This window comes from Manis pentadactyla, chromosome 1 (genome assembly GCF_030020395.1).
Source record: "Manis pentadactyla isolate mManPen7 chromosome 1, mManPen7.hap1, whole genome shotgun sequence".
Classification (NCBI taxonomy): Eukaryota; Metazoa; Chordata; class Mammalia; order Pholidota; family Manidae; genus Manis; species Manis pentadactyla.
Genome location: NC_080019.1, coordinates 152318496 through 152390584, shown reverse-complemented (window position 1 = coordinate 152390584; position 72089 = coordinate 152318496).

The following is a 72089-nucleotide window of genomic DNA, read 5'->3' as shown; positions in this document are numbered from 1 at the left end:
TGTACCTTTTACCCCAATTACCTCACTTTTGGTGGGAAAACAGATAAAGGAAATAAGGAAATAACAGGACAAAAATGCAGAAAAGTTATTATTGCATGAAAATAATCATTATTATAAATAAAAAGCCATTATAATTTCTAGTATTCTATAACATGGAAAAATACTTATTTAAAACACTAAATGAGGAAGAAAAAATTGTACCTATCTACTAAATATAAAACTATAAAGTCCTACCTAGATAATGGAGAGAAAATAACATTTAAAGGAGTTGATTTGTTCAATCTTTGTGGGTAATTTTAATGCATTGCATTTTTTTTTTTAGATAATTATTTTTTATTGAAGGGTAGTTGACGCACAGTATTACATTACATTAGTTTCAAGTGTACAACACAGTGATAAAACATTTATATACATAATTCTAGGTTCCAGCTATCACCCTACCAAGCTGTTACAATATCTTGACTATATTCCTTATGCTATACATTACATCCCGGTTACTTATTTATTTTACCATTGGAAGTCTGTCCTTTTTTTTTGTGAGGGCATCTCTCATATTTATTGATCAAATTGTTGTTAACGACAATAAAATTCTGTATAGGGCAGTCAATGTTCAATGCACGATCATTAATCCACCACAAGACTAATTTTCGACAGTCTCCAATCTTCTGAGGCATAACGAACAAGTTCTCACATGGAGAACAAATTCTTACATAATGAATAAGTTACATGGTGAACAGTACAAGGGCAGTCATCACAGAAACTTTCGGGTTTGCTCATGCATTATGAACTATAAACAGTCAGTTCAAATATGAATACTCATTTGGTTTTTATACTTGATTTATATGTGGATACCACATTTCTCTCTTTATTATTATTATTTTTAATAAAATGCTGAAGTGGTAGGTAGATACAACATAAAGGTAGAAAACATAGTTTAGTGTTGTAAGAGAGCAAATGTAGATGATCAGGTGTGTGCCTGTAGACTATGTGTTAATCCAAGCTAGACCAGGGCAATAAAACATCCACGGATGCAGAAGATTTCTCTCAGAACGGGGGGGTGAGGTTCTAAGCCTCACCTCTGTTGATCCCCAATTTCTCACCTGATGACCACCCTGCGACTGTGCCTGTCTTAGGTTGTTCCTCCCTTGAGGAATCTTACCCGTCTCTGGCTAACCAGTCATCTTCCGGGGCCATACAGGGAAATGTAAAGTTGGTAAGTGAGAGAGAAGCCTTATTGTTTGAAAAGGTTAGCTTTTTATTTCTTTGCATATTTATGCCCTGTAGCTTCTATGCCCAGCATTTGTCTTGAGGTGTCTTTACCACTTGGAAGAATTATGATACTCGGTAAATTTGATATGAGGCACGAATTCTATTTAAGGGTTGTAATTAGGAAGGAAGAAGAAAAGCTTTAGAAGTAGCAGGCGGAAGAAAACATGGGAAGATTGAGTATTTCTTTGACATATCTTCTTGTAGAGTAACTTCAGCATGTATAGGTTTTAAGCTACTACTTAAATTGCGCACACACATTAACATAATAGGAGTATAGTTACATAACCAAAGCATATCTGTAATTACCAGCCATCTCCAGTGAAACCAAGAAAACCAGTCAGGCACCTTAGGCATTTGTGAAAACTTATCTATGATATGGTGGATATTGTCCAACTGAACTTGAACAGTCTGAGAGAAATCAGACAAATTAAAACAACCCATTCCTGGGGAATGTTCACATCCCTTATGTTCTTTTAACAGTAAATAGTCTGTAGTTGTAAGATTTTGGAGTGCTACAATTTGCACTTCTCCTAATTCTTGGTTGAGTTCCAACAGTATAGATCCAGTCAAATTTGTTGTTTTACTGTATGCACAGGCCAGCTTAGATATCTCCTTCATTCCCATGGCAAGTCCAGGAGCTGGTGGGATGAGTGCATCTACAGCTGTAGCAGTGCGTGGATCTTTGTTGGGGTTTTTTGATGACCAATTTCTGGCATGAGTCTTCCAGAGAGTGCTGATGTTGGAAGTTCTTTTTCATATCGTATCTTAGTTCATTTTCGGGGTAGCCCAATTAGGCTTTGATCCTCTGTATAAACACAAACAGACCCTTTGCCCACACTTTTATATGCCCTTTATACCCTTGCGTAGACCTCATTGGAGGTTACCACACAGGAACTGCCCTTTTTTTTGTTTTCTTTTGTTTCGTTTTTGGTATCACTAATCTACACTTACATGACGAATATTATGTTTACTAGGCTCTCCCCTATACCAGGTCTCCCCTATAAACCCCTTTACAGTCACTGTTCATCAGCATAGCAAAATGTTGTAGAATCACTACTTGTCTTCTCTGTATTGTACAGCCCTCCCTTTTCTCCTACCCCCCATGCATGTTAATCTTAATACCCCCCTACTTCTCCCCCCACTTATCCCTCCCTACCCACCCATCCTCCCCAGTCCCTTTCCCTTTGGTACCTGTTAGTCCATTCTTGAGTTCTGTGATTCTGGTGCTGTTTTGTTCCTTCAGTTTTTCCTTTGTTCTTATATTCCACAGATAAGTGAAATCATTTGGTATTTCTCTTTCTCCACTTGGCTTGTTTCACTGAGCATAATACCCTCCAGCTCCATAATGCATTGCATTTAATCTAATCAATACTACAGTTTTATTTATCTAGGAAAAATAATTTCTTCAAAGCAAAAATTCCTGGTAAGGAGTTAAAAAAAAATACCCTATTGAGCCTTTTACTATCCATTCTCTCATTTTCCATAAAAATTTTAGTTGGGCAAAAGGCCAACACCGTAAAAGCATGTCCCAGTCTCTGTTGGAGCCAAGCATGGGCATGTGAATAAGTCCTGGCCAGAGTGCTATGTGGTAGCTTCCTGAATCCTACCTTAGCAGGGAGAATGTCACATGGCTTTCCACTTTTGCTTCTATGTTCCTTCCTCCTGCTACTTTGGTTCCAGAAGCCAACTTGGACAAGGACCAGTCTAGAGTTGACACAGTAGTACAGACTGGAAGAAGCCTGGGTCCTTCAAGACACCCAGAGCAGTGTCAAACTCCTAGCCCTAGTTTGTCTATCTCTGGCCTTTCTCTACATGAAAAAGTGAACAATAAACTATCTTGCATAAACCACTGTTAGTTTTCACTTTTCTGTTACAGCAGATCTCAACCTACTAAAGGCAGAGAGGTCACCCCCAAAAGCCAGCTAGTTGTAATATATAAGCCACAATAAGTTGAAAATAGCTGACAGCCAGGCAGGGACAACAATGTGAGGGCAGGAGGACACTAAAGATTGCCAAAATTGTACCAGTGTGCTCAAATTAGTTGATGAGACCTAAGCATGTTAATCTGCCTATGCTGCACACTCTCAGTGGGGGTGATATCATCCCCAAAAGGTGAAAATTGGTTCTTGGGGGGCAAAAAATATTACAACGGACATGGCTCTGCAACGTGCTACAGGACATAAAGGGACACACAATAGGTCTGTGGTATTAACATTTCATGAGCGTGGGAGTTAGCATTTAGGAAAAAATGGTTTAAAAGGCTTTTACAGGGGTGATAATAGGAAAAGAAAAAGATTGAGGGCTACTTCTCAATGTGAAATCTCCTCCTCCGCCGTTCTATCAAACAAACCCTACTTACTTAGACCCCATAGCTTCACCACCTGCCACCTTGTTTATTAGTGATTGTTCATTCTTCCCTCTCTTACACTAGATTTTCAGCTAATCAGAAGAATTAGATAATTATAAGGAGATTATGACTTTCAACTTTGTGCCTGTAACACACTGCTTGATAAAAGAATCCAGTTTAGCCACAGGAACACCCCATTCCTACTCATTTGTATCAATTTAGATTTTCCTGAAAAAAAAAAAAAGTTTAACCTTCATATTCATTACAACTAAGCATTTTCCTTTTCAATCACAGACATCAAGTTGACTTGAAATCTACATAGTTTTAAGAATAGGGCAGAATTTGGTATCTGGACTTTATATAAACCTTTCTGAAAAGGGCACAGCTAAAATGAATCTAAGCTTTTCCAGTTTACAGGAAATACCACAAACATTAATTATGAGCTCATATGTTTATTAGTGGTTTATTCTACCAGGGTGGCTCAGCCATGAAGAATAATTCCATTTAAACAAGAGTTACTGAGCATATTTTACATGTGAGTGCTATACAAGATCTACAGGGGATATAGAGTGAAATAGAGCATAGCTTTCCTTAAAAATCCCTACACTCTATTTGAGAAATTATAACATGAGGTGATGCAGTTTATTATAAACAATATATATACTTATAGATATTTGAGAATTTGAAAGAAGGAAATATGAAATTCATTCAAATGAGATATCAGGGATAGGCTGACTTTTGAGATGTGCTTTGAAGGAGGAATAGGATTATAGGAGAGGGAGATAGGGGACAAAGTACTGCAGACAGTGAACAGCACAGAACCAAGAAAAGGTATAATATTTTCCAAAACAACATGATCTACATTTGATTTGTATATATATTAAATTTGAGAAGCACTTGGATAGGGCACCTGAAGCAAAGTGAAAGAAGGCAATAGTAGCCATTTCCGAGAGAAATTATTATACTTTGACAAAAAGCCACTTTCAGCCAGTGGGGATCACTGGCAGTCTTTGAACAAATGAGCCAAGGCTATACTTTTGGCAGATTAGTATAGCATGTGTTTTCAGTATAATTTGCCAAGCCTTTCAGAAGTAGGCAGAGCAACAGTTCACTCTTTCAGTGGCCTAGAAAGAGTTAATAAAGAAATGAAGTAGGATTGTAGGAAAGAAATGCAAAATTGAGGATGGAGGAGAGAACATTTCAAAGTAAAATCTGTAAGTCTTGGCAACTCTTTGAATGTCAAGGATATGGGAATGATAGATGATAAGGAAAAGTTATTCCTAGACTTTGAGCCTAAGTAACTGGGAGGAAGATGTGACATTAAACAGAAAATGAGAATAAAGAGGCTAAGCTGGTTTAGGATGCTGAGGGCATAATGAGTTTAGATTTGGTATATTAAACTTGATATAGCAGCAAACATTAAAATGAACCTCTTTAACAGGCAGTTACAAATGCAGTATCAGTAGTTGAAAAAAAGGCTGAAGGTAGAGTATTAGAAATCATATATACAGAGATGATTGTTGAAAAAATATTTGAAAAAAACAAAGACTTGGTAATAGAAATAAAAGAATCAAAGAAAGAAACTTGGAGATCGCTAATTTTAAGAGACAGGAGTGAAAGAGCAAAAGATTTACATCACGTTTGGGGGAAACCAAAGTTGCATAAGCCACTGACACACGAGAAGTCCACCTTTCCAAGAATCAGTCAGCATAGCAAGGCTGCCAAGAGGTCAAGAACGATGATACCCTATTACAACTGAACTCAATTTTGGTAATCAAATGCTCATTATTATTTTAATTAAAGCTCTCTTATAAACTGGTAGCATTTGTTTTTACCAGTATTTCTCAAGTACCATAGTATCACTAATGCAGAGAAAGCATGAATGTATTATGGAACATGTATTCACCCAACAATATTAACATGTATGTATTATATCCATGACTCTAAAATATCAGTTATACAACAGTAATATTTATTTTCTGCATAGAACTTTAAAGGATCCATACTGGTAACTCAGTCTTTTTGAAGCCATGAATAAGCCAGGGAATTTTATTTCATTGTTACATGAATTACAATGTTAATTAGCCCCCATCCTGAATAGAGTTAACAAAAAATATCAGCTGTGAACTTGCTTTGTGTACATTGGAAAGTCTTAACTTCTTCGGTCTCAGTTCATCTGTTATATATTGCAGGCGCTGAAGAAATCTCCAAGGCACTTTCCTGATGCCAAATATATTCTAATACATTCCTGAAATATCTTTTAACTAATTTAGTCAACATTCAAAGATGAATACAGTGTGTGTGTGTGTATTTATAAACACACTACAATTATATATGTGTACATATATATACACTATATATATATGTTTATATGTGTAAATATATTCGCAACTACAGTTGACCCTTGAACAACTGTCCCTCACTGCATGCATCTGAAAACTAATGTCAGTTTTAACTCCCCAAAAACTTAACAATAGCCTACTGTTGACCAGAAGCATTACTGATAACATAAACAACTAACACATATTTTGTGTTGCATTTATTATATATACAGTATTCTTACATATAGTTAAGCTAGAAAAAAAAAATTGTCACAAATCTCCTAAAAGCTTTTCCAATATATTTATTGAAAAAATTCCACATATAAGTGGACCTGGGCAGTTTAAACCCAAGTTATTCAAGGGTCAACTGACCTTACCTTATCTTAAACTCCTCTATACTACATTTGTATCTTTTTTCTCCCACCCTAAGAATCTTAGTTCTCAAGTACAAAGATACCTCATTTCATCCCACATATACACAAAATAATCCAAAATAATAACAGAAATAAAATCACCACAGTAATAATTATAATAACCAATATGTATAGGCTATTCCCTTCTCCCCTCCCCATTCTTAATTTTGTATTACAGATATGTACTCAGAGCATACAGATATTACATGCCTTCCTCTCTCCTTTTTAACCCTCCTTTATTCCTAGCTATATAAATATATATTCTTGTCACTATCACCTATGTCAGCGTCACTCTAGTCATTTAGGTCTAATCTGAAGTTTGCTCCCCAGCATATTCCTCCAAGAAGTGCTCATAAGAGCAATATTCTCTGAGTTCCCATGTACTGATAAAAGTTTGTTAACTGTTTTACTTATAATTTTGTTGGATATAAGCTTCTTATGCTTGCATTTTCTCTTTGATATATTTAATATATATCTTCATTATTTTCTGGTATGAAGCATTGCTGAAAATACATTGAGAAGTATACTGATGATAGAATTTTCCCTTATAAGTTACACACTCTTTGCCTGGAGGTTCAAAGGATTTTTATCCTTTTAAGACCAGGAGTTTCCCTTGGTCTTGATGGTAGTCTTTCTGGGTTGATATTCCTAAGTACACAATGTGCTTTTTCAAAAAGATTGTCAAATCTTCTTTTATTAACCCCCAGATAAGCTTTCTTGAATCATGGTTTTGAGTATTCTCTTTCCCTATTTTGGTTTTCTTCCACAGAGTCTCCTCTCGTCTGGCACACAGATTCTACTTATGTTCTTTTTCTTTGATGTGCCTTTTTCCCATTGGATTTTAATTTTTTTAAACCTTTAACCTTTCAATTTCCTTACGATGCTACTTGCTGTGTTTGTTCCTTCTAGTGTGATTATTCTTTTATATCTACTTCTTTCTTGATTTTTGTCACCTTATTTTTGACTTTTTCTTATTTGATGTATGTCACATTTGTATCTTGTGTTACATTTTAATATCTTTAAACTTATATTGAAATAGCAAGTTATAATGTTGATCTTTTTTATAGGCACATCATCCCAATAGGCTTTCATCTCCTTAGTCTCTTTATGTCTTGATAGTTTCTCATGGGATTGAGCCTCAACACTTTTCAGTTTTTCATTTTCATGTGAAATTTATTTTCCTAAACTTTTAGAAGGGATCTTGGTTCAAATGACATTTCTACCTTCACAGAGTTCCTTCTCCTAGTATTTGTGTGTAGTATTTAAAAATATGGTGGCTTGCTTTCTGAGGTTTTCTAGTTTGGTTTCTCTTTTCCACTTTCATGTGGACATCTTCTTTCCCTTCTTGTTATTGTCCCTATCTTGACCAATTCTGATTCTACTTCTGGTGCTTCCTCCCCAGTAAGGGACCCTATCCTGGAAGGAAATCCTGGTTAATCAGCACCTAGGGGCTAGCTGGCTCCAGGTACTTTTAATGTAGGCCTTTGTGCTCACCCACTGTAGGAATGGGGGAATTCTTCCATTTTTAGCTGCTCTTCTCTATTTGACCTACCACACTTTCCACTGAGTATTTGTTGCTTATTTTGTTATTTCTTATGCTCAGGTCCTTCATTCACCCTGTTGCTTTCTCATGGCTTTTTCCAATGGAGATGTTGCCATGTGGGTGTATGGCTGCTAGTAATTTGTTTCCAGCTGCTTATAGTTTGAGGTTCAAAGGAATGACCTAATTTTATTACAGATATTGATTAGGTTCTTTTTTTTTCTTTCCAGTTGCCACCATATTTCCAGAATGTTCTAGGACATACTACTTTTAGACACAGATAGAGCTTCAGTTATAGCTACAGATGTAGACAACAGATACAAATACAGCTGCAGGTAACTTACAAGTACAGGTGCAGATACAGACATAAATAAACACAATGTGAAAATTAATTAAGGGGAACCTCACTGACATGATGTAGGAGGGCCTGAGGGGAAGCTCACACCCACCATGCCACATAAACCTCAGACCCCTTTGGAAGAGACAGATGCCATACTGTTTTAGTTACTTTAGTCCCCAGCAAGAGGAAGAAAGGTTTCCGCCTCCTTGCCAGCCAATGAGAGACTGTCACAACTCAGCCAAAGAGAAACCACAGCATATGGGACTCCCATTGCCCTCCAATGGACATGTTCCTTAGAACAGTCTACCCAACTCAGCACTCTCTTCTATAAGAGGGTTCCTGTCTTTTATTCTCCGGACATAACCTATGATGTTGCTGTACGTTGCATGTCCCAGGTTGCAAAATTAATTTTTGTTCGTAAAATAATTTTTATTTTTAAGGTTGACAATAAATATGCACAGATAAAAGTAATTATCAGAATAAGCATGGAAATACATATAATCAGGTTGTTAGGATTATGGGTGACTTTTTTGTTTGTTTTGATACAGCTTTTTGCTTTGTATTGTTTCTTTAGTCACATAATAAAAACAAAAACCAAAGCTAGTACTTGTAAGTCTATGAGAATTACTATCCTCTGTTCAGGGGTGTTTAGCAGTGGCCCCTTTTCAGGGGCCACTAAACCCCAGACACATCAAATTCAATTATCTCCCTCAGTTCAACCAGTTGTACTTTTGGCTCCTTTAGGATACAGAAAATGCTTCACTGCTCAGTCTTCCTAGCCCTGTGGTTTTTGGCATGAGTTCCATGCTTTGAGTGCTCCAGTCTCCTTCATATATGTTCAAACCCAACTTCTGCTGTTTCATTACAAGCCTCTTTTGTCTAAATAGTGCCTAGCTTTTGCTTTTCAAATATCTTTCAGACTAGTATCTCCAATATAAAAATTATAAAAACCTACTTAGCCATAAAGCCAAGAATTTGACTCTCAGAGTTCCTTTTTGTTATTTTTATCCCTAGGGCAACAGCCCTCACACTTATATCTCAATCATGAAGGCTGCAGAGTTAGAAGACAAAGACCAAGAAGGAAAACTATGTAGGTCATATTTCAAAATGTTGTCCATTTTCATTTCTATATATAAGTCATTATCTCTGGATGGTGACATCACCCTTATTTACAGTTATTGCAGTGTTGACTCTCTTTTGTGGGCATTAGCTCACCATTTGGTTAATATCAGATCCCCTCATAGTAATTTAGAGTCCTTATTACAGCATATTTATACCTATCATCACTTAAATTTGGTTGTTGCTGCTCTGAAAGAGGAGATGAGAGAAGAAATAGTAATCACCAAAATAACATTTTTATTTAGGGTTGTTAAAAGATAAACTGAAGTGTATTAAAATTTAAGAGTTTATTTGAACAAAAATTGATTTGAATCAAGCAGCTCCGAACTGGAAGTGTTTTGGAGTGATCCCCAATAGGACCTAAGCAGACTTCTATAGAGAAGCAGCAGAAGCAAAGCAAAGAAACTATTTGATTGACTATAGTTTAAGCAGTTGTCTCACTTGGGAAGTCCTAGCTGGCTGGCTGTGCTTTGTTATCCTTAGGTCCGATTTCTAAACCTTGAGGCATTAAGGTTTTGGTTTTCCTTTGCAAGCTACTAAGGCATTAAAGCCACCTCAACCTAATGGCCAACTCATTTAATTAATTTAGCAAGGTTTTCTCCCTTCTCCTGATTTTTAAAAGGGATTTCTGAAGTAGAAAGTCCCCTGAAAATTGTTCCCATTTCCTCTTTAATTCCCTGCCCCTTCTGCTTTTCCTGCAGGTTTCACCATGTAAGATAACTGGTGCACGCGCATTAGACAGGTAGTAGTAGGTGGGCGTGCTGGAGTTCTCAACCAGAGACAGCAACTCTAACAGTGCTTTCCTCTCAGCAATGCTCACCACTAAGTCTCAAGGGCTATATTGCCTCAAGTCTTCCAGGAATTCAAATAGTCAAGGGAAACCCCATATGATCTTGTCCTGAAATTATTTTCCAATAACTGTGTTCTCTTCTTCAGGGCCACCCTTCAGCAAGTTTGGCTTTTGATTAATTGAATTGTTAATAACTGATAATAACAGCCATGATACATTAAAAGACTCCATTTGTTCCTTTACCTAGTGGAGTGGTCCTTGAAAAAAAAATTATAAAGTTACTTTTTAAATGATACCAATGGTTTATAAATAAAATGTACTAGTATAAATAATTCTAAAGTTTTATAGATGAAGTCAATCTCCACAGACAGATAGAATCCTAAAAATATTACAAATTAAATGTTTCTATAATGTAGTTTTGTTACTGGAAATTTGTTTTGTTTTGTTACTTGGTCTTGTTGGGAGAAAAAATTCAAGAATCTATGCAAAAAGCCACTGAGTATTAAGAGTTTCTTTTCAGAATACAATTCAGAGAAAGACAGGAGTATACACCCAGAGTTGGTTGTGGAAGGAACCAGAGGGGGTCAGGATGAGGAAATAATGGGAAGCTTTTTTTATTTGAAGGGAGATGAATATGCACTGAGATTAGGTTTCAGAGGGAACAAGTGGAGTCTTCCTGGAGTATAGGCTTGTGCCACCCTAATGTCAGGTGGGCTGTTTTTTTTTTTGTTGTTTTTTTTTTTTACTGTATTTGGTTCTCCTGGGAACTGCCATAGCACTGGGAGGTGTGAGTTTTACAATGTTAATGAGTGTATAATATATTTGGAGGTGGCATCAGGATCAATTTATCCTACGTGTTGAAACCAGAAGTTTTGTGCAGTCTACTATCTATGCCCTCCCTCCCCATCATGTGGGGACAGCTTGTACAGAATGTGGAGAATGTGAGCAAGCATTTAGCCAAATGTTACCACCAGCTGAAGTCCCCAGATCCCTTCCCTGCTCAGGTCTGGATATCTACTTACTGTAACAGTTTTTAATGTATCCATTAATTTCTGACACTAGGATCTGAAACAAGATTTACTCATATCATAGAAGAAAATAAATATAACAATAGTTATATTTGTATAGTTATTCACAATATTTTCATAAACATCTCATTTGATTTTTAATTCTTCATTCAGTATTTACTGAGTATCTCTCATGTGTCAGGAACTAAGATAGGAGTAAGGGCGTGCAATGAGGTATAATAGCCCTCAGCAACCTGATGGTGATGGAGGTATCATCACAACTCTTTAGAATATAAAGAAACTGTCTCAAAGATTAAACAATTTGTCAAGGTCACTTATAGGTAAATTGATAATAGAGCTGGAACTAGTATTTGTTCTGTGAAACTGATTTCATATAAACTATTAGTACTCCTATTAGATCATTTACTCTAATAACATGACTATGTATTTATATTTTTATCATCCATAAAAAAATCAGAAGTAATACTTCTGGCTGCAAAAAAAATCTGCTTTTACTTAAAACCAAATTTTCATGCAGAAATGTATCTCTGGCATAAATACATTTTTACTCACAAACAAAAATTCCCAATTCTAAATTGGCAAGCTTTATGTTTGGGTTCGATGCCATGTTTGGATACTCTGGGGTAAAAGTAGTGGAGGGAAGAGAGACTTTTATCCCTGAATTGGATTTGTTAATCCAAAACTATTCTGGTACTTATTACTTATTCAGTGACTCACTAGCCTATCAGTCTACTGTAAAAATAAAAGCTGCATTTACTTTTCTTTCTTTAATCTCCTCATTCTTAATTGCCATATTGACAAAAAAGAAACAGTTGTTTACCTTCCAAATTCTCTGGAGCACCAGCCAAATTAATCCTTTTAAGCAGTGTTTTTTCAGCTCTGGAAACAAGTAGCATGCAAAGTAGCAAGAGGCTCCCTTTAGAGGCAGCAAACACAAGATGCCCAGGCATTAACCTTGACTGGGAGATCCCCTGCAGGCATTTTCTTCTTACTGTGGAAACAGTCCTGAAGTTCTGGGGAGAGTTAGGAGATAACTAAGGCTGGATTAAGGAGTAGGCCTGCTAGGGTAGGGAAAAGCCTAGTAAACACAGCTGATTGCCTCCCCTTTGATCATTTCCCCTTCTTTCTTGAAAACAGAAACCCAATTTTCTTTCCAACAGCTATTTGTCTAGTCTGAGTGATGAACCATGATCTGTCAGAACTAATCTTGATATCTTATTCCCTTTGAAAGATACATTCATTCCTAGACTCTCTTGCAGCTACAGGTAACTATCTAAACCAATTCCACAAAATACTATGAGAGAAATAAAATGTTAGAGGAGTGCTGGCTGCCACCACCCTTTCCTCTTCCTTCTTGTTTGGGACACTGTTGTGATGCTGTGACACAACCATGAGGTGAGCAAAAAGGCATCCCAGAGGAAGCGAGACCTAAATGTTAAGTAGGAACTATCAGAGTAAAGGGGGTGGGAACAGGTCTCTAGAAAGAAAGAGTACTCTGTATAAATGTCCAGAGACAAGAAACAACATGGACACTTAAAGAAACTATAAGAAATTTAATATGATCAAATTATAAAGCATGAGGCTGGGAGTGGTAAGAAATACATTGGAGAGAGACCATGATCAGAACATAAAAGGCATTGTAAGCCACACTATGGAGGTTATATTTTACACTAAGAGCAAATGGGAGCTATTGAAAGCTTTTAATCAGAGAAGTAATTGATATAGATTAAGAATTTAGAAAGGGAATGCATGGGACTGGGAAAGCAAAAAAAATTCCTGTTGTAATAACATCAATGAGAAATAACAGGCACCAGAGTAAGCATAGTGCAAGTGGTACTGGACGGGATGTACAAGTATTTAGAGGGCAAAGTAAATAAGAGCCTATGACTGAACGAATCTAGGGGGAAAGGACAAAAATTAGGGTTACCTCTCAGTTTCTGATTCTGGCAAATGTATAAAAGTGATATCAGGTGGAGCCAAGATGGTGGCGTGAGTAGGACAGTGGGACTCTCCTCCCAAAAGTATATATATATTTTTGAAAATAAAACAAATACAACTAATCCTAAAAGAGAGACCAGAAGACACAGGACAACAGCCAGACTACATTCACACGTGTGAGAGCCCAGCTCCTGGTGAAAGGGGTAAGATACAAGCCACGGCATGGCCGGACCCAAGTGCCTCTCACCCCAGCTCCCGGCGGGAGGAGAGGAGTCGGAGCAGGGAGGGAGAGGGAGCCCAGGACTGCTAAACACCCAGCCCTAGCCATCCACAACAGAGTGCAGACACAGTGCATGCATGGAGGGCTGGAAACTAGGGAAACAGGGCAGCAAGACCTCTGAGTGGGTCCCAAAGCTGATGCCACTGTGACAAAGAAAAGCGAGTGCTTTTTGAAAGTCTTAAAGGGACAGGGATGCGACAGCTGGACAGAAACAACCCAGGTCACAGTCCAGAAGCTGGAAATTCCAGGGAAACTCAGGCACACTAACTCCCTGGGCAACAGCTCTGAGACCCCTCATGGAGGTAAACAGCCAAACAGCCCCTCGTCCATTACCCCTCCAGGGTGAGGCCATAGGAAAGAAACAGCTTGTGGCACGCCACGCCCTTAGCAAGGGAGCTTCTGCAATACCGGCCAGGCAAGACACAAAGACCCAGTCTACACGCAATTGAACAACACAAGCCACTAGGGGTCGCAGTTGTCCCAGTAAAGAAAGGCCAGTAGCAAGTGAAAATTTTGGCCCTCCCAGCTGACAGTCAATAGCACCAATCAACATGAAAAGGCAAAAAAATTTGATCCAGAAAAGACTAACCCAGACAGCCTCAGAATCTGCTAAATCTTCCCCTGAGAAGGAACCTGGGAAGAGAGATTTAACCAGTCTTCCTGAAAAAGAATTCAAAACAAAAGTCATAACCATGCTGATGGACTTGCAGAGAAATATGCAAGAACTAAGGAAGGAGAATACAGAAATAAAACAAGCTCTGGAAGGACTTCAAAACAGAATGGATGAGATGCAAGAGACGATTAGTGGAATAGAAAACAGAGAACAGGAACGCAGAGAAACTGATGCAGAGAGAGATAAAAGGATCTCCAGGAATGAAAGAATTTTAAGAGAACTGCATGACCAATAGAAATGAAACAATATCCACATTATAGGGGTACCAGAAGAAGAAGAGAGAGAAAAAGGGATAGAAAGTGTATTTGAAGAAATAATTGCTGAAAACTTCCCCAAACTAGGGGAGGACATGGCCTCTCAGACAACAGAGGTACACAGAACTCCCATGACAAGGGATGCAAGGAGGGCAACACCAAGGCACATAATAATTAAAATGGCAAAGGTCAAAGACAAGGACAAAGTATTAAAGGCAGCCAGAGAGAAGAAAAAGGTCACCTACATAGGAAAACCCATCAGGCTATCATCAGACTTCTCAACAGAAACTCTACAGGTCAGAAGAGAATGGCATGATGTACTTAATGCAATGAAACGGAAGGGCCTCGAGCCAAGACTACTGTATCCAGAACGATTATTATTTAAATATGAAGGAGGGAATAAACAATTCCCAGACAAGCAAAAGTTGAGGGAATTTGCCTCCCACAAACCACCTCTACAGGGCATCTTACAGGGACTGCTCTAGATGGGAGCACTCCTAAAAAGAGCACACAACAAAACACCCAACATATGAAGAAGGGTGGAGGACAAATAAGAAGGGAGAGAAATAAAGAATCATCAGACCGTGTTTATAATAGCTCAACAAGCGAGTTAAGTTAGACAGTAAGATAGTAAAGAAGTGAACTTTGAACCTTTGGTAAACACAAACTTAAAGCCTGTAATGGCAATAAGTACATATCTTTCAGTAATCACCCTCAATGTAAATGGACTGAATACACCAATCAAAAGACACAGAGTAATAGAATGGATAAAAAAGCAAGACCCATCCATATGTTGCTTACAAGACACTCACCTCAAACCCAAAGACATGCACAGACTAAAAGTCAAGGGATGGAAAAAAGATATTTCATGCAAACAACAGAGGGAAAAAAGCAGGTGTTGCAATACTAGTATCAGACAAAACAGACTTCAAAATAAAGAAAGTAACAAAAGATAAAGAAGGACATTCCATAATGATAAAGGGGTCAGTCCAACAAGAGGATATAAGCATTATAAACATATATGCACCCAATAGAGGAGTACCAACATATCTGAAACAAATACTAACAGAACTAAAGAAGGAAATAGAATGAATGCATTCATTCTGGGAGAATTCAACACACCACTCACTCCAAAGGACAGATCCACCAGGCAGAAAATAAGTAAGGACACAGAGGCACTGAACAACACACTAGAACAGATGGACCTAATAGATATCTACAGAACTTTACATCCAAAAGCAACAGGATACACATTCCTCTCAAGTGCACATGGAACATTCTCCAGAATAGACCACATACTAGGCCACAAAAAGAGCCTCAGTAAATCCCAAAAGATTGAAATCCTACCAACCAATTTTCAGACCACAAAGGCATAAAACTAGAAATAAACTGCACAAAGAAAGCAAAAATGCTCACAAACACATGGAGGCTTAATAACACGCTCCTAAATAATCAATGGATCAATGACCAAATCAAAATGGAGATCCAGCAATATATGGAAACAAATGACAACAACAACACAAAGCCCCAACTACTGTGAGATACAGCAAAAGCAGTCTTAAGAGGAAAGTATATAGCAACCCAGGCATATTTAAAGATGGAAGAACAATCCGAAATGAATGGTCTAATGTCACAATTATCGAAATTGGAAAAAGAAGAACAAATGAGGCATAAGATCAGCAGAAGGCGGGACATAATAAAGATCAGAGAAGGAATAAATAAAATTGAGAAGAATAAAACAATAGCAAAAATCAATGAAACCAAGAGCTGGTTCTTTGAGAAAATAAAATAGATAAGCCTATAGCCAGACTTATTAAGAGGAAAAGAGAGTCAACACAAATCAACATAATCAGAAACGAGAAAGGAAAAATCATGACGGACCCCACAGAAATACAAAGAATTATTAGAGAATACTAAGAAAACCTATATGCTAACAAGCTGGGAAACCTAGGAGAAATGGACAACTTCCTAGAAAAATACAACCTTCCAAGACTGACCCAGAAAGAAACAGAAAATCTAAACAGACCAATTACCAGCAACAAAATTGAAGCGGTAATCAAAAAACTACCAAAGAACAAAACCCCCATGCCAGATGTACTTACCTTGGAATTTTATCAGACATGCAGTTAAGACATAATACCCATTCTCCTTAAAGTTTTCCAAAAAATAGAAGAGGAGGGAATACTCCCAAGCTCATTCTATGAAGCCAACATCACCCTCATACCAAAACCAGGCAAAGACCCCACCAAAATAGAAAACTACAGACCAATATCCCTGATGAACGTAGATGCAAAAATACTCAACAAAATATTAGCAAACCTAATTCAAAAATACATCAAAAGGATCGTACACCATGACCAAGTGGGATTCATCCCAGGTATGCAAGGATGGTACAACATTCAAAAGTCCATCAACATCATCAACCACATCAACAAAAAGAAAGACAAAAACCACATGATTATCTCCATAGATGCTGAAAAAGCATTTGACAAAATTCAACATCCATTCATGATAAAAACTCTCAGCAAAATGGGAATAGAGGGCAAGTACCTCAACATAATAAAGGCCATCTATGATAAACCCACAGCCAACATTATAATGAACAGCGAGAAGCTGAAAGCTTTTCCTCTGAGATCAGGAACTAGACAGGGATGCCCACTCTCCCCACTGCTATTTAACATAGTACTGGAGGTCCTAGCCATGGCAATCAGACAAAACAAAGAAATACAAGGAATCCAGATTGGTAAAGAAGAAGTTAAACTGTCACTATTTGCAGATGACATGATATTGTACATAAAAAACCCTAAAGACCCCACTCCAAAACTACTAGAGCTAATATCAGAATTCAGCAAAGTTGCAGGATACAAAATTAACATACAGAAATCTGTAGCTTTCCTATACACTAACAATGAACCAATAGAAAGAGAAATCAGGAAAACAATTCCATTCACAATTGCATCAAAAAGAATAAAATACCTAGGAATAAATCTAACCAAAGAAGTGAATGACCTATACTCTGAAAACTACAAGTCACTCTTAAGAGAAATTAAAGGGGACACTAACAAATGGAAACTCATCCCATGTTCATGGCTAGGAAGAATTAATATCGTCAAAATGGCCATCCTACCCAAAGCAATATACAGATTTGATGCAATCCCTATGAAATTACCAGCAACATTCTTCAATGAACTGGAACAAAAAATTCAAAAATTCATATGGAAACACCAAAAACCCCGAATAGCCAAAGCAATCCTGAGAAAGAAGAATAAAGTAGGGGGGATCTCACTCCCCAACTTCAAGCTCTACTATAAAGCCATAGTAATCAAGACAATTTGGTACTGGCACAAGAACAGAGCCACAGACCAGTGGAACAGACTAGAGACTCCAGACATTAACCCAAACATATATGGTCAATTAATATTTGATAAAGGAGACATGGTCATACAATGGCGAAATGACAATCTCTTCAACAGATGGTGCTGGCAAAACTGGACAGCTTCATGTAGGAGAATGAAACTGGACCATTGTCTAACCCCATATACAAAAGTAAATTCAAACAGGATCAAAGACCTGAATGTAAGTCATGAAACCATTTAACTCTTGGAAAAAAACATAGGCAAAAACCTCTTAGACATAAACATGAGTGACCTCTTCTTGAACATATCTCCCAGGGCAAGGAAAACAACAGCAAAAATGAACAAGTGGGACTATATTAAGCTGAATAGCTTCTATACAGCAAAAGACACCATCAATAGAACAAAAAGGAACCCTACAGTATGGGAGAATATATTTGTAAATGACAGATCAGATAAAGGCTTGATGTCCAAAATATATAAAGAGCTCACACACCTCAACAAACAAAAATCAAATAATCCAATTAAAAAATGGGTAGAGGAACTGAACAGACAGTTCTCCAAAAAAGAAATACAGATGGCCAACAGACACATGAAAAGATGCTCCACATGGCTAATTATCAGAGAAATGCAAATTAAAACTACAATGAGGTATCACCTCACACCAGTAAGGATGGCTGCCATCCAAAAGACAAACAACAACAAATGTTGGCGAGGCTGTGGAGAAAGGGGAACCCTCCTGCACTTCTGGTGGGAATGTAAATTAGTTCAAACATTGTGGAAAGCAGTATGGAGGTTCCTCAAAATGCTCAAAACAGACTTACCATTTGACCCAGAAATTCCACTCCTAGGAATTTACCCTAAGAACGCAGCAATCAAGTTGGAGAAAGACAGATGCACCCCTATGTTTATCACAGCACTATTTACAATAGCCAAGAATTGGAAGCAACCTAAATGTCCATCGATAGATGAATGGATAAAGAAGATGTGGTACATATACACAATGGAATACTACTCAGCCATAAGAAGAGGGCAAATCCTACCATTTGCAGCAACATGGATGGAGCTGGAGGGTATTATGCTCAGTGAAATAAACCAAGCAGAGAAAGAGAAATACCAAGTGATTTCACTCATCTATGGAGTATAAGAACAAAGCAAAAACTGAAGGAGCAAAACAGCAGCAGACTCATAGAACCCAAGAATGGACTGACAGTTACGAAAGGGCAAGGGACTTGGGAGCATGAGTGGGAAGGGAGGGATAAGGGGGGGGAGGAGAAGGGGGTTATTAAGATTAGCATGCATGGGGGGTGGGAGAAAGGGGAGGGCTGTATAACACAGAGAAGACAAGTAGTGATACTACAACATTTTGCTATGCTGATGGACAGTGACTGTAAAGGGGTTTATAGGGGGGACCTGGTATAGGGGAGAGCCTAGTAAATATAATATTCGTCATGTAAGTGTAGATTAAAGATAACAAAAAATAAAATGAAAGAATGAAAGAAAAGGGGGATTACTTCCTGATAGGATAAAACTAACTAAATCAACGATTAATGCATGCTTTAAATATCCTTAATTTTGATCACTTAAAGGGTGTCAGATGATCGGCTATGGAGGTACACTTTACTGATAATATTCCTTTCTCTTAAAAAAAAAAAAAAGGCAGTTTCTGTGTGGTGACGTCCAATGAGTTCTACACAATGGTATAAAGGGCATATCAAAGTGTGGGCAAAGGGTCTGTTTGTGTTTATACAGAGGATCAAAGCCTAATTTGGCTACCCAGAAAATGAACTAAGATATGACATGAAAAAGAACTTCCAACATCAGCACTCTCGGGAAGACTAATGCCAGAAGATGATCATCAAAAAACCCCAACAAAGATCCACGCACTGCTACAGCTGTAGATGCACTCATCCCACCAGCTCCTGGACTTGCCATGGGAATGAAGAAGGAGATATCTAAGCTGGCCTGTGCATACAGTAAAACAACAAATTTGACTGGATCTATACTGTTGGAACTCAACCAAGTATTAGGAGAAGTGCAAGTTGTAGCGCTCCAAAATCTTACAACTACAGACTATCTACTGTTAAAAGAACATATGGGATGTGAACAGTCCCCAGGAATGGGTTGTTTTAATTTGTCTGATTTCTCTCAGACTGTTCAAGTTCAGTTGAACAATATCCACCATATCATAGACAAGTTTTCACAAATGCCTAGGGTGCCTAACTGGTTTTCTTGCTTTCACTGTAGATGGCTGGTAATTATAGGTCTGCTTTGGTTATGTAACTGTATTCCTATTTTGTTAATGTGTGTATGCAATTTAATTAGTAGTTTAAAACCTATACATGCTGAAGTTACTCTACAAGAAGATATGTCAAAGAAATAATCAATCTTCCCATGTTTTCTTCTGCCTGCTACTTCTATAGCTTTTCTTCTTTCTTCCTAATTACAACCCTTAAATAGAATTCGTGCCTCATATCAAATTTACCGAGTATCATAATTCCTCCAAGTGGTAAAGATACCTCAAGACAAATGCTGGGCATAGAAGCCACAGGGCATAAATATGCAAAGAAGTAAAAAGCTAACCTTTTCAAACAATAAGGCTTCTCTCTCACTTACCAACTTTACATTTCTCTGTATGGCCCCGGAAGATGACTGGTTAGCCAGAGATGGGTAAGATTCCTCAAGGGAGGAACAACAACCTAAGACAGGCACAGTAGCAGGGGGGCCATCAGGTGAGAAATTGGGGATCAACAGAGGTGAGGCTTAGAACCTCACCCCCCCTGTTTTGAGAGAAATCTTCTGCATCCATGGATGTTTTGTTGACCTTGTCTAGCTTGGATTAACACTTAGACTATAGGCACACACCTGATCATCTGCATTTGTTCTCTTACAGCACTAAACTATGTTTTCTACATTTATCTTGCATCTACCTACCACTTTAGCATTTTATTAAAAAAATAATAATAATAATATGGGAGAAATGTGGGATTCACATATAAGTCAAGTATAAAAATCAAACAATATTTATATTTGACCTGATTGTTTACAGTTCATAATGCGTAATCAAAACCGAAAGTTTCTGTGATGACTGCCATTGTACTGTTCACCATGTAAGAACTTATTCACTATGTAAGAATTTGTTCACCATGTAAGAACTTATTCGTTATGCTTCAGAAGATTGGAGACTGACAAGAATTAGGCTTGGGGTGGATTAATGATTGTGCATTGAGCATTGAGTCCCCTATACAGAATTTTATTGTTGTTAACAACCATCTGATCAATAAATATGAGAGATGCCCTCTCAAAAAAAAAAGAAAAAGAAAAAAAGAAAATACCATCAAATGCAATGGGAGAGGTCACCAAACAGAAGAGTTGGATGTTTCTGTTCATTTTTCTGATATTTAGCTGCAACTCACTAGTTACTATTAAATATTTAAATCCTCTTTTTCAAATGTCCTGCACAGATTTGTCTTACAAACTGTTTTTAAGTTCTGTCGAAAACACTTCAAAATTAATTTACCTTTAATCATAAAAATATGAATTACAAATATCAAAACTAACAGGGAAAGAAGAGTGGTAGAACTTGATACCACAAGATATGCCTCTTTGACACAAGGACTATTTTGAGCTGAGTATTTTGAGAAACAGCAGACACAAGAGAAGCTCTGAAAGTACAATAGATGTTGCTCTTTTGTAAGGGAAATTAACACTTATAAGGGAAGTCTCCACTTGCAAAGCTATGCCAGAGGAAAAGGATGACTTACTAGAAACTCCTATCTGAGTAGCAAACCTTAGTCTTGTTTGTCATCATTTTCTTGGTCACCTCCTATAACTGGCTTCCCTCATACTCTTCCCCCTTTTGTCTTTAGCTGAAAATGACATTTAAGGCTCAATTCTAAGCCACATCTGAAGTCGTCTTTTTCCTCTGGATATCTCCCATGTATAGATGAGATACATGTGTTAATAAACTTGGGCTTGTTTTCTTTTATTAATCTGTCTTTTGTTACAGGGGCCCCAGCGAAGAACTCAGAAGGGTAGAGGGAAAATTATCTTTTCTTTCCCTACATAATGTAGGATTACTGTAACAGATAAATAGCAGAAAGTTACTTATTCTATTTTTGAGAAAAATGTTATGTAATTGACATAACACACGAACTGTTTATTTGAATAGTTTTGATACAAAGAAAGATGACACATTTTAAATTTGGCATCTTATTATAAAACAAAAATATTATTCTTATTAAGGGAATAAATCCAAGGACATATATAAGAATCACAAAATCAAAATCTAGTCTCAATGGACTTCATATTCATGGAGTGAAGTCCATGAACTAGGCATTAATATCAGATTATATATTGAAAGGTGGGAAAATAATAGTTATGAGGAAGATTATGAGCTTTCTACTTAGAAATAAATTAAGAAGATGTATGGTATGTCATTGAACAAATTTTGAAGAAACAAGAACTTCTGGTCTCTCCCTAGGGGTTTATAAAACAAAAAAACCTGGTCATGATGCATGAAGTGACAGAAAAGAGTTGCAGAGTATAATCCATTTCTTTTGGAAATTAATTGAAATCAAGCATATATAGGTGCTGAGTTTATATGATTGAAACCAGAAAAATAAAAGCAAAATGATAAGAGCTCCTCATATGCAAGTGAGCCACAAAATAGCAGCCTTAGGATCTTCTTACCTTAGGGAAGAAAGGGAGGGAGGGAGGTAAGAAAAAAAGAAATTATTCTGCTAGACTATTACATGGTCTAGAAGCTCCAGAAAAATCCAACTCCTAAATTCACAAGCCACATTGTCTTTGAAAGACATATTTTCTATTTCAGTTATCTTTCTGTTTTATAGTGTTGTCAAGCCAATTTGGTGACCACAACTTTTCTTCCTCATTATTTTACCATGCTATATAAACTCTGTAAGAAACAGATTTTAATGTCATTCAGTTTGATGATCAACTTGAGTACACTGTTCTTACAATCTATTTCCAATTAGAGTTGTGATCATTCCTGAGGCTGTCTTATAACAAGTGGTTACCCTCTGGGTAACTTTTCTTTAAATGCAAGCCTATTAGAAACTTCCAGTGTTTAGCTAAGAAAAGCTACAGGTCATCAAGACTTGACATTCCTTGTATCATGACTTCACTATAACAGGGTCATTCAGATCTAAATGACTTTACAACTGCAATTGAACTGGTCTCTCCCCTTGTTACAGTCATTATCTTTGGTCATTTTATTTAAATGCATCATTTAGTTTGACATCAAATTGTATGACAGAATAAAAGGGACCTTCGGGGGTGTAAAAACATCCCTAAGTAAAACTGATATAACATCAAATAACTTCAAGGTTAACTCTCCACAATCAGTTGCTAACTTGCCATGTCTCTTTTACCAAGAAGAATCACTGGCATAGCTAAACTGGACCATTTAACCTTGAAGGTTAGAGAAACAAAGCAGAGATAAGTAACTTTCTGCTATTTATCTGTTACAGTAATCCTACATTATGTAGGGAAAGAAAAGATAAGGATCTATGTATAGAAAATTCAACATTATTTAAAAAAAAACATAACTCATTTCTAAAAATATATAAAGTAGGGTCCAGTAGTGGACAGTATTCTTAACTTATTCTCAATTCAAGAGTAGAGGCTCTGAGGTTACACAGACTTAAGCTCAACTCCTGGTTTTGTCACTAGGCTACATAACCAAGAAGGGAAAAAAAAAGATTCAATTTTTTAGTACTAGTTTCCTCATATGTAAAATTGAAATTATAATACTTATTCACAGAATTGTTTTCAGAGACAAATAAAATAAAAAGACTCTACTTAACACTGAAAATAATACATAGGGGACTTTTATTAATGGTAGGGTTGTTATATAACTAATAAGAGAAATCATAACCCCTAATCATTAGCAGTGTTTAAATTTCAGATTAACTTTAAAGAATAGGTGATTACATCCATATTTCTTTCCACTTGACTAGTAAATCCAGGTGTGTCTTTCACTGACATAATTTTTACCTATTTCCATTTCCTGTCCTTTACATGTTAATTAATTAATGGAATAAGTAATATAAATTTTTATATGTGATTCCTTACATAACTGACCAGTTATGTTAGCATAAATCCACCCCTTAAATTCTAAAAGCACATAACCAAATATTACCCTTTAAGTTTTCCATTAGGAATTCATCCCTTTGGATTAATAAACCATTGTTTTCAAGATATCTAGGAGACTTAACATATTCATAACCAGAGGACATTCATATTTCAATGTAAGTGAGTGAGGTGTTTCCACTGTCTTGCAGAGAACAGGGGAGGACAGCTGGGAATGACACAAGACATCAATAAAACAGCCTGAGTTAGGTGGGTATCTTTGCAAGTGTGGAAATAGGGCTGCCAACAGACTTGGAAATGGGAGCAAAGAGAATAGGAAAAAAAGCTATTTCACCATTTCGACTAGAGGTTTCATAAGCTTGGATTCTAATAAAATCTTTATGTGTTTGATAGTTGCTGTAACGTTTCATCATATAGGGTGTGAATATCTGCACTGACTCTATGGGGGGCCTAGAGACCACCGTGTGTCTGAGCTATTTCATAACTGAGAGTGCCCCATTGAGCCATTTAGGAACATGTGGAAGCATTTCTTGCTAATCCTATTTTTTTGTCTAATATAGGTAAATTTAGTGGATTCAATAATGCAATTGTCTCTTGGGGGTGAATTCATTCTCTTTCAGGTTATGGCTCAGTGCTTCAGATTCTGCTGTTTCTCCTTAGGCTACTCTCTAAGATGGTATATTGCAAGGGTGGGCAAACTTTATCTGTAAATGACCAGACAGTATATTTTAGGCTTTACTGGCCATATAGTTTCTATTGCAACTATTCAACTCTGCCACTATAGCAGGAAAGCAACCACAGACAGGATATAAATGAATGGGTAGGGCTACATTCCAATAAAACTTGATTTATGAATACTTTATATAAAATTGATTTTATACAACACTCAAGTGTTAAAAAATACTTAAATTTTTTTCAATCACTTAAAATGTGAAAACATTCTTAGCTTACAGGACTTACAAAAATAGAGAGCAGGCAATATTGGCCCATGGGCTATAATTTGCTGACCCCGGGTGTACTGTATACTAGCAGGGCAGCTCAGGTGAACTTGGGCACAGGCAGATGGAAGCTCTCCAGCCTCAAGCTAATCTTTGGGTGTGTTAGCCAGTGATCATGCACTCAGAGTTAGCCTATTTGTTCTATGTATGACTGTAGCCTTGAGATCCTCAATTTTTCAATGTGATCTGACCTTTAACTCCTCCAAGCTGATGCTGCTTCCTTCCCGTCTGCTTCCTGGTTCTGAAGACCCCTTGGTGTCATTGCCACATCCATCTTATCCTTGGACCAGGTTACTCTCACCACACCAGGTTCCTCTATAGGCCCTAAATCAGTGTCCGTGCACTTTGGAACTGAAGGAAGCATGCAGATGTCAATGAGATCCTCTTTCTACCAAACCAAACCACCCACCCTTTTGACTGTACTGAGCTGCTGCATGTTGGCCGGACAAGTTCTGGAATGTCAGTTTCCCAGTGGAGTACCGAAATGATGAGCAAGGCTACAGCCCCCTGCTCTAGGTGTTCCTGTCTATATGTACAGTGAGCTCCCTCCTCACTTTGGGGCTTTGAAGCATCGGAAGCATACAATTCCATTATTTTTGTCCTCAGTATCATATTCTCTTCCCTTCAGAGAGAACACTGTCCTTCTCTTCTTCCCTGATGCCAAAATATTAGTGGATAGCTTGCAGAGAAAATCAGTTTATTAATAAGGAAAATAATTTACCAAATATTTAAAGAACTATACCCTTAATATGTAGGGTTTCCATGAACAGAAATAAGGAGGCTTAACATTCTAGTGAAAGAGAACAACATGAACAAAGGAGAGGAGACATAATATTGTCCGCAAACACATAGCTGTCATTCAAAAGCATAGTGCTTATTGTAAGATTTGGTCCAGGAAACATTTTAAGAAAAAGAACAAATTTATAATAAAGAGAATAACCTTTATGCTAATTACTAACAGAACTTTTCCAGATAGTATTATGCTCAGAAAGTATATTTACTAGGAGAAAAGTAATATTTTTATCATATGCCAATTTGTGTTGAAGCATTTTAATACTGAATTTAATGAAATAGAATAAAATCTATGTTGAAAAGTTTTCTTAGTGATATAGTTATATTTCACATGGCCACAAATTAATAAAACTAAAAAAGAATCTGGTGACAGTTTAGTAAATATTCATTTATTTACTAAATGATCATTCTGCAAATATTTGCAAAGTACTTACCATATGCCAAGCACTGTTGTAGGGCCAAGTATTATGTAGTGAACAAAACAATGTCAAGCAGGAGGACAGACAATAAACAAGGTAAGTTAGTAAAATACATATGTGAATGAATGATGTGTTCTAAGACAGAATTATAAAACAGGGAAAGGCCCTATGCAATACGAAGTTAAGCACCAAAAGTTTAGCTAGGGTAGCCAGGGAAGTCTTAATAAAAAGATGACTTTTGAATAAAAATAGGAAGGGAGGGAGTCAGTATGACAGGGAAGAACGTTCTAAGCTGTGAGAACAGCAAGTACAGAGGACTTGGGAGTATGTCTGAGAAAGGGCAAGGAAGCCAGCATTGCTGATGTCCTAACAGGGAGAGATGAAGGCAAGAGGTCACGTAGAACCAGATCACATGGAGAGAGTTATAGTGAGAATTTTCAGTTGTATTCTGAATAAGAAACCCATGGAAAAATTTGGTGCAGAGGAGTGACCTAACTGGATTATAATTTAATAGGATCAGTCTGGCCACTGTGTTGATACCCGGCTATAGAAGGACAAGATTAGAAACAGAGAGGCCAGCTTCAACTTTTACATTAATCCAAACAAGAGATGATGGTGGCTAGGAGGTGGTGTGACAGAAATATATGTGATGAGAATGGTCAGATTCTGGATATATTTAGAAGTGGAGACAATGAGATTTCCCTGTGGACTTGGATGTAAGGTTCAAAAGAAGAGGATTAGTCAGAGATGGCACTGGGTCTTTTGGATTGAGGAACTAGAAATAGAAGATTGTCATTCACTAAAATGGCAATAAGCTGTTACAGGACTTGGCTTGGGGGAGTATATTAGGAGCTCAGTTTTAGACATGTTAAGTTTTGGAAGCCTGTTAGACATCTAGATGCAGAGGTCAAGGGCATATCTGAGCTAAGGAGAGAAATGTCAGCCAGAGATATGAGTGTGTAAATCATGAGTACCCAGATGGAATTTATAGCCTGAAGACTGAATAAAACCAAGGGAGGAGAATTAGCAAAAGGAACTGAGTAGGAGTGGACAGAAAGGTAGGAGGAAGGCTAGATGACTCAAGTGTGTTGGAAACCAAGTGAAGACAGTACTTCAAGAAGTAGAGATATCAGATGTTGAGACCAGGTGTCTGTGTGCTCAAGTCATTAGAACCCTGTGTTTTGCTTCCCTGCCATGCTGTCTTTGGATTAGCTAATGTTCAACTGTGGCTGCTTCGTTTGGTGACTCACTAAGTGAGTTGGCTAACCAAGAAGATTTGCTTCTAAGGAGGTTTTGGATTAAGTTGTTCAATACTATTGAACAAATATTTATTAAGTTCCTAGTATTTTCACGATGCCTGGAAATAAATATGAAAAAGATATAACTGCTATTCTTCTATTCGAACTCACATTCTAATAGAATTTATCAAACCTGACACATAAATAACTTAAATATTAAATATAATGGATACAAATCTCAAAACTCAGGTGGGCAAGAAGTGTAAATTTGTTGACTTTTCTATACTGCAACATAATTTTTTATTTTATGTCCTCATTTGATCAAGTGATGAAAATAAAATCTTCATCAAGTCAGGACCATATCTTTTATCCAGGGGTTTTGTCATAATCTAGGGTTCTTAGATAATGTCTCTGTATCAAGGAATGAAGCGAATGTCCTTTCTCTTCTGTCTGCATTCTCTGAGATCAACATGCTCCCAACTATTCCTCTGTCACTGACCAAGGGCAGGTTGCCCTTGCATTTTCTTATACCCCCTCCTACGTTCCCTCCCCAGTTCTCTCCCTACCTGGGTAACACTCCAGGTCTGGCTCTCTTGCTGCTACTTATGTAGCCTCTCAGGGGCACAGGAAACAATCAGCTGCCCTCCCTGACTACAACAGGTAGTCGCCCCCCCACTGCTTCTCCAGAGAGGGGACAGGAGAGGAAGTTAATGACCTATCGAACCTACATGAGGAAGCCTCCATAAAAATCCCAATAGTACAGGTTCAGTGACCTTCTAGGTTGGAGAACACATCCACACTGGAAGGATGATGTACCTCAACTTTACAGCAACAGAAGCTCCAGCAATCAGGACCCTCGCAGACCTTACCCCACATACCTCTTCATTTGGGTATTCATCTCTATTCTTTATCATACCTTTTAATAAATTAGTAAAGGTAAATGTTTTTCCCTTAGTTCTGTGAGCTTCCTGAGGAAATAATAGAACCAAGAAAGTTATGGGAACCTGAAATTTATAGCCAAGTTGGACAGAAGTTGCAGGTAACCTGGGGACCTGCTACTTGCAGTTGGCATCTAAAATGGGGAGGAGTCTTGTGAGACTGAGCCCTTAACCTGTGGGATCTGATGGTATCTGCAGGTAGATAGAGTCAGAATCTACCTGCAGGACACCAAGTGGTGTCACAGTTTCTTGTGTGGTGAAAAACACATGCACATTTGGTTACCAGAAGTGACAGTAACTAAAGAAGGCACACAGGAGGTGGAGGAATGGGGAGTTTTTCTTAAAACAGATCTCCATTCACTATCTCAAGAGACTATCTCCACTCTTAAAAACAATTGTATTCCCTTGAATGCACAGGAGCTGGCCCATGGGTATAGGTAGAACTTTTCTACAATGCCACCACCATCCTTAGCTGAGACTAGCCTCTAAGACCCCTCACACTCTTGCGCAATGGCGAGTCTCAACTGTCTTTGCCTAAAGTCAGCAAAGATATGAACTGGCTCCCTACCCTGATCTCTACCCATGCCTTCTTCTAGTAGAGTTTTGTCCAGTACCTGAACCTCAGCTGTCTGACTCAAGAAAGAAAATGGCTTCTAAGCTTTCACACAACTGTGGCTGTTCCAGTGACTCCCGCTCTGGCTTTCTCCTGTGACACCACCAGCCTCTTAGCTCCCACATAAGCAGTGCTGAACATGTTCTCTTTACAGATACAGTCCATCTGCGAGTTGTTGGATTTTCTCATAGACAAGCCAAAAAGAAGGGTGTCAGTAAGACTTTTCAATACTCTCTTTAAAATGTTTCCCCTACAGGATTGAGGTCTAATCTCTCACATTTACAGATGATAAAAGGGCTTCTATAATTCACTAGCAGATATTATTTTACATGGGGGGAGACTGTAGTTAAAACTTCACTTCTAGAACTGATACTCTCAGTTTTCCATTTCTTAGTTATTTTCCCTTTTACTATAAAATAGCACAATAGCTGAAAATTAAACTGGGTTAAAGTAGCTAAAACAATATACTTTGAAAATCTATTTTGTTTATAGGAAAATGTCTTCTGAGAGACCACAATGATCTTTATTTTATTTTATATGCCTAAAAATTATTCAATTCTATGATAAAGAAATTTGAAAATTCTGTGATTCTAATTAATCAGAACTTTTTTTAAACTTAGTCCTGGAAACCTATAAAAAATTATTAGCTGTCAGCAGCTTTAATGCCAGTTTAATTATTAGAGGCCCTGACTCAGTGCCTGCTGATAGTTATTGTGAAGGCTGAAAGGTTAACAAGAACGGGTTGCTACCAACCATCTTGCCAGGTGTTTTTCCCTGCAGTTAGTGGACCTAAGCCAACTGAAGTTATCACTCTAGAACTAGTCACAGACACTCTTAATCTTCAAATAGAAACACTGGGGAAAAAATCTGGGAAATTTGTATTTTTACTTTTCACCATCATCACATTTAGAAAAATTAAAATAGAGTCTAGTTAATCTTCTATTTGTAAATGAAGGTCTGACAAATCCAAAAAGAAAGAAAGAAACCTTTTAAAATAGTATATATGTATAACATGTTCCATTAAAATAATAATAGTCCCTTCAGTGAAACAATGTCTAGTAAAATCTCTCACACTATTTTCCAGGCATAGTGAGTGGTTAAGAGTGACATAGGTATTAATATGTCTAAGTTCTTTTAATTGCTGGGTTTATAAATCTGAATAGTTGCACTGAAATAATCAGAGTCAACCAGATGGAACTGGAGCCAGTCACTGTGGGTATTTGAAATGTGTATGCGGTTTGTGGGGATGGAATTTGTACTCACCTAGTCTGGAATGGAGCAGATGGAAAAGCAAACAGGGAAGCAAATGCTTTGTCTTCTAGATATTGTGGTTCACTGATGATCCCTATTTATTTTGGGAACTTCAGAACATCTGTAAAAATCAGATAAAAGACAAACTGAGATGACTGAGAAAAATTTGAATGAAGCATGGAATTTTAGAGCTTTCACGCTGTTAGATTAAGAAGAGATTCTCATCCTCTGCCAATCTTTTAGGAATCTTGTTGAATTTTAGGTGGCAGCTTTGAAATTAAACACTCAGCTGAAGTAAATACAAAGGAAGGAAATGCTCTAATTGTATAAAATCCAAAATTAAGCAAATGGGAACAAGAGTAAGAAGAATGGCAGTGGCCCATATATAACAGAAGTGAAAATTGCTCATGCCCACCCTGATACCAGTGTGTTCAACTAGTGCCAAGATCTTGGTTTCTAAACACCATTCTCAATGTAAAGGAACTAGGGTCACTTAGAGAAATGGCTGAGGCAAAGAAAATCACTGGTGAGGCTAAATGTTCTCATAGTGTCAGAAAGCAAGAAAATATTCAATGATTAATGGGGGTTTTAAAAGAAAATAGAGGGTAGCTTTCAAGACCCAACTGGACAAATCTGAGACAATGAGGCCATTTTTAAAAAGGAAAATAATAAATTATAACATACTGCATTAAAAAGAGAATCTATAATAAAACATATGTGTGGAGGAAGAAAAAGCTCTTTGTAATAAAAAAATTGCTAGCTGTTATATTATAGAAGGAATGGTAAAATTAGAAAATAACTATTTTAAAAACAACAGTGTAAGAATTGATTTAGGCAAGAAACATCAAACGATGCTGAGAGACAGGATGAAATGATTTCAACTTTCTCAAAGTTTCAGTCAATAAATTATTTATTGATTATTAAGAAAAAAAGGTACTTTACAGTAGTGACAGCATCTTTAGCAAGGAATTAAAGCAAGTATCATCAGCAGTTGGACAAATTAGCATTGTGTATCTCCTATGATGCTGTATGTGGGAGGCACACAGTGTCATCGATAGCTTTGATGTATTCCTGCAAAAAGTATTTAACCTGAAATTATTTATGAGAAAACAAGTCCAAATTATGGAATATTTTATGAAACAATGGACCTGGATTTGGCAAATTTGGTAAGTTGTGAAATATTATGGAAAAAAGAAAAGAAAAAGAAAAGGGATGTTTACAGATTAAAAGGAGAGTAAGAAGACATGGTAATTAAATAATAATTGTGATCCTTGATTAGATGCTAAAGAAATAAATTTAAAAAACCACATTCATACAACTATAAACGACACATGTGGGACAATAAGATAAACTAATGGATTTGTATTTTAGTAATATTATTGTGTTGATATTCAGTTTCTTAGATATGAAAATGACATTTTGTTCATGTTAAAGATGCCTTTGTTCTTATGAGATACATGTTGAAGTATTTAGAGTAAAAAAATGATTATATTTGCAACTTAATTTCAAATATTTCAGCCAAAAAGGGTATAAATGAAAAATGTATATATTAATAGAGATTGTAAAGCAAATGTGGCAAAATGATAAAAATTCGAATTAGAACATGTAAGGGGAAAATATATATATATAACTCATACTATTCTGTTAACTTTTTGTAGGATTTAATCATTTTTATAAATAAATAATGCTCATCTCTAATGGCTTCATTCACTTGTCCAAGAAACACTCTGCACTGAAATCCCAAACAAATATGAAGTCTTGTGGCTGCTGTATGAGTAGATCTTCTGTAAGTTCCTACGTGGACCATTACCCTACAGGGTCACCATAGGCCACCAGCAATGGGCAAAGTAAACCACAGCGTAAGAAATATCAGGTCAGAGAATTTCACTGCAATTCAAGTCACATCTGGCTTTCTTTGAGGTCATGGGAAAACTGATGGAGAATTTGGTTAAGTGATGCTCTAGATGATGATCTTCAAAAGCCACACATGAAGTACTAATGTGCTATACTTTAGCCAGGAAAATCATACCAATACTGCAGATATTTCTTTGTCATCTGTAAGTTTTTTGGGAGCCTGGAAAATAGCCTTTCCTTCCTGAAGGATGTTAGGTTGGGGAGTGTTAAAATGATATGCTGTGGGGTCTGTGGAATTAGGGATAATGTACATGAATTATAAAATAGGAGGTTCAATCATCAGAGAATTATTGTTACTTAAGAAAATCCATTTCAAGTCAACCCAATTTAAAAGGAGACCAAATTTTCATGGTAAATGTTATTAAATTATTGGCATTTTATCTTGAGAAATGAAAATAGGTTTTTTTCTTATATTTAATCTAGATTTGAATAACAAATGTATTCTAATTATTAGAATAAATAGAGAATTTTTTAAGGAAATGTTTCCCTTTGGTGTGAGTTGTAAGACAAGCACAAAGCATAAAGGAATTCAAAAGAAGACTGGATCTTCATTATTTGAAGGCACCAGTCAGTACCTCATAAAGGTGGCTGCATCCTAGAAGAATGAGTAGGATTTCCCAAGATGAGGAATTGAAAACAGAGTGAATGTCCTGGAAATTATTTATAGTACAATTTGGCCTTGCATAACATGTTTGGCAGAAGTTGGGTTTTTAGCTGACAATGCTGGGTTTGGGACTGGGAAGCTGTGAATACCAAACTAAATTGTTTGGACTTTAGACAATAAGAAACAAATAGAGTGGAGTGATGTAATCAGTGTTGTACTCTTAATTTTTTTCCAAAGAATTTGATACTATACACTAAAGTTCTATACATTCAATTTCTTCAAACTTCAAGGAAAAATGAATTTAATTATATTTACAGCAATTATTTCCACTGATTGCCCTAAAAGAAAATGTATATATTTTAGTCAATTCTCAGTTATCTGCACAACATGTGAGCACTGGCAAGGGTAGCCCATAGTCTATATGAAAGTCATACTGTCAGATTGAGACCATGACCTGATTTCCTAAGCAAGAAAAATTGCTATGAGGAGCAGGTTCATAAACCTGTTCTCTGGTAGCAAGCTAGTAGAGAAGCCTGTCTATTAGGAGTTATCCTGCTGTTATGTGAATGTTTGTTTCTGCTCACTCACCTCAAATCTTTGATCCTGTGCCTCTTAACAAGTGTCTCTGTCAAAAAGACCAGGGTGAATTCAGACAAAGGTGGTACAAAACACATTACACATTTTTACTAGAAAAAATAACAGAACATGGATGATTCATATACAGTCAACAATGCAAAACACTGAAATCGTACTAGGTAGTAACAGCAAATATCCACAGTTCAATATTTTGAATATGATTGAAGATAAAGAAAAAAGTTGTTATAACTTACACAGGCATTAAGACTTCTGTATTTTACTACTGATTTACTTATTCATTCATCACACTTTCATTGAGGAACCAGCTACGCAAAAGGAATTGCTACAAACTGTGAGGAGCAATGTCCATAATTATTTCCACATTCCCCACAGGAAACTGTCATAATGTGGTTTTACAGTTTAAAAATGAGAGTTTTAAATTAAGGTTGCTGTACAACCTCAATTTCACTAGCATTGTCTTATGTGTTCAGGCTCTGGGCTCAGATGTATTTTCCACTTATAAGCTATGATCTTGGGCAAGTAACACATCTCCCTGGGGATCACTTTCTCAATTATGAAATAAAAATAATCAGAGCACATATTACAGAAAATTGATGAGAAAATTAAATAAGATTAAGCTTATGAAATATTTACAGAGTCTAACACTTAATATTAACTTAAATATTATTTATGACTACTATTTGTATTATTACTATTATTAGAATTAAAAAGTCATGGCATTATTGAAGTATCATTAGAAGATCAGAATGAAGTTTTAAATATTTGAATTATTCTGAAAAACATGAAAATAACGATGTATTTTGTCTTATAGCAAGAGGAAAAAAATATGTTACAAATTACAAGATAATGTCAGGTATTAATAGCTTCAAGCCTCAGAAAGGAATGTATAAAACTGAAGATAATCAGAGGACTCAAAATGCTCAATTGCCCCCTCTTTGCGTTTAGTGTTGAATGAAGTCACTTTTCCTGATCCTTAGAGAAGGACAGGTTTACCTGTAAGAATGGACCAAATTAATAATTAACAGATCCACTGATAATCACCTTGAAAAATGAGATTACTCAGATGTTCAGGCCAGACACCTAAGGCATAGAATTCATTTTATAAACTCATCATAGTTGTATAGATATGCTGGCAATAAAATCTCACACCTGTTTTTTTATTTTTTTACACTTATTTTATTTTATTTTATGTTATGTTATGTTATGTTATTATTTTACTTTTTTCCTTTGGTGATTGCTGTTAACTATTGTAGGTGCTCTTTTTCTGTGTATTTGATATCCAGTGGGCAAATGTGTTCATTCTGCTCAGTGAACCGTGCTGAAACATCTCTTTCTGAGATCCTTCATAACTGCCTTTGAAGGGATTTAGGCCTTTAAAGTATCTTTACATTAAAGAGAACTTTATAGACAAAAATTAGTTCTTATCACTCCAAGGCCACACAGTGACCATTAAAAGCCTCCTGCTAGTATATATATATATATATAAACAATCATCTCATCATTAACAAAAACAATATCTTATATTTGCCTTTTCCTCACTTTCATAAAGTACCAAACATACAGACTAGAACTTAATAGTTACTCTGTAAGTGGCAGTTTCTTTCCACATTTATATTAACATATAAATGTGGTCAATATATAATAATCATAAATCTAAATAATACTGTAGACTCATCAAAATACCTTCTCTACTCTCCATTGCCTGCCTACACCAGAAAGCCAGTTGTAAATATCATGGCCCTGGTTCTGGCAAGTCAGATATTGGCACAAGTGCGTTGGAGTTTTTTTGTAAGACTTTTGCTTTACCTAAGAAAAGGGGCAGAGGAGGCTGGCTCATTCCCTCCCTCCTTCATGCCTTAACTGAATTCATGATTTCTGGGCCCACAGTAACCATCTTGAGACCAGGAGAGGAAGACCAAACCAATTTCAGAGACAGCAACCTTGGTATGATTAAACACATAAACTACTGCCAGCAACTGCATACTCAGCATTTATTGTTAACCAAGATAAAAACAGTTTAGTTTGGAGAGATGAATGTTGGTTGGTTTTTCTGTTACTTTTAAAGTGATGGATCCTGATAAAGATAGTAAACCTCTTCCTGTCTACAGATTAGCCCCAAGAAACCAAAAGAAAAGAAAATTTATAACTTTTACCCACCCACCCCCAATAATTTGAATTTAATTTGTTATTTTGCTAGGTATGCTTCTGGCTAGATGTTTCCTTATCCTTTATTCTAATATTTCTGGGAATTATATAAAATAACACATGTAGATAAATGCCTATTTAGTCATCCTTCCTAACTCCTACACCTCATGAATTCCCTCATTCTTAAACTTTAGAAAGAAGGAAAACTCGATACATATGATGTGGATGTCACTGAATCTTGGAGTGACTCATTGAGGTAGATTCTACTATAGTCATTGCCATTTTAAAGATGAGAAGAATTGAGAGGCATAAATTCCATTTATAAGAGATGAACCCAGGCAATATGGGTTCCATATTATATTATTTGGACCTCTCGTTCTTTATCAGTGAAATATGATGGCTTGATAAGATAGCTTCTAAATTTCCTTTCATGTCCAATTTTACACTTTTTTTCAAAATACTAGCTGCCAGTTTCTCCTAGTTCTCCTCTCCCCACCACCATAATTAGAGAGATGCACCATCAGTGGGGAGACATGGTGCATTTAAACATTGCTTGGGTTTCAATCCTGTCTTAGCCACTTTTACTACTTGTATGACCATGGGAAATTTACTCAACCTCTGTAAGCCTAGAAATTGTATATGATACTACATAGATAGTAATTTGATCTGAGGATTCAGTGAGATTACCCATGTAAAGCAGTTAATACACAGGATCTGGCACATAATGCTCAACAAATATTAGTCATCATTTTAGTTGTTATTGAAGTTATATTAACCTCTGAAAACTTGATTTCAAGCAAGCTGGTGAGGACATTCCTGTGACTTGCAATCTATTGTCATGAGCAAACTGTCACTGACATATTTGACAAACTTCATTAATCCTTATTCATAACATCATATTTTAAAGTATTGTTCTCTCTTCCTGGGAAACCTGAAAAATACACTTGAAATTCACTTTTATTTAACAAGGCCTATAGCAAAAGAAAAAAACATCCATCAATGATACTAACAAAGCAACTTTCCTTTAATTTCCAGTATCAGTCAATAACTAGATATATGAGAGGGTGGTAAAAACAGGACAGTTTCATATTAGAGATTACATTAAGAAACTGGATTCCATCCCATTATCAGATCCTAAAAGTACTCATCCCAGGGTACTTAAGGAATTGAGTGAAGCAATTTCTAAGCCACTAAAAATTATTTATGAGTTCTTAAGAACACAGTGCCTCTGACAGCAATAACTAGTCACGTTTCTTTTAGAAAGGGAAAGGACAACTGTAAAAGTAATAAGACAATCACCTTGACTAGTTGACCAGTGGGTTTCCAACCATGCTCTTCAGAGCCTGTCAAAAGCGAATCTTGTTAACATTTCCCTACCAGCTTAACTTCAGCAGAAGTATACATACACACACACACACACATATATATACATAATTTATATTCATATGTAAATTTTATATTTATACAATGTAAATTTTATTTTACAAATTGACTTTGTTTTTAAGAAAGTGCTTAAGAGCTAAAAAGCAAACAGCAAACACAATTTTGAATTGTTATGACTGAAAAGACACAAAAAAACCACCAAATTGTTTAAAATCAATGAAGAATAAATATTTTTAATTTCCAAGGCTTTTGATTTATAATCTACATCAAATGAGAGTAAGAACTTCTTTGTGAAACACTCACCCAGGAGCACTCATTAGAAATTTCATTCAAGGGTAGCCTTATTCCATCAATAGGGTAGGGAAGTAAGAGGCCTTTGTCTCTAGGGGACTGAACCTTGAATTGGCACCACAACTCTGTAGCCCTTACAGTCAGGCTTTGGGCTTGGTCATCAGCCACATCTGACCTGTGACTACAGGAAATAAGAGATTCCTTCAAAGATTCCCTTGAAGACTTCCATATCATACTGTGGGTTGTATTTCTGTGACCTTAAATTTGTCCTTTTCTCCCTCTATGACCCCCAAGGACTTCAGAAACAGTCAACTGATCCACAGTCTTTATAGTCACTATAGCTACCACAAGACCAAATGTCACAGCACTGCTTTCCCACCCTCTTCCACTTGCACTATGCCTGTGCCACATAAGTGAAAATCTGAGTAATTGTAAAGACACCATAAGCCAAGGAGTACTAGTGTCCTATTCCACCTCAACAAAAGGTTATCTATGTGTTGCTCAAAGGCACAGAGCTATCTAATCCAGGATCTCATTTTCAGGTATCTGGGAGTGAGCAGTTACTAAAATGTGGAATGACCAGTTATCCATTCACCTGAAAGAGGCTGGGGCAACTAAGTGTACAGAAAGAGCTGAGTATGTAAATGCCCTGACTTCACTCTGCTCCCACTCTGATATCTGAATCTGAGGAAGTAAATGAAAACAACCCATCACACATACTTTTAGTGGGGAAGACATTCCAAGTAGGATCTTGTAGCGGAAAGTTAGGAGTTTGGACTTCATTCTAAGTGCAATGCAAAGTCACCAAAAGTTTTTAAGCTGAGAAATAGTGGGATTCAGTAGATAATTTAAAAATAATTATCTGGCTGTTCTGTAGAAAATGGATTTGAGAGGGTCAAGAAAGGAAGTAGAAAGATGAATTTGGAAGTTATTTCAGTGGTTCCAGGGAAGAGATGATGCTCACTTATATTAGAAAGGTGGTAGTAGTGATGGACATAAGGGTGTGGCCTGAGGCACAGTTTGGAGGTTTGAATTAATAAGGTTTAGAATTAAGAATTTAGAACTAAGAAGATTTAGTGGCAAAATAATAAGGAGAATGCAGAAGAAGATGTTGAATATGAATCTGAGTCTTCTGGATTCACTGACAAGCTAAGAGGTGGTATTCAGTGAGACCTGTTCAGTATGAGCTAGTTGAGAAATAAATTTTAGAAAATCCCTGAAAAGAAAAGAAAAAAATGTAATGTATAAAAAGTCACACAAGCTGCACAGTTTTCTAGGAACAAAGAACATTTTATTACAGTCTATATCAGCATTTTAGAGTCTAACTACCGATAGAAAAGTCAGCTTTATGGCTGTCTTCTGTCACTGGCAAATGGGAGCTTTTAGGGATGTCTGCTCACCTCTTAGATAAGTGGTACTTGTAACTGAAGACAGTGAAGTTCCTTGTGACCAGTGAACAGAATGTTTATTTTATTCTGTTTTCCGCTGGTAATTTTTTAAGAAATATTCCTAAGGAATTAGATTCCAGGCCTAATCAATTGAATATAACAACAGAATCAACTTATTGTTAACTAACCTATTCTCAGTATTACTAGCTTCAGTGTTTATTTGGCTGTAGTTTATGGATCTTTCATTAGTCAAAATTTTATTGATTCTTTCCAGGATTATGCACTCCACAGAGATTTTGAGGGATGCAATATAGTTCAAAATTTCAATGTCTGCCTTATCAGCTTCCCAAAAGTTTTGAACATTTTAACTTCTTGACATTCCTGATAGAAAGGTGGTCATGCCTTCTAATGATAAGACCAATGTCTCTTCCCTTTTCCATAATGACTAAAGTCATTTACACTGATTATCAGAAATAGCAACTCCTAAGCCTGATAGTCTGGCTGCTACTTCCAATGGTAATTCCTTCCAGGTCCCTCAAGTAGGTAATTTTGTTGGTAGCTTTTGTGGGGCCTTTAAAAGCAGAGAGTTTTGTCAATTATAGTGGCAAATGGGACAGTGCTGATTCAGCTTCTCAGCAATGGTGTTTGTAAGGCCTATTGTAAGTAGCTTCTACAAGCCACTCCAGTTCAGAAGACCAGTGCCTGGAATTTCATAGCTAAAATGTCCAAAAATTGATGTGCTCAGAAACTACATCATTTGATAATTCCTTTGCTTTCTTGGAGGTTAGAATGCTCAGGACATTCCTACATTTAAAGTTTCAGTATTAAACAATCCATGACACTTTTGACTACTAACCCCAATGAAAGCTGCCATGTGACAAAGTAGCTAAAGGCTGGTTGTTTGGAATTGGTCATGATTTTGTCATGTGATCTGAAAACCTGGACTATGTTTTTTGTTTTTTGGTGTTTTTTTGTCATGTAATTCAGGACTCTAGATTGACTGGACCAGAAGTAAGTCTAGAGGCTGACTGATTAAAGGTACTCATTGTGGGGGTTTGCCTAGTAGACCAGATCAGACCCTCTATCATAAACTGTATGTGTGGCACAGGCAGGAATTCAGACAACAGAGTAATCCATACACCAAGTGTCAGCTGTGGTTTGGTAAGAACTTAAAGGTAGACTACAGTAAATATTAAAGACAGGAAGTAGTTAAAAACAAGACAATTTTGTAGAGCTGCTGTTGGGCCACTAAAGCTATTGTTACAGATACAAAGATAATTGATTTATCCATGAATTCAAGCCTTGAAATTGTAGAGGCTAGTTCCTGTTCTTTCTTATTTTCCAGTGTATCTTTCCTATGAACTATTAGCCAGAGTTTTCCAAGCATATCTTGATGCCTTGACACCTAAGCTCCTTAACACAAATGCGTATTTGAGATTTATTTTTTAAAACTTATCAATTAACAAGTCACTTTCAATGTAGTAAGTGAGCACACTGTCTTTGGAATATAATAACTTTAATTGAATTATGGCTTTTCTACTTACCTATGTAACTTTGCCTAAATTATTTAACCTTTCTAATTTACAGGTTTCTCATCTGCAAACGGAAGAAGAGACCAGCGTCACAGTCGTAAAGTTTAAATAAAATGCTACATGCAAAGTATTTAATGAAAGCAATTTATCATTGTGGAATGTTATATTTTCTAGAGATGGCTGGCATGTATATAAATATATATGTGTGTGTGTGTGTATGTAATATATGTCTTTTTATAGTATGATATTGGCATTCCTCTATCAAGAGGTGGGGTCTATGTTACTTCACCTTGAAACTGTGTAGGTCCTTGTGACTCCATCAACACAAAGAATGTAGTAGAAACAATACTGCTTGACTTCCGTAGCTAAATCATAAAAGATGATATGGCTTCTACCCAGCTCTTATTTATTCTCGCTAGAAACTCCCACCCTTTGAACCCAGTCACCATGTTGTGAGGAAGCCCAAGACACATGGAGAGGACATGTATAGGCATTTCAGCTGAAAGTTCCAGCTAAAGTCTCAGCTGACAACCATCATTAACCACCAGATGTATTAGCGAAGAAGCCCTTAGGTCATACCATCTCTCAGCCTTGGACTTTTCCAGCTGAGACCTCAGACATCCAAGAGTAGAGATAAGTCATCACCACTGTGCCCTTTCCAAATTGCTGACCCACAGAATCAATCAGTGTAATAAATTGTTTTATACTACTGTTGCTCCAGGGAGGAAGGATATTCCCAACCTGGAGCAAATCCCCTGTGAAACCAGTAGAACCAAAATAAGTCAAGGGAAAAGAGAGGTTGGGAGAAACCACTTTTTATTGCTCACAGTTTGCTTGAATTTGCTAACTAGGCCCGGCCCATTCATCTCGTCCCACCATGGCTCATGCTCTGCCACCATGGTGTGCTCTTTACGTCCCATCCATTCCTTCTGGGAGGAACTCCATTGGCAGGTTCTTGGTGGCTGGTAGATGCCAAACCAGTTACATACCAGGAATGAAGGAGAGGAGAGAAAGAATGGCCATTTCTCTTCAATCCTTGCCCCAGATGGATGGGAGGCTCTGCAGCAGTAAACACCTATTGAAATGTAAACGGAGTAAGGCCAGGCAGGAGATTCTGGAAATGCTGCAATTTACCCACAACCATTAAGTATTAGGGTTATTTATTGAACAGCACAGTAATCAGAATACTTGATAAATGGTAATTATTATGATATTATCATGTCAAAATGACTCAAATGTATGGGATAACATTATTATAATTACCATCATTTTCATCATTGTGTCATCCTTATCATTACTATTTCATTGGGACCTATATATTTTATTTATGGTATACAAGTCAAGGGGAAAGCATTACTCAATTTATTTAAAGACTCTTTAAATTTAGTTTTCCTGGTGCTCATATTCCCTTAAATGGAGAGCAGCTATAATGTTTATAATGTGTCCTTGCTAAAGGCCCAAGTCAGGAGAAACTTCCAGAAGTGTCTGACAAGCCATTTGTATTTGAGGGCTTTATTTTAATTATGCTGAACAATCAGGAAAATTGAAATAGAATGTTTAAAAGACAAGCATTTTTTACAAGATCCCAAACACAATGCATGTTTAATAGGCCTAACTCTTTATACCAGCTATCGGAAGAAAAAAATGACTTAGACAAGCACTTTCAGCAACAAAAGATGCTTTTTAATGGTAATTGGCAGCAAGAAAATTTTCTCTTGTTTATTTTTAGTGCATTTACAGAATTCTTTTCGAAAAGTAAACCTTTTCTCTAGGCAGAAAAATGTACACAATAGTATTATTCAATGGTATCTAGGAGTGACAGATGCTGGTAATTTGGTCTGCTACCCAGATGACTTTCAGCTCTACCCTGGATAATGAGTTTTTATGGCTACATTTTATTCACCCATTTCCCACCCTCAATTGTCTTTCATTTCCACGCTGAAACTTATAGGGGCAAAATACCTTTTTATATAAGTGAAATAGCCCTATTACACTGAAGGAAAAGTACCAGTATCAAAAATGAAGAGTAAGAACCAATTGTAGAGCAAGAAATCTTGAATTATGCAATAGATGCAATTCGGAAGAATTCAGAATGACTTGGACTTTGGTAAATTATACACTATTTAGATACACTATTAGAGTTTGTTACTGAAAAAAAATTCTTATTAAATTTCATCATCTTTATTTTTTATTATTGTGTTCAAATATTATACTAAGACAAGCAATACCTAGAGTTGAAAATGGGTAGCATATAAAAAATGTAATAACAGGTGAATAAAAATATTAAATGCAAAAAATAAAACAATAACAAAAAAATCAGAAAGTATTAAATTTCAACATAGAAAAACATTTGTCCATTTTTAGATAAATAAGTAGATATTTAACAAATATTTGTAACCAGAAGAGATATAGATTGATAGATTTAGTTTCATAAACACTTGAAATTTATATCCATAAAATACAATTCAAATTAATATTAAAAGTAAATAGAAAGGGAAAAACAATCACAGTATATATATCATAAATAATTTCATGTATATATACATAAATATATAGAAAGTGAGAGACAGAGACAAAAATACAAACAAAAAAGAAAGCTCTTACAAATCAAATACAGTAATAGAAAAATGTATCAAGATATAAAAAGAAACGTCAAAGAGATAAGCAAATAGCCTAACTAATTAAATTATGTTCAAACTTAGGTATGAGAAAACACAGATATCAAAACAAAATTATAATGAGATATATTTTTAATCTATCCATTGTCAGTCAATGAAATATGAAATCAATAGTCTTATGCACAATTTCATTCATTGTTAGAGTTATAAATGGATATGACCATTTTGAAGGGCAATTTTGAAATATTTACTAAAATTATGGTGTCTCATATCATTTAGCTCATCAACTTCACTGATGAAATTTTATAAAACTGAGTCATTCTCACCCATAAGCGAGATATTAATTTTAAAAAAGTTTGGAACAGACAAAGATTGAGGAAAGAACATCTGACAGCAGGATCAGTTAAACAAAGGTGCAAAAACACAGCTATTTGAATACAGTTGTGTTCAAATAGAATGTAAGTTGCAAAACAGTATTTACAGCATGACTTATGTTTTACAAAATAATAAAAGTAATATATAAAAAACTAAAGACTAACCACAAAGCAATTGATAAAAGTGATCTCTAGGAATGGAATTATGGGAAATTTTACTTCAATCTATATCTCTATAATGATCAAACTTTTATATCATGAACATGTGTTATTATTTCCCATTTAGAATATGTAAAAAGTACAATTTATTTTTGTTTGAGTGAAATTTTCTTAAGTGCTACAAGAGGAAAACATCAGCAAGATGATGGAAAATCAGGATCCTCAATTTCTCCCTATCATGGATCATATTAAATAAACAGCAACATACAAATCAAGTCTCTCTGAGAGAAATTCAGAAATTAGTGGACTGATTCCTACACATTGGGCACTGAGAAAATATCCACATGAAAACAGGTAGGAAAAGCTGAGGCATACCCACCCAATAAATCCCACCACCAGGACAGAACCTTACAATCAGTAGGAAACCCCCAATCCTTTGTTCTTAGATAGTTTTTTGATTACCAGTTCAATTTCATTGTAATTCGTCTTTTCAGATTTTCTGTTTCTTCCTGGGTCAGTCTTGGAAGGTTATATTCTTCTAGAAAGTTCTCCATTTCTTCTATTCAATTTGTTAGCATATAATTTCTCATAACGTTCTCTAATAATTATCTGTATTTGCATGGTATCTGTAGTGATTTTTTCTTTCTCATTTCTGATTCTGTTCATGTGTGTAGACTCTCTCTTTTTCTTGATAATTATGGCTAGAGGATTATCTATTTTGTTTATTTTCTCAAAGAACCAGCTCCTGCTTTCATTGATTCTTTCTATTATTTTATTCTTCTCAATTTTATTTATTTCTGCTCTCAGCTTATTATGTTCCTCCTTCTACTGACTTTGGGCCTCATTTGTTCTTCTTTTTCTAGTTTCATTAATTGTGAGTTTAGAGCATTCATTTCGGATTTTTCTTCTTTCTTGAGGTAAGCCTGTATTTCTATATACTTTCATCTTAGAACTGTTTTCACTTTATCCCAAAGGTTTTGGGCTGTTGAGTTGTTATTTGATTCTATATAAGGCTTGATCTGTTTTAATTTGGTCATTGATGCATTGGTTATTTAGGAGCATGTTGTTAAGTCTCCATGTGTTTGTAGGCTTTTTCGTTTTCTTTGCATAATTTGTTTCTTGTTTCATACCCTTGTGGTCTGAGAAGCTCATTAATACAGTTTCAATGTTTTTGAATTTACTGAGGCTCCTTTTGTGGACTAGTATGTGATCTACTCAGGAAAATGTTCCATGTGCACTTGAGAAGAATGTGTATCCTGCTGCTTTTGGGGGTAGAGTTCTGTAGATGTCTGTTAGGTCCATCTGTTCTAATGTGTTGTTCAGTGTCTCTGTATGCTTACTTATTTTCTGTCTGGTTGATCTGTCCTTTTGAGTGAGTGGTATTTTGAAGTCTCCTAAAGTGAATGCATTGCATTCTATTTCCCCCATTAATTGTTAGTATTTGTTTCACATATTTAGGTGCTTCTATATTGGGTGCATATATATTTATAATGGTTACATCCTCTTGTTGGATTGACACCTTTATCATTATGTAATGTCCTTCTTTGTCTCTTGTGACTTTCTTTGTTTTCAAGTATATTTTGTCTGATACAAGTCCTGCAAGTCCTGTTTTCTCTCCCAATTATTACCTTGAAATATCATTTTCCATCTGTTCACTTGTAGTCTGTGTATATTTTTGGATTTGAAGTGTGTCACTTGTAGGCAACATAGACATGGGTCTTGTTTTTTATCCATTCTGTAACTCTATGTCTTTTGATTGGTGCATTTAGTCCATTTGCAGTTAGGGTGATTATCAACAGGGATATTCTTATTGCCATTGTAGGCTTCAGATCTGTGGTTACAAAAGGTTCAAGGGCAGCTTTCTTGCTATCTAAAAGTCTGTCTTAACTCACATATTATTACACTATTTCAAACACACTCTAAGGGAGTTTTTTCCCCCATTTTTATTCTTCCTCCTCCACTCTTTATATATTTGGTAGTATATTCTGTACTCTTTGTTTATTCTTTGACTAACTTCATGAGTAGTTAATTTAATCTTGCATTTGCTTAATAATTAATTGGTCTACTTCCCTTACTGTGGTTTTGTTTTCTCTGGTGACACCTATTTAGCCTCAGGAGTACTTCCATCTAGAGCAGTCCCTTTAAAATACACTGTAGAGATGGTTTGTGGGTGGTAAATTCCCTCAGCTTTTGCTTATCTGGCAATTGTTTAATCCCTGCTTCAAATTTAAATGATAATCTTGCCAGGTAGAGTATTCTTGGTTCAAGGCCCTTCTGTTTCATTGCATTACATATATCATTCCACTCCCTTCTCGCCTGTAAGGATTCTGCTGAAAAGTCTGCTGAAGCCTGATGGGCTTTCCTTTATACATGATCTTTTTCTCTCTCTGCCTGCTTTTATTACTCTGTCCTTGTCCGTGATCTTTGCCATTTTAATTATTATATGTCTTGGTGTTCTCTTCCTAAGGTTACTTGTGTTGGGAGATCTATGCACTTCCATGACCTGAGAGAATATATCCTTACCCTGATTGGAGAAGTTTTCAGCAATTATTTCCTCAAAGAGACTTTCTATCCCTTTTTTTGTCTCTTCTTCTTCTGGTACCCCTATAATGTGAATATTGTTCCATTTGGATTGCTCACACAGCTTTCTTATTACTCTTTCATTCTTAGACATCCTTTTTTCTCTCTGTGCCTCAGCATCATTGTTTTCCTGCTCTGTAATTTCTATTTCATTTATTACCTCCTCTATGTGAGCTAATCTACTTTTAAATCCCTCCATTGTATGTTCATTTCAGATACTGTATTTTTCAAAGTTTCTATCTTTCTTGAAGTCCTTCCTGAAATAGTGAATATTTTTCTGTAGCTCTGTGAGCATATTTATGATTTTTATTTTGAAATCTTTATCAAGAAGACTGGTGATTTCAGTGTCACTAAGACTTCTTTATGGATATTTTCTTGAATTTTTGAATTTTTGTTTTTACAAAATTCCTCTGTCTCTTCCTTTTCTTTTAGTGTTTCTTTTGGGATAATAGTTTTGTGTAGGAGGCGCCCTCTACTGCCCAGAAGCTCCAGTCTCTGGGGCTTCTGGGCATCTGTAGCAATGGCGGGGGTCGCAGGTGAGTGGAACCTGTGCCTGCTGGGAGAAAAGAGCTCTTGCCTTCCAGGCTGTAGTGCCTACTTCCACTACCAGGTTCAGTGGGACAAGTAGGCAGGGAGGAGCCTCTGTGCTATGACCCTGTAGCTGTCATAGGCAGGGCCACACTCCAGCTGGCCTGGCACGATGGTGGGGGCAGCAGATGAGTGGGACTGGCACTTGCCAGGAGGAAAGAGCAGCTGGCTGTGTACTGGTGTGGAGGCCCTCAGGGCTGTGTTGACAGCTAGGGGTATGGAGTGATGGAAGCTCCTGAGAGTTCCCAACCTGCTGGGCTGTGTGTGCCAAGATGATTTTGTCCACCTGCCCCTTCTCCTGAGCAGTGAGCTCTGTGCAGCCTTTGCTCCTTTAGCACCCCTCTTGCTGCTGGGAAGTCTTTCAAATTGCCCACCTTTCTTTTATACCAGGGGAGTCGCTTATGTGTACCTGTTCTCCATGAGCAGCTAGAATCTCAGTCTCTCTGTGTATCCTGCCTGTCATTGCTTTCCAACTCCACTAATCTCCAGAGCACCATGTAATGTGGGTTTGTGCTCCCAGAGCAGATCTCCCGGGCTAGGTGTTCAGTAGTCCTGGGCTTCTACTCCCTCCCTGCTCCGTTTCTCTTCCTCCCACCTGTGTGCTGGGTTGGAGGAGGGTCTCACCAGACTGCAGTTTTGCTACTTTACCCTTTTCCATGAGGTCTCTTTTCCCCAGATGTAGGCCATCTGTTCTGCAGTCCTCTGGTTGCTCTTTCACGATTAGTTGTATTTGTTTTATTTTCATGTTGTAGGTAGTTTGGGGAAGAGGTTTCTGTCTTACTTCTCACACCACCATCTTTCTTCCCTAGTGCTCCAGCTTTTATAGCTGCTACCTGAGAGACTGGCTCCCAAATAACCCATCTGTGAGAGCCAAGAAGGTTCAACATTTGTGAGTTCCTGAGTGCCACAGAAAAAAAAAGGATTGTTTTTAAATAGGCTCATGAGCACTTCTCATAGCTATCCCCAGTCTCAGCACAGAGGGAACAGGCAAAACACAAGTATACAAAGGGTCATAACAGACTACTATAAGTAACTATACATCAATAAATTGGGTGATCTAAAAAAGTGGATAAATTCCTAGAAACATACAACTTAGCAAAATTGAACCATGAAGAAATAAAATATCAGAACAGATCAATGAGTAAGGAGAATGAATCAGTAACAAAAATCTTTCAACAAATAAAAATCCAGGACCCAATGGTGTCATTGGTGAATTCTACCAAATATTTAAATAAGAATTAATACCAATTCTTCTCAAACTTTTCCAAAAACTTATGAGGAGAGAACACTTCCATATTAATTTTAGGAAGTCAGCATTCCGGGTACCAAAGCTAGACAAAAACACTATTATAAAAAGGAAATTTTAGGCCAATATCCCCAATGAACATAAATGCAAAAATCTTCAAAATACTAGAAAACTGAATTCAACAACACATTAAAAGGATTATACACCATGATCAAGTGAAATTTATCCCTGGAATGGAAGTATAGCCCAACATCTACAAATCAATACATCTGATATATCACATTAGAGAATGAAGGAAATAAGTAATATGATCCTCTCAATAGAAGCAGAAAAAGCATTTGACAAACTTCTACATTCTCCCATGATAAAAACTCTCAACAAATTAGGTATAGAAGGAATCAACATAATAAAAGCCATAAATGACAAGTCCACAAACATCATGCTTAATAGTAAAAAACTAAAAGCTTTTCTTTAAGATCAGAAATAAAATAAGTGTGCTCACTCTCACCACTCCTATTTGACCTATATGTTGAAAGTCCTTAGCTAGAGCAATTAGGCAATAAAAAGAAATAAAAGGCATCCAAATCAAAAAGAAAGAAGTAAAATTTTCTGTTTCCAGATGGCATGATCTTACATATACAAAATCTTAAAATGCTACCAAAAAATTCTTGAAACTTAACAAGTGAATTTTGCTGCAGGATGCAAAATCAATGTTGTTTCTATAAATTAACAAGAAACTATCCAAAAAAGAAATTAAGAAAACAATCCCATTTACAATAGCATCAAAACAATTAAATACTTAGTAATAAATTTAACCAAGGAGGGAAGGATGAGTACAATTTAAACTATAAGACTCTGATGAAAGAAATTTTAAAAGAAACAATAAATGGAAAAATACTCCATGCTTATAGACTGGAAGAATATTGTTAAAATGCCCAAACTACTCAAAGTGATATACAGATTCAACACAATCCCTACCAAAATTCCAATGTCATTTTTCACAGAAATAGAAAAAGCAACCCTAAAATTTATATGGTACCACCAACAACTCTGAATAGTTAAAGCAACTGCATAGGAAGAACAAAGGTGGAGGCATCACACTCTCTGATTTCAAACTCTATTACTACAGTAGTCAAAATAAAATGGCACTGGCACAAAAACAGACACATAGATTAATGGAACAGAATTGAAAGCCCAGAAATAAATCCATGCATATAGTCAACTAATTTTCAACAAAGGCCCCAAGCGTACACACAGGGAAAGGATGGTTTCTTCAATGAATGGTGTGCTGGGAAAACCAGACACCCACATGCAAAAGAATGAAGTTGTACCTTTATTTTACACTATACACTAATATCAATGAAAATGAAGTAAGACTTAGATAAAAATCCTCAAAACCATATAACTCCTAGAAGAAAATAGGGGAAGAAAAGCTAGCTCCTTGATATTGGTCTTGGCAATGATTTTTGGATTTGACATAAAATGCACAAGCAACAAAAGCAAAAATAAACAAGTGGGTATATATCAAACTAAAAGTTTCTGAAAAGCAAAGGAAAAATCAACAAAGTGAAAAGGGAACCTGCAGAAGGGGAGAAAATATTTGCAAACCATATCCATTAGAGGGTAAATATCCAAAATATACTAGGAAGTCAACTCACTAGTAAAAGAAACAAATAACCCAAATGAAAAATGGGCAAAGGACCTGAATAGACATTATTCCAAAGAAGACATATTAAATGGGCAACAAGCATATGAAAAGATAGTAAACTTCACTGATCATCAAGGAAATGCAAATCAAAACCTCAATGAGATATTGCCTCATACCTTTTAGGATAGCTATCATCAGAAGATCAAAATATAAGGACTGGCAAGGATGTAGAGTAAAGGGAACCCTTGTGCACTGTTGATAGGAATATAAACTGGCACAGCCACTACGGAAACCAATATGGAAGTTCCAAAAAAAAATAAAAATAGAACTACCACATGACCCAGAAATCCCACTTGTCATTATATATATGTGCAAAGGAAATTAAATCACTATCTTGAAGAGAAATCTGCACCCCCATGTTCACTGCAGCACTATTAACAATAGCCAAGATGTGGGAAACAAACTGAATGTCCATCAATGGATTAATGGATAAAAAGGATGTGAGCTACAGACACACATACATATATATATATATATATATATATATATATATATATATATATATATATATATAATAGTTATTTGGCCTTAAGAAAGAAGGAAATCCTTCCTTCTGCAACAACATGAGTGAACCTGGAGCAGATTAGGCTAAATGATAAAAGTCAGATACAGAAAGACAAATATTGCATGATCTCACTTATACATGTAATCAAAACTCATATTACAGAGAGTAGAATGGTTACCAGAGTTTGGGGAGCTATTGCTCAATGGGCACAAAGTTTCCATTTTGCCAAATGAAAAGAATTCTGGCAATGGATAGTGGTGATCACTGCACAATAAGATGACTCTATTTGATACCACTGAATTGTACAGCTAAAAATGGTTAAGATGGTAAATTTTATGTTATGTGTAATTTACACAATTTTTAAAAATTGAGGAAAAATACAACTAAAAAAGCAGGAACCATAGAAGAGGAGTAACAACAGTGGTGCTGCTGCTGCTGCTGATGATGATGATACAACCTGAGGCTTAAAGAATGGACAGTCTCTGATAATAATTTATAAAAATATAAAAAGTTGGGAGAGGGAGCCAAGATGGCGGCGTGAGTAGGAAATCTCCTCCCAAAACCACATATATCTATGAAAATATAACAAAGACAACTCTTCCTAGAATAAAGACCAGAGGACACAGGACAACATCCAGACCACATCCACAACTGTGAGAACCCAGTGCCTCGTAAAGGGGGTAAGATACAAGCCCCGGCCCAGCGGGACCCGAGCACCCCTCCCCCCAGCTCCCCGTGGGAGAAGAGTAGGCAGAGCGGGAGGGAGACGGAGCCCAGGACTGCTGAACACCCAGCCCCAGCCATCTGGGCCAGAATGCAGACATAGTGCATGCGGCGGGGGCCCTGGATACTAGGGAAACAGGGCAGCAAGAACAGTGAGCGGGAACCGGAGGCCTGGCGCCAGAGGACATAAGAAAAGTGAGTGGCCATTTTTTTTTTTTTCTGTTTTGATTTGGCAAGCGCTTTTTGGAAGTCTTAAAGGGATACGGACCCCAATACTAGTGAAACAGGGAAGCAAGACCGGTGAGCAGATGCCTGAGATGGGCGCCAGAGAATAAAGAAAAATGAGTGGCCATTTTTAATTTTTTTTATTTTATTTAAAAAAAATTTTTTTTTTTTTTTGTGGTGGTTGTTTTGTTTTGGCTGGTGTTTTTTGGAAGTCTTAAAGGGGCAGAGCAGGACACTTATTCCAGAGGTAGAGAATCTGGGGATCTCTGGGCACCCTAATCCCCTGGGCTGCAAGGAGCTCGGAGGCCCCTTACAGAGATAAATAGCCTCCAGGCCGCTCTCTCTCCAACTCCACTATTTTTGAGCAGCGGCCCGAGACAGGCCACACCCACAGCAACAGCGGAGATAAACTCCACAGCAGCCGGGCAGGAAGCAGAAGCCCTGTCTGTGTGCAGCTACCCAGTACAAGCCACTAGAGGTCGCTGTTCTCCCAGGAGAAGAGGGCCACAAACCAACAAGAAGGGAAGTTCTTTCAGCCATCACTTGTCCCAGCTCTGCAAACTACTCCTATCACCACGAAAAGGCAAAACTACAGGCAGACAAAGATCACAGAGACAAAACCAGAGAAGGACACAGACCTAACCAATCTTCCTGACAAAGAATTCAAAATAAGAATCATAAACATGCTGACAGAGATGCAGAGAAATATGCAAGAGATATGGGATGAAGTCCGGAGGGAGATCACAGATGCCAGAAAGGAGATTACAGAAATGAAACAAACTCTGGAAGGGTTTATAAGCAGAATGGATAGAATGCAAGAGGCCATTGATGGAATTGAAACCAGAGAACAGGAACGCATAGAAGCTGACATAGAGAGAGATAAAAGGATCTCCAGGAATGAAATAATGTTAAGAGAAATGTGTGGCCAATCCAAAAGGAACAATATCCATATTATAGGGGTAACAGAAGAAGAAGAGAGAGGAAAAGGGATGGAAAGTATCTTGGAAGAAATAATTGCTGAAAACTTCCCCAAACTGGGGAAGGAAATAATCGAACAGACCACGGAAATACACAGAACCCCCAACAGAAAGGATCCAAGGAGGACAACACCAAGACACATAATAATTAAAATGGCAAAGATCAAGGACAAGGAAAGAGTTTTAAAGGCAGCTAGAGAGAAAAAATTCACCTATAAAGGAAAACCCATCAGGCTAACATCAGACTTCTCGACAGAAACCCTACAGGCCAGAAGAGAATGGCATGATATATTAAATGCAATGAAACAGAAGGGCCTTGAACCAAGGATTCTGTATCCAGCACAAATATCATTCAAATATGATGGTGGGATTAAACAATTCCCAGACAAACAAAAGCTGAAGGAATTTGCTTCCCACAAACCACCTCTACAGGACATCTTACAAGGACTGCTCTAGATGGGAGCACTCCTAGAAAGAGCACAGCACAAAACACCCAACATATGAAGAATGGAGGAGGAGGAATAAGAAGGGAGAGAAGAAAAGAATCTCCAGACAGTGTATATTACAGCTCAATAAGCGAGCTAAGTTAGGCAGTAACATACTAAAGAGGCTAACCTTGAACCTTTGGTAACCACGAATTTAAAGCCTGCAATGGCAATAAGTACATATCTTTCAATAGTCACCCTAAATGTTAATGGGTTGAATGCACCAATCAAAAGACACAGAGTAATAGAATGGATATAAAAGCAAGACCCATCTAAACGCTGCTTACAAGAAACTCACCTCAAACCCAAAGACATGTACAGACTAAAAGTCAAGGGATGGAAAAACAAATTTCAGGCAAACAACAGCAAAAGAAAGCAGGGGTTGCAGTACTAATATCAGACAAAATAGACTTCAAAACAAAGAAAGTAACAAGAGATAAAGAAGGGCACTACATAATGATAAAGGGCTCAGTCCAACAAGAGGATATAACCATTCTAAATATATATGCACCCAACACAGGAGCACCAGCATTTGTGAAACAAATGCTAACAGAACTAAAGGGGGAAATGGACTGCAGTGCATTCATTCTAGGAGACTTCAACACACCACTCACCCCAAAGGATAGATCCACTGGGCAGAAAATAAGTAAGGACACGGAAGCACTGAACAACACAGTAGAGCAGATGGACCTAATCGACATCTACAGAACTCTACATCCAAAAGCAACAGGATGTACATTCTTCTCAAGTGCACATGGGACATTCTCCAGAATAGACCACATACTAGGCCACAAAAAGAGCCTCAGTAAATTCCAAAAGATAGAAATCCTACCAACCAACTTTTCAGACCACAAAGGCATAAAAACAGAAATAAACCATACAAAGAAAGCAAAAAGGCTCACAAACACATGGAGGCTTAGCAACACGCTCCTAAATAATCAATGGATCAATGACCAAATCAAAATGGAGATCCAGCAATATATGGAAACAAACGACAAGAACAACACAAAGCCCCAACCACTGTGGGATGCAGCAAAAGCAGTCTTAAGAGGAAAGTATATAGCAATCCAGGCATATTTAAAGAAGGAAGAACAATCCGAAATGAATGGTCTAATGTCACAATTATTGAAAGTGGAAAAAGAAGAACAAAAGAGGCCTAAGGTCAGCAGAAGGAGGGACATAATAAAGATCAGAGAAGAAATAAATAAAATTGAGAAGAATAAAACAATAGCAAAAATCAATGAAACCAAGAGCTGGTTCTTCGAGAAAATAAACAAAATAGATAAGCCTCTAGTCAGACTGATTAAGAGGAAAAGAGAGTCAACACAAATCAACAGTATCAGAAACAAGAAAGGAAAAATCACGACGGACCCCACGGAAATGCAAAGAATTATTGGAGAATACTATGAAAACCTATATGCTAACAAGCTTGGAAACCTAGGAGAAATGGACAACTTCCTAGAAAAATACAACCTTCCAAGACTGACCCAGAAAGAAACAGAAAATCTAAACAGACCAATTACCAGCAACGAAATTGAAGCGGTAATCAAAAAACTACCCAAGAACAAAACCCCTGGGCCAGATGGATTTACCTCGGAATTTTATCAGACATAAAGGGAACACATAATACCCATTCTCCTTAAAGTTTTCCAAAAAATAGAAGAGGAGGGGATACTCCCAAACTCATTCTATGAAGCTAACATCACCCTAATACCAAAACCAGGCAAAGACCCCACCAAAAAAGAAAACTACAGACCAATATCCCCGATGAACGTAGGTGCAAAAATACTCAACAAAATATTAGCAAACTGAATTCAAAAATACATCAAAAGGATCATACACCATGACCAAGTGGAATTCACCCCAGCGATGCAAGGATGGTACAACATTCGAAAGTCCATCAACATCATCCACCACATCAACAAAAAGAAAGACAAAAATCACATGATCATCTCCATAGATGCTGAAAAAGCATTTGACAAAGTTCAACATCCATTCATGATAAAAACTCTCAGCAAAATGGGAATAGAGGGCAAGTACCTCAACATAATAAAGGCCATCCATGATGAACCCACAGCCAACATTATATTGAACAGCGAGAAACTGAAAGCATTTCCTGTGAGATTGGGAAGTAGACAGGGATGCCCACTCTCCCCACTGTTATCTAACATAGTACTGGAGGTCCTAGCCACGGCAATCAGACAAAACAAAAAAATACAAGGAATCCAGATTGGTAAAGAAGAAGTTAAACTGTCACTATTTGCAGATGACATGATACTGTACATAAAAAACCCTAAATCCACCCCAAAAATACAAGAACTGATATCGGAATACAGAAAAGTTGCAGGATACAAAATCAACACACAGAAATCTGTGACTTTCCTATACACTAACAATGAACCAACAGAAAGAGAAATCAGGAAAACAACTCCATTCACAATTGTATCAAAAAAAATAAAATACCTAGGAATAAACTTAACCAAAGAAGTGAAAGACTTATACTCTGAAATCTACAAGTCACTCTTAAGAGAAATTAAAGGGGACACTAACAGATGGAAACTCATCCCATGCTCGTAGCTAGGAAGAATTAATATCCTCAAAATGGCCATCCTGCCCAAAGCAATATACAGATTTGATGCAATCCCTACAACACTACCAGCAATATTCTTCAATGAACTGGAAAAAATAATTCAAAAATTCATATGGAAACACCAATGACCCCGAATAGCCAAAGCAATCCTAAGAAAGAAGAATAAAGTAGGGGGGATCTCACTCCCCAACTTCAAGGTCTACTATAAAGCCATAGTAATCAAGACAATTTGGTACTGGCACAAGAACAGAGCCACAGACCAATGGAACAGACTAGACAATCCAGACATTAACCCAGACATATATGGTCAATTAATATTTGATATAGGAGCCATGGACATACAATGGCGAAATGACAGTCTCTTCAACAGATGGTGCTGGCAAAACTGGACAGCTACATGTAGGAGAATGAAACTGTACCATTGTCTAACCCCCTATACAAAAGTAAACTCAAAATGGATCAAAGACCTGAATGTAAGTCATGAAATCGTTAAACTCTTGGAAGAAAACATAGGCAAAAACCTCCTAGACATAAACATGAGTGACCTCTTCTTGAACATATCTCCCCGGGCAAGGAAAACACTAGCAAAAATGAACAAGTGGAACTATATTAAGCTGAAATGCTTCTCTACAGCAAAGACACCTTCAATAGAACAAAAAGGAACCCTACGGTATGGGAGAATATATTTGAAAATGACACATCCAATAAAGGCTTGACGTCCAGAATATATAAAGAGCTCACACGCCTCAACAAACAAAAAACAAATAACCCAATTAAAAAATGGGCAGAGGAACTGAACAGACAGTTCTCCAAAACAGAAATACAGATGGCCAACAGACACATGAAAAGATGCTCCACATCACTAATTATCAGAGAAATGCAAATTAAAACTACAATGAGGTATCACCTCACACCAGTAAGGATGGCTGCCATCCAAAAGACAAACAACAACAAATGTTGGCGAGGCTGTGGAGAAAGAGGAACCCTCCTACACTGCTGGTGGGAATGTAAGTTAGTTCAACCATTGTGGAAAGCAGTATGGAGGTTCATCAAAATGCTCAAAACAGACTTACCATTTGACCCAGGAATTGCACTCCCAGGAATTTACCCTAAGAATGCAGCAATCAAGTATGAGAAAGACCAATGCACCCCTATGTTTATCGCAGCACTATTTACAATAGCCAAGAATTGGAAGCAACCTAAATGTCCATTGATAGATGAATGGATAAAGATGTGGTACATATACACAATGGAATACTACTCAGCCATAAGAAAAGGGAAAATCCTACCATTTGCAGCAACATGGATGGAGCTGGAGGGTATTATGCTCAGTGAAACAAGCCAAGCGGAGAAAGAGAAATACCAAATGATTTCACTCATCTGTGGTATATAAGAACAAAGGAAAAACTGAAGGAACAAAACAGCAGCAGAATCACAGAACTCAAGAATGGACTAACAGGTACCAAAGGGAAAGGGACTGGGGAGGATGGGTGGGTAGGGAGGGATAAGGGGTGGGGAGAAGTAGGGGGGTATTAAGAATAGCATGCATGGGGGGTGGGAGAAAAGGGAGGGCTGTACAACACAGAGAAGGCAAGTAGTGATTCTATAACATTTGCTATGCTGATGGACAGTGACTGTAAAGGGGTTTATAGGGGGGACTTGGTATAGGGGAGAGCCTAGTAAACATAATATTCGTCATGTAAGTGTAGATTAATGATACAAAAAAAAAATTGCAGTTCCTGTGTGAAGACCTCCAATGTGTTCTACACAAGGGTATAAAGGGCATATAAAAGTGTAGGCAAAGGGCCTGTTTGTGTTTATACAGAGGATCAAAGCCTAATTGGGCTACCCCTAAAATGAACTAAGATACAATATGAAAAAGAACTTCCAGCATCAGCACTCTCTGGAAGACTCATGCCAGAAGATGATCATCTAAAAACCCCAAGAAAGATCCACGCACTGCTACAGGTGTAGATGCACTCATCCCAACAGTTCCTGGACTTGCCATGGGAATGAAGAAGGAGATATCTAAGCTGGCCTGTGCATACAGTAAAACAACAAATTTGACTGGATCTATACTGTTCGAACTCAACCAAGAATTAGGAGAAGTGCAAATTGTAGCGCTCCAAAATCTTACAACTACAGACTATTTACTGTTAAAAGAACATATGGGATGTGAGCATTCCCCAGGAATGGGTTGTTTTAATTTGTCTGATTTCTCTCGGACTGTTTGGGTTCAGTTGGACAATATCCACCATATCACAGATAGGTTTACACAAATGCCTAAGGTGCCTGACTGGTTTTCTTGGTTTCACTGGAGATGGCTGGTAATTACAGGTATGCTTTGGTTATGTAACTATACTCCTATTATGTTAATGTGTGTGCGCAATTTAAGTAGTAGCTTAAAACCTATACATGCTGAAGTTACTCTACAAGAAGATATGTCGAAGAAATACTCAATCTTCCCATGTTTTCTTCCGCCTGCTACTTCTAAAGCTTTTCTTCTTCCTTCCTAATTACAACCCTTAAATAGAATTCGTGCCTCATATCGAAATTACCGAGTAACATAATTCCTCCAAGTGGTAAAGATACCTCAAGACAAATGCTGGTCATAGAAGCCACAGGGCATAAATATGCAAAGAAGTAAAAAGCTAACCATTTCAAACAATAAGGCTTCTCTCTCACTTACCAACTTCACATTTCCCTGTATGGCCCTGGAAGATGACTGGTTAGCCAGAGACGGGTAAGATTCCTCAAGGGAGGAACAACCTAAGACAGGCACAGTCGCAGGGGGGCCATCAGGTGAGAAAATGGGGATCAACAGAGGTGAGGCTTAGAACCTCACCCCTCCTGTTTTTTTTGAGAGAAATCTTCTGCATACGTGGATGTTTTATTGCCCTTATCTAGCTTGGATTAACACATAGTCTACAGGCACACACCTGATCATCTACATTTGCTCTCTTACAACACTAAACTATGTTTCTACCTTTATCTTGTATCTACCTACCATTTCAGCATTTTATTAAAAATAATAATAATAAAGAGTGAAATGTGGTATCCACACATAAATCAAGTAAAAAAATCAAATGAGTATTCATATTTGAACTGACTGTTTATAGTTCATAATGCTTGAGCAAAACCAAAAGTTTGTGTGATGACTGCCCTTGTAATGTTCACCATGTAACTTATTCACTATGTAAGAATTTGTTCTCCATGTAAGAACTTGTTCGTTTTGCTTCAGAAGATTGGAGACTGACGAAAATTAGGCTTGGGGTGGATTAATGATTGTGCATTGAGCATTGACTCCCCTATACAGAATTTTATTGTTGTTAACAACCATTTGATCAATAAATAATGAGAGATGCCCTCACAAAAAAAAAAAAAAAAGTACATAGTTCCAATTGTAAAATAAATAAGTAACCGGGATGTAATGTATAGCATAAGGAATATAGTCAAAATATTATAACAACTTGGTATGGTGATAGCTGGTACGTAGAATTATCATGTATATAAATGTTGAATTACTGTGTTGTACACCTGAAACTAACGTAATGTAATACTGTGTGTCAACTACCCTTCAATAAAAAATAATTATCTACAAAAAATAAATAAATAAAATAAAAAGTTGCAAAATAAAAAGTAAGCTGGTCACTGATTAGGAGCTGTTTTATTAGGATTTAATCCATATTTGATGCAAAAGTTTTATGTCCATCATAACCTAGGCATGCACTCCATCATGACAGATAATCAATAAAGAGAAATAAGTAAGTGAAGTGGGAAAACTAAAACGAAGATACCTTTCAGAAGTATGTTAGAACAGTCTTTAACACAGGCTACTTCAGCTCAGATTCCTGGCCTTTAGAAGAAAATTTTCCCCTGAGAGCTCTATGATAAAAGAATGGACTAATCAAACTCACAATATTTAAAAAAGAAGATATTTAAATTACTTCAGAAGGAAGCTTTTTAAGTATATTTAACTCATTTACAGGTAACATAAATGTTAATGGAACAAGAACTATGACATTTTGTAGCTGTCCTACTCTGCATATATTCAGTACTTAGCACTTGTCACTAGTTCACTTGGCCTCCTCATCCCAATCCATTCAATTCTGAGATTTGTTTTTTAGAACGCTGATAATTCAAACACTGCTTCTAGGGGCACATCCTGTTTTCAGTAGCTTCTACACATTAGAGAGCCCTCTGTAAGCCTGAGCATAAGGAAGCATATGTTTATGAAAATGCATTGCTAGTGTCCCTCTCATGAGTGTCATTAGCTGAACGGTAAACTTGGCTCCCTGTGTTCCTCATTTTATAATTAGGGAAGAATAGTTTTCTTTTGCTTGAGTGCAGTTGTACTCTCTCCTAAGAAATAAGAGCACACTTTCCTTTTCCAACAATTCTTAATTTACCTTCCAGATTTTTTTTTCCAGCAGAGACCCCTTTCTGCTTCATGAATTTGGGAACAAAGGCCATGGTTCACATTTTCTCATAATGATGTGTTCTTGTGACTGCAGAGATTCCCTTCTTACCACATCATCATGTTCTCCTAATTTTATAAAATGAAGATCACAAGGAAAAGAGTAACTCAAATGTTTCTGTGAGTGCCCCACCAAAGTGACACAAGTTCAGCTGTTTCTGTGATGATTACAAGAAAAGCAAATGGCCTTTCATTATATTAACATGTCAGGATCTAGAACTTTACTATCTTGTGAAAATATTGTTAGAAAACAGGATGCAAAAGGGAAACAGGTTTATATTTCTACTTGGCTAGATAGCTATAAATGACAGTAGTGTATGCAAAGAAATCTCAAAGAGTCAAAGCACAAAGGAAAATATAAAATCAAGAGAATATAAAGACAAGTGAAAGCCAGATTACTACTTGCAACTTGCCATCAGACTCTGCAGCATAATAAAAACAAGAGATACAAAATATAGAAAATGGAAAGAAATGAGAAAGGGTAAGAAAAATTAATACTGGCAAATACTGTTAGTACTTTTAAATACAAATTATTATTACCTTTTAAGAAAAATAACTACATACAACACATACAATTTTGGATGTTCAAGCCGATTTAAAATGAATTTTAATTCAACATATATTTATTTATCCATTTTTTCTTTCTCCTATAGGAAAAGCTCTTGTAGGAAGTCTGGATATATGTTTCCAATTTCTTAGTTTCTCACCTAGCAATCCAGAGTATATGCTCATTAATTTTAAACCATTGATTCCAGACTAGCAGTGAGTCAACATACTATATGTGACAGAAAGTTTGATATGCAAAGAGCTTTATTCAATATTTGTTTTTATTATTATCCCCATACCATCCTACTAAATAGGCTACTTATGAATATGGTAATGATAATTTGTACTCATAGTTTGCTTTTGTTAAACAAAGCATCAGAATCTACCTCAGGGGAATCTCTGATTTGAGTGTTGGCTTAAAATATCCCTGTCTGTTAGTAAGTGTTAGACTCCAAGTTTTCTCCAAGCCCCTGAACTGGAACCACACTGATATTTTATCATTTCCTTGAGGGACAAAGAGGTCACCTCCAGAGAAAACAATTGTAAACGGTTGAGCAAATAATTGCTGCCTTGTAATACAACATCATGCTTCATGATCTCAGGGCTTATGTCTAGAAGATAACAACTGATATATCAGCCAAAATCCATAAATTCTAGGATAAAACACAGGGTGTACCACCTATTTCCTAAGAATAAATAAATATTATAAAAATAGAAAGAAATACAACTCCATTACTCTAAAAATACAGATGAAAGTCCAAGTGCAGGACCCAGAACATGCATGGGGAGCCATCTAGGATGTCTGCTGCAAAGAGACAGAGCCACCTCTCCTTGGAGCAACCCCACAGGAAGCACAAACTAGTTACCTATTTCAAACCAGAGGCCGCTGAACATGCCTTCCTATGCCTTCTTTTCTCCCACTCCTTCCCAAAGGGAAAAAGTACAATTTTCTTTAGTGTCTGTAACTGAAGTTTTGATTAATGTATTCCATCAATTTCTGGACCCCAACAAGGGCTATATAAATTCTATTGTACCTAAAAGTAGCATTAGTTTATATTTTGGCCCTATCTAAGTAAGCTCTGGGAAATCAAGTCTATTTATCTACATTAATTACAAAACAGATTTCCAGGAAAAGGGGTGGGAGGGTCTACCTCCTCTGACTTTCCCTGACATATTTGTGACTTCTTGGGCTCTATGACATCATATCACAATCATCATCCATCATTTTTCACACTAGGTAGTATAAGAAGGTAACATGGTATGAAGCTTGAGAATGTGGCCTCTTTGGTCTGTTCTCAGCTTGGATGCCAGATCACTGCATAATATATGAAAAGCTATATCACTTCCCAAGACCCAGGCCTTGGTCTTCTCATCTATAAAAATGGGAATAATAACAGAACAAAACCCAGGCTTTGATGCTGGAAGGATTAAATTAGTTGATTCAGGTAAAGTATTTAGAATAGTGGCTTCCACAGGGTAATGCTCAAAAATGTTAACTACTGCTATTAGAGAAAGATTCTCTTATAGGAAAAGCATATGGCCTAAAAGGCTCCTGGGCATATTCAAGGCCTCCACTGCATGTTCATCGCTTTCACTTGAGACATTCACATTCTTGACACATTCTTTTCAAAATCTCAAATTCACAATATGTCCTTTAAATTCCCAAAACCCTTTAGTATCCAAAGACATTCAGGAGCTAGACAAAAGCTTTGGCCCAGGTCTTTGTTCATTGGAGAAAACAATTTTTAAATACACACTGTGCTCATGTACTATGTTAGCCATTAGGGATCACAACAAAAGAAATGAAAGACATGGCCTCAAGTCTCCTAACAGACGTGGGGGGATGGGAGGAGGGAAGGGAAGGTGAACAAGTAAACCAGTAAATGCATCACCCTTGCCTCTAACACACAAATGATAATGCTCCAAATCACTACCCTGTCTTGAACCTGAGATCCTAATTTGTTGTTTTTGTTGTTCCTGTTGCTTTGAAAATTTTTCGCAAGTTCTAGTACACACCATAATTCATTTCGAATTGCTACTAGTCATTTCTTCCTCCAGATTACTGCCTTGGCCTCTATCATGTGGAGCTCTTCCATGCCACTTCATTTTCTACAGTCAGCTCTCTGATTTGTTTCATCTCCAAGCATGGATAGAAGTAAAACTGAAGTCTAAAAAGGTAGTAACCGTATCTGGGGGGGTTGCACATTACTCTAACCCTAGAACTTAGCAGTGTCTGGCCTATAGTAGGTGCACTATAAACAGCTACTGAATGGATGAATAAATATATGAAAGAATTAGGGAATGAATACATAAAACAATAAACAGGATTTTTTTCTCTACATTTCCCCTAAGTCCTGGGCTCCTTACTTCATATATGGATAATCCAGAAGAAGCATTAAAAAAACATTCAGTTAATATTATCCTAATTTCCACAATGATATCCTCTGCCCATAAGAAAAAAAATTTGTTTTATATTTTCTTACAGTATTCTAATATTAAACATCTCAGTGTATCTGAGATCTCACATGTATAATTCAAAAGGCTCTCCAAAGTTGTAAGTTAGCACTCTCTTCGTCTCCTCAAAGGATGAATTTTGGCTTCCATTTCACCTTCTCCAATGTAGAAACAGTTGAAATTTTCAAAATAACTCATATTGATCACTGCTACAGAATGGTAGCAATAGTGGTAATGTTAACCAGATAGTTAACATTTATGTAAGTGCTTATAATATAATATTTTAACTCCATAACAAGTTATCCGTGAAATAGGAAATATAACTCCCACTTACACATGGGGGAATTGAGGCTTACTGAGGAATGGAATTACAGTGAGTAAGTGGTGTAGCCAGGACACAAAGCCATGTGTGCTCACTACCAAGCCCTGCAATTTGATAAATAAATGATCATTTATTTAGGTGCCAATCAAGACCAGATTTAGTGGACTGACGTGGTAAACTGTACTATTGTACATTGTACCTCACCTCTTCCCCACCTCCATTGCTATGTATCTTATCTACTTTCTGTGTGTGGAATTATACTTACTATTTCACCGACTTCAGTCTGGTCCTATGACGTGGATTTGACCAATGGATTGTGAGCTGAAATGCAGTTTGTCATATCCAAACTATTTACATGCAATTGTGCTGTTCAGTTTAGCCTCTTACTCTTCCCTTCTGCCATGAGAAAGGGCTTACTCTACATATGGGAGCAATATTGTAAGCCACTGAAATTAGGGGTTGCCCATTTGGAACAAAGTTGACTGATATTACTGATAGATATAAGTTTATACTTAGTTGAATAAATAGAAAAAGAAGCTGCAATGAGTTCTAGCAAACATATATGGCTGAGGAGGAAAGGAGAAAGAGAAAGCAAATGCCTAAAGAGATCAGAGCACATGAAAGAAAATTTCTAAACATATTGTTTAAAAAGAGAGAAAGAGAAAAAGAGATTGATCTTGCATTATCCAAGGGGATGATTTGTCACTTAAAATTCCAAAGTAAGAATGAAAGGTAAAAAGAAGTAAAAATATAGAGCATACCTAGTAAGCATAAGCTAGTAAGGAAGACAAAGATTATAAAAATTACTTTATTATATAGGGATTAAACTATATTAGATTATTAGATAATATGTTAGATTAGATTAGATACAGATATATAGAAGATGCTCATCACAATTGGTTATATACATTTTCTGAAAATACGAGATGGATTTCAGTGCCCAAGTACTCTGAATAGATATGGTTCATGACAGCTATGTGTCAGGGATGATGCTGATATATGGAATTAAATGAGAAAGTTCCATTAAATTCTCACAACCATGCTACCCAAATATACCCCTATTACAGATGAGAAAGCTGAGTCATGCACTATGTAAGAGGTACAGACAAGGTTTGAATCCAGGCATTCAGCTCCATAAACAGTGCCTCTTAACACTCTGCAATGTTGTTTTCTCATTATAGGAAAGAGGTTTTTCTCACACTGAATGAGAAAAGTTGTAGGGAGCTTGAGTTTATGCTGATTATTTTGTGAGTGAAGGGGAGATTAAGAATATCTTGCTTGATATCACTGATTCTCTTTATAAGGTGTGATAAGAGGATGTTGGTGGGAATGCAGCATTGGGAAAAACATGGGCATGTGGGAATAGGTAGAAAAAGAGAGAGACTTGCACATGAAAGAATTCTAACACAAAGCTGAGGACTCAGCAATGATAGCAATCTGTCCAGTGATGTCACTTCCTCTAATAACACCTAGAAACTCAGGTATAAGAAATATACACAACTGATGACAGGCCTGAGTTAGAGTTGAGGGTCTGGAGGGCAGGGGTAGTGGAAGAACAGGGACAGGAAGAGCACAAACCTCTGAATACAAGAGGAAAGAAGGCAAAGCCAGGAGAGACTAGTAAATGTTCCCCAAAATGGCCAACAGCAGATATTTCCCCTTTGTTTGCCCAGATATGACGTGAAAAGTCCCATGAAGTTTACCCTTCTATTTTCTTCTATCTAATACTTTTCCACATATCCCTCTCTTTTGCTTGTATAAGATATAAATATATTGCTTTTTTCTTTTTTTTTTCTCTTATTTATCTCTGAATCTCTATGATCTAGTGGCTTTGCACAGTAAATTACAAGATGATGTCTAGGCAAAATTACCCCTTAGGCTCTTGGAGATAAGAAGCAAACCCAGATCTACACTTACAAAAACAAACAAGCAAACAGACAAAAATAACAACAGAAGTGAAGACTTACTCAAGTTATAAATCAATCCACAGAAATAGCACAAGCAGCTATATTTAGAACACGTCTTGTAGTAATCTGCAAATGACAAAATTCCTTCACTGTGAATCCACATTCTTTGTAATTGAATGTACATTTTTTCCCATCAAGAGAGGGACCCATTTCTCCTTCCCCTGAGTTTGCACCTGCCTTTTGATTTGCCTTCCCAATAGAAGGCAGCAGAAGTAACAGTGTGTCAATTTCAGGCCTAGAGCTCAAGAGGACTCGCACACTCTCTCAACATTTCTCTCAGAAATCTAGCAGACATCATGGAAATAAGTCCTGGTTGGTTCACAGGAGGACGAGAGATCACATGGAACAGAATGGACCATACCAGCCAACGTTGTCCTAGGTAAGCCAGCCGCCATCCGCTATGAGTGACACACATGCATGATCCCAGCTAAGACTAGAAGAACCTCCTAGCTGAGACCTGTCCATGTTATCGACCTGCAAAATTATGATATAAATAAATTGTTGTTTTAAGATACTAATTTCAGGGTGATTTGTTATGCAGCAAGAATTAACAGATGCATAGAACTGCTGATTGTCTGTGCCCTTCAAGCAGCCCCAGATCTGACTGATACTTGTGAGCTGAGGAAATGTGTCTTTGTCACCACTGGTCTCTTCTCTCAAGTTGGCAGGAGCCCAAAGGGGGCAAGACAATGGCTGATGGACCCAGGTAAAGAGAACAAATCATGCAGTTCATCTTCTGCTATCCTGAAACCCCCAAAAGTATAAAGAACTACAAGTTCCACCTGTACTAGAAGAGCATGGCTCCCCTTGCATTTGGATTCACATGGTCTGGAACTTAGTTATTATCTGTCAGTCCTCATCTGTTCTTGGTCCAAAAGGAGACTGGGCCAAGGGGGGGTCTTGAAGCAAAAGCCTCCTTCCCAAAGGAAATGATGACACACCTGTTTTCAAGAGGGACTGTGTGAAACATGGACCAAACTGCTGTAACAAAGTATGGTTCCAAAAAGGGCAAAAACAAAAAAAGACCTCTTCTCCTCACTTTGAATCAGACACACAACTGACTAAGGAACCTAGTAAGTCAGTGGCAATGCCTAGTGACAGAACACAAAGTTGTGAGTGATATCTGACAAGGAAGGCAAGGGACCTCCAGAAAAGGTGGGCAGTAGGGTACCCCACTGTAAAGAAACATGTTAGTGAGGTGAGGATATACACAGCACCTCCTGAGAGCACCGAGAAATAACTGAAGGCCACCTGTGCAGATGGTCAAGGCTCTAGGGTTCTGAGTAAACCCTGAACAGAACTGTTAAAGTGACCCTACCTGAATGCTCAGCTGGACGTTAAGTTCTAAAAAAATATGTGGTACCCTAAATATTCCAAGACATTGAATTTGGGTAATGTCTCTCAAAATAATTAAAAATATTAGCAAAGTCTGGAAAATAGGCTGTGAATGAGGTTTATGATTTTCAAGATCAACAACTTGCCAAAAAGTAAGGAGAGAGTGATTTCTTGCCTCTTGAGGAAACATGAACTCTGTCTCCATATCCTCTCAGCCACTGCAGCCTCTCTTTGCTGCCCCTGTCAGTCTAACTAATAACGCTGCAGTCAGTAAAGGAAGCCTGTGTTCCCCGCGGTGAAATGTTTTTTTCATTCTAACTGGGCCGCTTGCTCGCCAGCGCCGCTCTCCCAGGAAAGCGCTGGCTGAGCTGCCCAAAACCGCAGCCTCCTCCTCACTGCGTGACTTGACACCCCACAGAAAGCAGGCCACCTACCTGCACAGATGCCAGACAACTTTTCTCAACCTGAAGGCGACGCGGATGTTTTCACCTGCCTCTGTATAATCAGCTTGTCAAGTTGGAGGAGGGCACGTCGGCGGAGAAAAGCAGAAAGAGCCTTCCACAGCACATGCTTCCACACCTTCTTGTCAAAAACATTGTAACCACCCTGTCCGTTCACTAACAAAAATGCCAGAGGCCTCTTCCTGCCTTGGGTTTTAAATATTGATAATATCATAAGAGAAAAAAGGTAAAGGAAAAAGACTGGGATTTTCCTTTCCTCTTCTTTGCCTAACAAATGTCATAAAAAACCAGTGCCCAGTGGCTGGGGAGCTTGACAGCGTTGCTGCCGTGACCTGAGGAGGTTTTACTGTTTGCAAAGAGCCATACTTCAGAAGTGACCCGAACATACCCAGGTCTTACACGGGCCTGTTTTCAAAAAGCTGGTACAAAAATATTTTTTAAATACAACAAATGTTGGTAGATAAAAGGATTTGGGGTTTTTCTGCTTCTGAAGTACATAATAATAACTCTGTAATTACATTCTTCAACACTGGGCTCCAATGTGATTTAAAACACACTGAATCTAGATTCCTTTGTCCAGTCCTGAAATGCACAAATAAGAGAGACAAACATGTACAAGAAGATTATTAGTTTCCAACCAAAAAAAGAGTAGTTAAATTTAAATTTTATCACCATCATTCAGATGGAGCCTTTCAGAATCAATGTTTCGATATGCAGAGGGGATTCAAGTGCTGAGGTAGGATTCAATTGACCTCTGCCTATCAGACGGAGGGAAAGGTTAGAGATCCAGATTCCCAGACCCAGAGTGAATCAACATTTCCAGATAGCAGTACTTTGAATACTCCCCCCAAAGATTCTTATTTTATAAGCAAGATGCAGTTTGCTGTATCTGCTATTGGAGATCTTCAGAAACTAAGATGTTATAATTAGTAGCTCCTTTCAGTTTGTTTTACTTTTTTTTTTAATGAAACACCAGCATTTGCAAGAGATATGTGAGCTGAAAAAGAAAATATCCTTGCCTCCTATAAGCTTTATATTAGATACCCCTAATATAAATGAACATGGAGGAAAGCATATTTGTCTACAAATAATAATTGAGCTTTCAAGTACTTGGTAACTGAAATGAAACTCGCAATTGATGGCGGAAAAAAGAAACTTGACTTTTTCTTAGTGAGGAAACCCACTCCCCCCCTACTGAGGGGAGGAACTGAGTGTCCTTTCCAAGGTGACAAGGAAGTGTGATTGACAGATTTAGCTTTAAAAGGCCTTCAAGGTGTAATGGACAAAAGGACAGCAGGCTCACAGAAAGAGTCTCAGAGGTGGACAAAGGGAGATGACCTCCAGAGAACACAGCAGTTATTCACTTTGCATGGCTTTCAGGGGTTCAAGAAAACATCCCACAGTGGGAAGGGACCTTTAGAAGGATCAGAAGACCCAGATTCCATGGAGATGCCAAGGGCATCCTAAGCAAGGCTTGGGGCCCCATCTTGGGGCCAGCCTCCCAGATGCCCCAAATGGTTTTAATAATAACAATATCTTTAATATGGACAATTGACATTTCTCTATCTTTAAGTAAATAAGTCATCTTTCGAAAACTTGGCCATTGGTATTGATCTGCAGCATAAATCTGAATTTGAAAATGTGCTCTTCACACATACCTTCAAGACAAAGCCACTCATTCTTCTTCCCACTGGCTCAGTCCCCTCTAAATGGAACACTGAGTGACCACTGTCTTTGTTCTAGTCCTGACTTAGAAAAATTTCTCCTCTTTGGAGCTTTATTTTTCCCCATCAGAAACACTGAGGGCTGGTCCATGTGACTTCAATGGTCACAAAGTTAAAATATTACACTTTTATTATTCTCATGCTATAAAATACTAGCACTCGGTTATCACCAGCCCAAAACCCCAAACCATTTTGTGCTCTGCTCCTTAATTTGCTATGAGATTCTGCTTGCTCTGACTTGATCTCTTGATAGTTGCTAATCTTCTGATGGAGGGAGAAAGAATTAATTCCATAAATGGCCCTCTGGTGATCAGGGACTCTGAAATGCTAAGCTTTAGTTGTTAGCAACTCCATCCTCAGCATGAGTTGATTTTTCTCTTTGCACCTACCACAAATTCCATCTCTGTTTCTGCGCCAGCTCCTGGCAAACAACCCCCCTCCACCCTCACTCACCATGATTAAGCTAAAATGTGTATCAAAATAAACCCTAAACATTATAAAGCCTAATAGAAAATTTACTCTATCTCTATTTTTGTGAATTTTGCATATACTGTAAATTTTGTTTTTAACTGATGGATGCCATCCTGTGGGGAAACTTGGTAATACTAAGCCATTGCCAGCTTGCCTCTGGTCAGCTCTGATGCAATTAGCAGTAGGTAAATAAGCATTTTACACTCCACTAGCACTGTGATTGGGTGAGAATAAACTCAGGATGGTGCCTACCAAAAATTCTGACTCTTGCTGGTGACAGCAGCCTAGATCGCTTATTGAAAGACTGCTAGCAATCTCAATAAAGGAACAGTTTTTGTTCTACAATGATTATATTTCCCACTACAAATATAAAACGTCACACCTTCACAACATTCCCTGAAGAGTCTGCACAGTGATCTCTTTCCTTCAAAGAGAAGAAAGGAAAAAAATATGTGGGGTTATATCTCAGTGAAGTAAGAACTCAATTTTGCTTTATAACTGAGCTTACTGGCCACCTCACCAAATGAATCAACCTGATTAGCTGTCGAGTACAAACTGCTGAGAGCCCACACAGAGCGGTCACCTTTACACTTAACAGCACAGGAAAATTACAATTTCAAAAAAACATTTAGTCACTTACTCTAAAATAGCAAATCCAGCCATTGTCATGAGTGTTGCTTAACACAATTTCATGCCCTCTCAGCCTTGCTGAGCTGCGTTTTCTCCTCCCTGTCTTTGCACAGAGGAAGGTGAATGATTAAAGCTGGCAGCCTCACCCCAGGTGGCTGCACATAGTCCCTAAAAGCACACAAGAAGTCTGCTGTCTTAGAGATGCCACCAGAAGAAAGTGACAAACTGAGAGTGACCCTTCAGAGGAGCCATATTTGTCTAACACATTTACTCCAGAAGTAGGTGAGCTGTAAATTGTGCCTGGATCCTGTTTATCCTCTTTCATGTGTATTTGGTGAGCATTCTGGTAATGCTACTATTACAGATAACCCATTGTACTTAAATAATTTGATATTTTTTTCCCATTCCAGTATTAGATTGTGAGCTCCTAGAAAGAAAAACCTTATACAATTGGATATTTCAAAAAACAAACAAAACAAAACAAGTAGGGCCTTGTAAGCACTCGTTACTTAGAAATGTACTTAAAAAACAGAGAGGGAGAGAAGCAGCTAAGGGTAATATAGTCACCTCTTGGTTTGAGAATATTTCTTTAAATTGTCTAATTGCACATAGAAGAAAACACCAATTTTCAAAATCATCAATATCCCCCAGGAATAGGAAAATCAAAACCTTAACCCAGAAGCTCTGCACTAACAGTAAACACCCAGCTCACCGAGCACACATAAGAGAGACCAAAAATAAAAGATGGGGCACAGAGAGAAAGAAAAGACCATCATAGCTAGATCACTGGCTTTCATTTACTACCTCATATGGATAGGACAGAACTTTTCAAACTTAGCACTATTAACTTTTTAGGCTGGATAATTCTTCGTTGTGGGGACTGTCTTGTGTACTATAGGATGCTTAGTGGCATCACCAGCCTCTATCCATCAGATGCCAGTAGCATCTCTCCTGCAGTTCTGACGACAAAAAAAAATGGCTCCAGATTTTGCCAAATGTCCCCTAGATAGCAAAATCAGCCTGGCTGAGAACCATGGGCTTAGAGTTCACTTGTACATAGGGAGGACTTCCCAAAAGGAATGAAACATAAGTATAACTTTACATCATGTTCATATTCTGTCCAGTTAATGTCTTTCTGCATTTCACCCTTTATTATTGGAATCAAATTAAGGATGTAAAGTAGAGGGTAGGTACAATGGATCCTCAATATCACAACCTCTTCAACCCATTAAACATTCCTGAACTGGGGACGGCCATTGCCAGCTCAGGCCCCTAACTCCCTAGAAACCCTGGATGGGACGAACCTGCAGTGGGAGCTGCCATCAGACTGGCTCAGGGACACTCAGCAGCTAATAGAGGATGTTGCTGCTTCAGGATTTTTGAAGGTGTCTGGATATTAATAATTTAAGAGTCCCATGTCATGGTTATAGAAAAAGGTTAAGACTCTTAATATGACTACAAATAGAAAACTGAATTCAAACCCACTTTCAAAAGTTGGGAGAATGTTGATCACAAAAATGGAATTTCTCAGCTATGTCAGGCCTCAGGACTGGCCATATGTGTATGAAGGAGGGACCCTGTTCCTACTTTGTCTTTCTATGCCTGGCCATCTACATAGTGGATCTATTTCTTCTTCCTCCTTTCTGCCTTCTTAAGGTTTACTCTTCTCATGGTATATAAGGTATGCATTTCCTCTTTTAGATCTATTAGGAGAAGGAATCTAATAGTTCTTCCAGCAGGAGTCCTAGAACTCAATGAGGATGGACCACTGAAATCACACCCATTCCTGAATCTGTGAATGTGGCTACAGGTTCAGGCCATACAGGGTCATTCCTGGATTGAAGGCAGTGAGCAGATGAGCAATGGGCAAAGCCAAAAAACCTGGGTGACATATGGAAGGAATAAGGGAGGAAATGAGTTCCAGAAATGCTAATAATATCTCCTACAACAGTTAAATTTTTCAAAGTTCATATTAAAAAAGGACATTTTTAAAGCAAAAATCACAATCCAACATATTTTTTTCTATTTGACAGGTAATAACAGAGTTAGTATTTGAAAATAAATATCAATCCATAGTGTGCTACACTGACGCAGCTTGATAACAAACACGAGTTTGAAGTGTAGGATTGGAGCTTCCGAGGGAGGGGGTTTCCCACTCCAGGCAAGTTCACTACAGATTCGATGAAATCAAATAATAACAACAGAACTTTGGAGATAAAAAGGGGCTCATACCAAGCTTTATTCTCATGGCAGTAGGTAGAGCACTGGACTTCCGCTCACCTCCGTCTCTGTCCCTGCTCCCCTGGCTCAGCCTCGCCCCAGGTTCTGCTCTCTTGCTCCCCAGGTTCTCTGCTTCTGCTTAGGGCTCTGCTCTAGCACTGGGTGGGGCTGTTTATATAGTGACACAGGCAATAATGGCTTATCACCAATGGGTATACAAGTACGCACACGCGCAGTAGACTTAGTATTATATCATTGCGTGTATATAATGGGTATCAGGTGAAGATTCTGGCTGTGGAACTACCGTTTTCCCTATAGGGATGAAGATACTTCAATCCTTTATTTTATATATGTAACTACATATCATTGCTTCATTTTGTTTATAGCAAAGTTGCAAACTTGAGACCCCCTCCTAAATACAAGGTCTGGCCGAATGGCAAAAAGTAGCCCTTACCACCCCATACCCCCACCATCCCATACACAGGGTTTCTTCTCCTTCTGATTCTTTAAGTTTTATTAGTCAGCTTTCAAATTGTCAGAAAATTAGAAATAGGTTCACATTCAAATGATGAAATGAAATACTAAATATCTCTGCCTAGAGTGTATTCAGAAAAGTAAACTCCCTGTTAGGGAGAATTACTTAACAATTTCCACGAAGGTGAGTGCCTACTGCAGTAAAGAGCTTTAGAGACTCAGAAAAGGCTAAAGTTAAGCTGAGCTCCCCAGAGGACTGTAGAGGCAGTTTATTTTAAATATGCTAAAATGTTAGGGTATTATCTTTCTAATAAGATGAGATCAAAGAGGAGTCAACAAACAGAACTA